The 72,089-nt window shown below is 34.4% G+C and overlaps 5 protein-coding genes across 6 annotated transcripts; 3 read left to right on the forward strand and 2 right to left on the reverse strand.

Annotated features, from left to right (window-relative positions):
• Positions 1–1,060: 1,060 nt before the first annotated feature.
• On the forward strand, positions 1,061–4,697 carry LOC135137422 (uncharacterized). Of its 2 annotated transcripts, none has more exons than XM_064067054.1 (16): positions 1,061–1,155; positions 1,331–1,400; positions 1,447–1,640; positions 1,695–1,919; positions 1,967–2,125; positions 2,177–2,301; positions 2,350–2,517; positions 2,566–2,728; positions 2,776–2,983; positions 3,032–3,315; positions 3,367–3,579; positions 3,635–3,760; positions 3,808–3,932; positions 3,986–4,150; positions 4,205–4,364; positions 4,416–4,697. In XM_064067054.1, the coding sequence occupies exons 1-16, from the start codon at positions 1,113–1,115 to the stop codon at positions 4,646–4,648; spliced, it is 2,661 nt and encodes an 886-aa protein (XP_063923124.1). In that variant the 5' UTR covers positions 1,061–1,112; the 3' UTR covers positions 4,649–4,697. The 2 variants fall into 2 exon arrangements, with proteins under 2 accessions (XP_063923124.1, XP_063923125.1); XM_064067055.1 differs by having other exon boundaries at positions 4,403–4,536.
• A 3,635-nt stretch (positions 4,698–8,332) lies between these two features.
• Positions 8,333–13,032, forward strand: LOC135137523 (uncharacterized). The gene is made up of 17 exons (XM_064067209.1): positions 8,333–8,585; positions 8,657–8,726; positions 8,775–8,971; positions 9,022–9,231; positions 9,284–9,439; positions 9,488–9,603; positions 9,648–9,824; positions 9,876–10,038; positions 10,090–10,294; positions 10,343–10,387; positions 10,441–10,640; positions 10,699–10,923; positions 10,990–11,118; positions 11,167–11,291; positions 11,344–11,529; positions 12,503–12,665; positions 12,715–13,032. Exons 1-17 carry the CDS (start codon positions 8,534–8,536, stop codon positions 12,924–12,926), a joined length of 2,631 nt encoding a protein of 876 aa, XP_063923279.1. The 5' UTR covers positions 8,333–8,533; the 3' UTR covers positions 12,927–13,032.
• Positions 13,033–16,848: 3,816 nt separating this feature from the next.
• Positions 16,849–20,549, forward strand: LOC135137524 (uncharacterized). Its single transcript, XM_064067210.1, has 17 exons — positions 16,849–16,980; positions 17,078–17,147; positions 17,196–17,392; positions 17,443–17,652; positions 17,703–17,858; positions 17,907–18,022; positions 18,067–18,243; positions 18,294–18,456; positions 18,508–18,709; positions 18,758–18,802; positions 18,856–19,055; positions 19,115–19,330; positions 19,427–19,555; positions 19,604–19,728; positions 19,781–19,957; positions 20,017–20,179; positions 20,229–20,549. The coding sequence occupies exons 1-17, from the start codon at positions 16,929–16,931 to the stop codon at positions 20,438–20,440; spliced, it is 2,610 nt and encodes an 869-aa protein (XP_063923280.1). The 5' UTR covers positions 16,849–16,928; the 3' UTR covers positions 20,441–20,549.
• Positions 20,550–26,831: 6,282 nt separating this feature from the next.
• On the reverse strand, positions 26,832–30,327 carry LOC135137370 (probable multidrug resistance-associated protein lethal(2)03659). The gene is made up of 5 exons (XM_064066997.1): positions 29,994–30,327; positions 29,787–29,943; positions 28,510–29,735; positions 27,783–27,971; positions 26,832–27,736 (listed from the first exon to the last, which is right to left on the reverse strand). The coding sequence occupies exons 1-5, from the start codon at positions 30,325–30,327 to the stop codon at positions 26,832–26,834; spliced, it is 2,811 nt and encodes a 936-aa protein (XP_063923067.1).
• Positions 30,328–54,935: 24,608 nt separating this feature from the next.
• LOC135137371 (odorant receptor 46a-like) lies at positions 54,936–57,052 on the reverse strand. Its single transcript, XM_064066998.1, has 7 exons — positions 56,986–57,052; positions 56,224–56,411; positions 55,584–55,870; positions 55,433–55,532; positions 55,276–55,383; positions 55,067–55,222; positions 54,936–55,004 (listed from the first exon to the last, which is right to left on the reverse strand). Exons 1-7 carry the CDS (start codon positions 57,050–57,052, stop codon positions 54,936–54,938), a joined length of 975 nt encoding a protein of 324 aa, XP_063923068.1.
• Positions 57,053–72,089: the final 15,037 nt, after the last annotated feature.

Consider the following 72,089-nt stretch of genomic DNA (forward strand, 5'->3'; position numbering starts at 1 on the left):
ATAAACAGACGGGAGTGTAGAAGAATAGTTAATCAAGCCATGGGACTTCTAGGCTTGTAGTGCGACGATGTATATCTTTTGCTGCTCAAATATACCCAATCTTGTCCTGAACGGTCTGTAGTATTTCGTTTACTGTAATAATCAACAATACAAACTTGATACTAAGTTGGGATGTTTTGTTTGTATAGAGTTTTCAAACATAATTAATGGAAGTCAAATCTAAACTGTCAATTAAAAAAAAGGGCTGTCTGTGTTTGAATGAAGTACTTGTTGCCTCTAAAATTGAGAAAGGTGCATCAACACTTTCATTTCTGTAAAATATACCTACAACAAAATAACTCTTACCCCTTTCGGTAATCGGTAAAACAATATCTAGCTTGGAAGTACTTACTTCAAAAAAACTTTCATTTTGAGTGCAGTACACAAAATTATCTATTTTCGCCAGCCGTCTTAAAAGATGTCACTTTTAACGTCAATTTTGGACGGAAAACTTGACGTTTTTGTGAGAGTAAAAAAAAGTTGCGTTACTAAAGTAACAACGTCATTTTTGCCTTTTTAATCCTAGCATTAATTTTTTTTTTAATCCTAGCCTTAAAAAGTTAAAATTTTTTTGAGATTTACTTTTTGGCTGGCGAAAAAGTAGTATGTTTCATTCGGATTAAAAGTCAGTTTTTGACTCGCAATTTTGCATCCGCTCGGCTTCGCTTCGCTCCGCCTCGCAAATGCAAAATTTGCTCGTCGCAAAAAATGGCACTTTTAATCCTAATAAAACAATCTACTATTAGATGCAAAACGAAACATTTTTGAAGAAGATCAACACACGTTAAATCTATAAATATTCCTCATTTATTCCGATATGAGTTTTTTGCATTTTGCTTATCGTGGACTGTTAATTTTATCTTAATATGTTAAATTAGCTGGTTCTATAAGCGCAATTAAAATGACAAAGTATTAAAAGCAAACTATTTTCACATCATCAGCGCTTTATTGATTATCGACCGAGAGGTCAAACAATCATCGATAATTGCGGAACATAAATTAATCATTACAGAGACTGCAACTAAGTACAACAACAATCTTTTGACAGTTGTATTGAAACACCCTATTTCATCATGAAAGTTTTTATTTTAACACTTATTGCTATTAATTTTTGTGGTAGGTTTTCTTTAACATTTTTTAATTAGTGCCTTTATCAAAAAAAAAAAAAAATCAAAACTGTATGTTGGTTCATTGATTGTGGAGAAAGTAGCAGTTCTGTTCAAGAACAAATTTCGCAACACTATTTTCAGAAAATAATAGTTCTTGCAAATGCAGTGAAAATTTGTTCCAGGTGTTTATGGTAACTACGATGCTAGACCCATCATCATCCCCAAAAGGTTTCCTAGACAAACAGAAACCGGGTGAATACTTTTATAGGAAATGAATTTAGTTTAATAACATTTTTAGATGTGTTCTTCCCTTTCACCCGCAATTTGGAAATTGGACAGTCTATAATTCAACATCGAGCTGGTCACCTGAAAAAATTGTACCTTCTGGTACAATTTTAGAAGTTTCTTGCGACGACAATTACCTCTTAGATGGTTTAAAGTTTATAAACTGTATTGGTAGCTCATGGCGTAACTCTATTGGCCGATGTTTAAGTAAGTTCAACAAAGTAATTTCTTTTTCGTTCGACATGTAAATGTTTTTCCCAGAAAAATGTCCACCACCGAACATCACTGAATTCCTGACGGTGAGATGTTTGGATAGTAATAAAAACAATATAGATTGCAGCGAAGCTGTTGAAAATTCCACAGCAGAATACGTGTGTCAAGATTTTTACGAAATTGAACATCTGAATACAATTAATAATAATAATATTACATCTAACATTTGCGTTGATGGGAAATGGACTAAGCGAACTCCGAAATGCGTTCCTGGTTAATCTTGATATCTTTGAAAAACACTAAATAATGACTGTTTTTAGAATGTGGAAAAAATAGATTTGGTAAATCTACATCTAGGCTGGATACGTCTGTGGTACGTCAAGAAGACTATCCTTGGCAGGTGGCTATTTATAATGGCACTAACAGAAAAGAACTCATTTGTGGTGGATCGTTGTTAAGTCAAAGAGTTGTCCTAACAGGTCTATATTCTATGTAGTTAGTATTGGTTTAATGACAAACATTTGTTGTAGCGGCGTACTGCATATCAGATATTGATGGTAATTATTATTCCCAAGACACATATATAGTTGCTGTTGGAAAATATTACAGAATATACGACGATGAAAGAGATTTTGGCAAAGCGTCCTTCTCTGGTGTAAGTTTAAATGTATATAAACCTCATTAAATCTATTTTATATTTTAGGTTTATAGTATGCATTATCCTAATTATTATCACGGTCAAAGTCACAATTTTTATGGTGACATCGCCATTATAATAACTAAAAAACAGTTTGTGTTGTCCGCGAGAGTTCGACCTGTTTGCTTTGAAAGATCTGAAACGAAAGAGGATTACTCAACATTACTTGCTTATGTAATTTTACAATTTTTTTTTGTACTTATTAAAATTTTCTGTCTATAGGTCACTGGCTGGGGTTTCACTCATGAAGATGGTAAATTCTCCGATGAACTCAGAGCGTTAGAAGTTCCTTTAGTCAGCTACCAACAATGTTTAGAGAAACTACCAACAAGATTTCATAGATTTATCACGGACGATAAAGTCTGCGCTGGATATTTCAAGAAAAGTACCGTCATCGCACAGGCTACATTAAACACTAAAATGCTGTTTCAGGTACTTCTGTATGCAAAGGTGATGGTGGTGGCGGATTAATTTTTAAACGAAAGAATAGATATTACGTCCACGGAATCGTTAGTGTAGGACCTAGTTCACCTAGGTTTGCAATAAATCGCACAAGCTGTAATAGTCAACAGTATACTGTTTATACAAAGGTTCTCTATTATAGGAGATTTATAGAAGAAAAATTGACCTTTGCAGAAAAGTAAGAACCCTGACATTGATAGAACAGTATCTTTCATGTTTCGCTTAGGTTATCTCTAGAGGAAGTGGTTTTAAAAGATGAAAATAAGACCAAAACGTCGGTTCAGGGAAAAACTGCACAAAATTTAAAGAAATGTTCCGTACCGAAACATCCTAAATTTGCCCACTGGTCTAATGAAGATGTGAACAATGATTATAAATCAATACCTGGACAACTTGTGGAATCTGGAACACGGTTAAGAATAAACTGTAATACCCGATATCTGCTAAATGGTTCTAGTCATCTGACGTGTGAAGATGGTTCTTGGAGTTCGACTATTGGCAACTGCATAAGTAATGTTTTTTAATTTCAAGTTAAAAACGAATGCTTCTATTATGTTTTAGAGACTTGTCCACCGCTATATAACACAACAATTTTAAAAGTACAGTGCTCAAACACAGGTGATTTATATAACGAAAATTGTGTCAGTGCAACTGATGGAACGTTAGCAAAATTTCAATGTTCAGATTTTTATGAAGATGATACGCCGAATATGAATCCTATTAACCTTTGCGTGAATGGTCGATGGAATTATCAGATGCCACAATGTTCTCCGGGTAAATGTTTAATAGGAACAAAAGCAAATGATATTGTTCTCTTCTTAAATTTTAGAATGTGGTAAATTGAGATACGATAACGGAAAGGAAAACTATTTTTCGTGGCAGGCTACTATCTATACAACTAACAAGGACATAATTTGCAGTGGTTCTTTGATCAACGAAAAAGTTGTTTTAACAGGTAAATACAATTTTCTCTAAGTTGTCAATTATGTGTCAAAATTTTAGCTGCCCACTGTGTAACAGACACGATGTCGAAATTAAAACCCAAAGATACCTTTCTGGTTGTGGTTGGGAATCACTATCGATCTTTCAAATATGCCCAAGACTATCAACACAGTCAGATTTCTAGAGTAAAATTTAATAAAACTGATCGTCTGGGCGAGTCACTAACATTTAACTTTAGGTTGAAGACATATTTCTACTGGAATCTAAAAATACTAAAACGTACTCTGAAGATGTTGCAATTTTGATAGTAAAAGAAACTTTCAAATTTTCTGAAAGAGTTCAGCCTATATGTTTGAATAAGGTTCTTGATACTAAAGAAACTTTCACAGAGAAATATATGTTTGTAAGTAAAAACGCAGATAGGTGTTTGTTCTCCTTTTACAGTATAATATTTCAGATGAATGGATATGGATATAATATTGATAAGTTTGCATATCCTGACACTCTTAAAACAGTCAGAATACCTATCGATTCTCTAACGAATTGTACCGAGAAATTTGTGTCTAATAACAGTTTCTTAAATCGAAATAAATTATGTGTTGAGCACGTCAATAATAGTTGCTATATTTTAGTTTTGTTGTTACAATCAAATTAGACGCTCTTTTTAGGTTTAATGACCTGTCATGGTGACACAGGAGCAGGATTAGTTTTTCAGCGTGACGATGGACGGTTTTACCTACGTGGAATTTTATCGCTGTCACCAACTGTTCCAACTTCGGCGGGAGTTTGTAGCAGACAAGAAATATCCGTTTACACTAATATTAATACTCGCTTAATAATGAACTTTATATTAAGAAATGAAGCCAAATTTAGACCACATTATGACGAGGCGATATATTAACTAAGAGAGAAAAACTCTTGTTATTTGTTAAAATATTTCTAAATGATAATTAAATAGATATTAACAAAGGAGTCTATTTTGTGCATGATTTTTACTTCCCGAGTGTAAGCTGAGGAAGTATTGTAATCGAGCCCATCGGCCGAATGGTTGCTTTCAGTTTTTTCGATGGGTTATGACTCATGAGCCCTAGAGTATAAAAAAATTGGTCTCCCATTTCTGTCTATCAGATAATCTCCGAAACTACTGGACCGACTGTAGTCAAATTTTATGAATATCATCCCCACCAATAAAATTATAAATAGTAAATTAATTTTAAATTGTATCAAGTAACATAGTGGTACAAGTCTAGCTTATGAATCCGTGTTGAATTTTAACCACAGACATACAGATTTTTGTAAAAAAAAAATCAATACCTAATGCTCTGAAATCTTGCATATGTTTCAAAGTTATCCTAAGCATTATAAATTTTCAATCAAAATATATATTTTTATTCCTGAAAAAAACTGATGACGTCATCTCAAAATTTTGCCGAATAATTCGAAAATGTGCAAAATATGGATGACACTTGTGATTTATCATTGTATTAACATTTTTTAGCACAGGTTATACAGCGTGACTCAGACAAACTAATAAATGATTGAATAGGTTTTATTCATTAAATCACTTCATTTTCCCGAAAATTTGGAAATACAATAGGTAATGCGTTCGTATTACACTGCACTTATAATTATTGGCGTCTATACGAACACTTTCTTTCACCTGGTCGACGTTATTTTAAAAAAGGAGCAGAATATGGTCACGGTACACAGTAGCTTGTTACTTTAGTCGAACCAGCAGTAGTTAAAAGACCAAACTTATTTACAAAATACCACGACATTTAATTCTTGAAATTAAGTACTTAGAAATATGCTTTATGCACCATCGGTCAGTAATGTGATACGTTCAAACTTTTTAGATCCTTGGAGGTGAGCTACTACAAACTTTACTTTCATCTCAAAAATTGAAAGTGACACAAAAGAACAGTATTACTTTCGTCTTTGACATAGCTGGTGGACGCTAAATTTTTCAAAAGTTAATTACAATATAAATAACATCTCAAATAATTGCAATGATACAACTCTGAAATAGGGAATAGCAAACGAACACTAAATACTGTATAAAATCAAAATCATAATTCTCTGGAGAGTTATTCTTAAATGAATAGGTTGATTTAGACCAAGATTTTTATATGTAATACCATTTTGCTGGTAAAAGACACTCGTTTACACTTGTTTTTATTCCCTCATAGCATTACTAGAAGACCATAATGTAAAATTATTAAAGATTCTGGCACAGTTACAAACCAAGGAAACAAAAAATTGTTCTAAAATTATTTAGACAGAACTTGCCTTTGAAGTACAATCGAAGAAATGCAACTTCTTTTAAAAGACTAAATTTAATTTTTGGACCACCATTCTCTAGTATAATATTGATGAGTTTCTAAATTATAATATTGATATCCCTAAGTTTTATGATCAATGTTCTTTATGTTAATTTTGTGTGTATAAGCAAATGCATGGTTTTTAATTTGACAAATGTAAACACGTTGTGTGGTAATATTATAAAGATGATTATTATTATTATTATTATGGCAACGGGGATTTCCGATACCCCAAATCCAACTAGAAATTTTCCCGAAGGTCTTAATTTTATCCTTTTTTTTATTGCATCCCACAGTATTGTGGTCAAATTTGAATTTAAATATTTTAGATACAAGACCAACCGTTTTTGTAGAAAATCGGCAACCTCATTAAATCCATAAATATTTCTCATTCATTGCGATATGATTTTTTACACGTTGTTTATACTCGATTGTAAATTTCATATTTATAAGTTAAATTAGCTGATTCTATAAGCCCAATTAAAATGATAACGATATATTAAAAACAAATTGTTTTACATCATCAGCGCTTTATTGAATATTGACGGAAAAGGTCGAATAGTCATCAATAAATTATTACATTAATTAATTGATTAATTAATCATTACATAAACTGCAATTTAGCACAACAAGATTTTTTTATAATAGTGTTGAAACACTTTGATTTTATAATAAATGTTTTCTTTTTATCTGTTTCTTTTTATGATTTGATAAGTTTAATCTTTTTGTTATCACCTTTATAAACGTTTAGCTCAAGAACCCGCAAAGCGAATGGGCTTGTTTTTCAAAGAGTTAATCAGAAAATTTTACTCCGTTGTGGCTTAGTTAATAATTTTAGTCTTGTGTTTTGAGGAAGCAAACTCGTTCAAATTAAACAATTATATGCAATTCGGACATGAATCGTGACATTTTGTGGATCAAAATTAAGCACTGCAGTCACTGGACACTGGTAGCTGATAGCAATACACATTTCCGCCCATTGGTTGTCTACTTTAAATACACAGCAAAACCTGTCTTAAGGCACACCTCCAAATAGCGGACAGCTCTAAATAACGGACGTTTTCTTTAGATTCGATATTATTATATGTATAGAAAATTCCACTCAATACGATTTTTAATCCCATCAAAAAGAATCTTTTTCCTCACAACAACCAATGAAATCATTATTTTGGTGGTAAAAACCATTATTAAAAATTAAGGTGCAATTTTTGTTTTTGAAATGTCAACTGTCAGAATCATTTGTATTAAGAAAATTAATCTTTAGCATTGTAAAAAACGCAATTATACTAGATACTAGTATATCCACTAGACGAAGGAACTTGAGATGCTCCTGCTGGTCCATTTCGTAAATAATTTATTATTTTGGAATGGTATTCTTCGGTTACTGTGTTAAGAAAGTAACTACTTTGATTTTGCATTGAATTGCGTTGCGCGTTCGTTTGAATTTTCATACCAAATACCACTCGTGGTCCTACGAATCGCTGACAGTTTTTCCTCACTGTCCTCCACTCATGGTTTTAGAATTCCTAGCACACGTCGTTATTGTGGTTTCAAAAACTGCTCGTTCTGACAACTCAAAAAAATTGTCAGTCAGCAATTACAGGACCAATTGTGATATTACAGATGAAAATACAATCTTTTTAACGGACCTTGCCATAAGCTCACATATTGACAGTGAAATTTGAACAATATCCGAAAATTATAAAGATATTTACCTCTGCAAAATGTACAACAAAATGGTTGCAAAATGATATGATCAAGGAGGTTATGCTAAAAGAAGTGCTGGTCAATTTAAATAAGATCCGTCCAGCCAAACGCCATAAACAATAACCAATGGAGTTGGAACGTGATTTAATAGAGATGGGAAGTACAGTAGAAAGCGCAGACAAACCATTGGCGTAACAAAAACGTTTTAAACATGAATAGTGATAGAGACGTAACTAATTTCACTACACAGTGTCCACAAAATTAACAATCGACTAAAAGCACTTATCAAAAACTAGTCTAAATTACAGCAGAAAAAAAATGCTATTAACATTGGAAACTAAGATAACAAAACGTTGAATCAACTAGGCATGCTACTGATTTGCCACTACCTAAGTGAAGGTCAATTCAACGTTTTGACCGACGGGCTGTTTAAAAGTAGGTTGTAAATGTGAATACGATGTGAATGAATGCGTCCCAATGATGTGAATCCCCGATAGAAAACTTATTAACACGACGTAAATTTTTAACACTGTTTAAATTCTGACATTCGAAAAAACGTCCGCATTTATCTTTTCCATTAACAAACCTAATAATACATAAAAAAAGTGAACAATCATTTCTGATTCAGCACTGCAGTAAGCATCGTAGATAAAAAGGTCAATTAGATATCAACCAAAACTAGTAGCTGAATGCAGCAACTCTTCCAAATATTTATCAGTTTGCTGTTTAGATGCGTATTACATTTTAATTTAACATAAATGTATCATTTAAACAAATGCCTGTTACCGATATTTTTGATTATTTTGTCTGGTAAGCTGTTATAGTTAACAGTCAAGGGTATACCAGTGTTTATTTTAAAATCAATTTTTCGTTTGTTTCAGCAATTTTAACAAGATGCCACAAAACGTTTAACAATTTCCAAACGAGAATCCTACGGAACACAGAATCAGGGTACATATAATATATTCAGTTACTAAATCATAAATAACATATACTTAGATGTTCCCTACCAGAGCATCCTCCATTCGGGAAATGGTTCGTTATCGGTTCTTCGGAAGAATGGGTACCTCATCAGTTTTTACCCTCAGGCAGTTTTCTAATAGTATCTTGCGATGACGGTTACGTAATAGAAGGTTCCACTTTTGTGAATTGCATGAACAACAATAAATGGAGTAACGACTTTGGTAGATGTTTAAGTAGATTTGCAACATATTTTGGTTTTCGTTGTAAAAAATTTAATTTCCAGAAAAATGTCCCCCACTTCAAAGTACGCCTCACCTTAATGTTAGATGTTACGACAAAACAGAAAGAAGCATAAACTGTTCTCAAGCAACCGATGGTTCAAGTGCAGAGATTCAGTGCGATCGCTTTTACGAAGTTTCAAGTATTGAAACAGATACGACTATCGTATGTTATGGAGGTACTTGGAACAGTAAAATTCCAGAGTGTGTTTTAGGTGAGTGTTTAAATTAATCGTGCAAATTTAAAAAAAAAATATGTTCTTTTAGCTTGTGGTAAAAATAAATATTTGGACAATTCGATGATAATAGGGGGACGCGTTGCAAAAAAGGGGGCGTATCCTTGGCATGCAGCTATATTCAATATCAAAACGAGTTTACTCATTTGCGGTGGAACACTAGTACATCTGAGAGTTGTTCTAACAGGTATCTTTTTTAATCAGTTGTTTAAATATTAAAATATTACAATTAAAGCTGCCCATTGCATAACAAAGGATGGTAGTTATTCCAAGAATGACTTTCTAATTGCTGTTGAAAAGTACCACCGGCAGTTGAATCACCCTGAAGACATTGACGCTCAGTTTTCTCCTGTAAGTTTCGATAAACAAAAAAAAAGTCTTAATATTTTCTGCAGGTACAAGAAATTTTTCTTCCTGAGCGATACCATGGTGTGGATCAAATGTATAAAAACGATCTTGCAATTGTCGTTACGAAAATATCGTTCGCATTAACAGAAGCAGTTCGACCTATATGTATTGACTGGAATTCAAAATATACGAGCAAATCTCTACGACTTTCCAGAGACGGTTATGTAAAAATTTTAAACATTGTTTTTACGTTAGATGTTTTTATCACACTTTAGGTTACTGGTTGGGGGTATACAGAAGAAGACGGAAAACCTTCTGGGGTACTCAATGAATTAAGAGTGTCATTAATTGATCACTCATTATGTTTAGAACACTTCTCAGATAGATTTTCAAAGTTCACTTTGGAAGATAAGATGTGCGCTGGACATTTAAACAAAAGTAGTGGTAACCATTGAATTTTTTTAAACAAAATATCTATTTTTGTTTTAGATATGTCCGTTTGTAAAGGTGACAGCGGTGGCGGTTTAATTTTTAAATTTAACGAAAGGTTTCACATTAGTGGGGTCGTTAGTTTAGGACCAACGTCATCCAGATCCATCACAACTTATAGTTGCGATAGCCAACAATATGGTCTCTACACTAATATATCTCATCACAAAAGATTTCTTAGAGAAAAACTAGCACTGGCAGATACGTAAGTAAGTCTAAATACTCTTGTGAATTAATTTCATCTTTTTTTTAGATTAAGCACTGACGACGGAAAGAGGGCGCCAATTTCAGTTTTAACGTAAGTTAATATAAAAGAGTATAATTCTCAAAATAAAACTTTTCTTGGAGTAGCTGTTTCTTACCTGGACATCCACAGTATGGCCAATGGTCAGTTGACGATAATTATAATAATCGCGAGTTTTTACCCGGTCAGATGGTAAAATCTGGGACTCGCCTGACAATAAAATGCAAAGACCGTTACTTCCTCAACAGCACAACCTTTATCGAATGTGAAAATGGATCGTGGAGTTCCACTATTGGAAATTGTTTAAGTTAGTAGTACTGAAATTACATTGTATCAAACATGAAAAAATATTTTTTCTGTTTTAGAAACTTGTCCTTCTCTATTTAATACGACAACGGTAAATGTACGTTGTACGCCGAAAAATAAACCGACCTCAATACTTTCTTCCGAACCCTGCGTCAATGTAACAGATGGTACTCTAGCACTATTTGAGTGTGCTCCCTTTTATGAAGACTTTTCCTTGAATAGAAATCCTCTTCAGATTTGTGTGGATGGTAAATGGGACAAAGCGTCTCCAGTATGTTCTCCGGGTGAGTTAGCTAGAAGAATTAGAGCCTCTAGAACATTTTTCAAAAGTAACACAATTGTTTTTTCAGTTTGTGGAAAACCAGACGAGGATACTAACGGGCAAATCTTTTTTCCATGGCACGTGGGAATCTACAGTAGTACAAGCAAAAACCCAGTCTGCAGTGGGTCTCTAATTAACGAACGAGTTATTGTAACAGGTATGCTAATTTTCTTTTAATTTCATTGACCCACAGTAAAACTTGTAGCCGGTCATTGCGTGAAAGATGCCTCATTCAATTTAAAGTCTAGAGACGCTTTTCTGGTTAGCGTTGGTGGCCGCTATCGCACTTTGAATGATCCGCGTGATATTGAACACATTCAGACCTCTGAAGTAAATTCTATAACTGAGTTAATTTTATTTGTTTTCGAACTGTGAATTTTAGCTCGACAGTATATGGGTACCAGAATCAAATTACAAATACAACGTCGAAGGAATGTACTATCAAGATATTGCCATCTTAGTTACAAAGAGAACTTTCAAGCTGAATTCACGAGTTTCACCAGTTTGTTTAAACAAGCAGACATTGACAAATACAATGTCAAAGACACAAAGCTTACACGTATATAAGGTAAAATGTAACCCTATATGGCCTACCCAAGCTTTGAGATTTTTTTAAATTTTTGTAAGAATTTGAAATGGAAGAGTAATGGTGGGAATTGAAAGAGGATACAGTTTTGTACATAATTTTCAAATTCCAGACATTTTCAAAATTGTAAAGCCCAACACTACCCGGTTTAATTAACGTGTCTTTATGCCAAATTGAGTACATAGACACCCAATATGGCCTGTTTTAAAAAGTCGAAGAAAAAACAAAATTAAGCACCGAAAAACGTTTATTGACAGACAAATTGTTAATTTTCACAATAAGGAAAAACAAAAATATCTTTATCATTTTTAGTGAGACCTAGGCGCTCCTCGTGCACGTATTTCTTACATACGAAGCATATTCTCATATCTTTTACAATATCTTCTTGGTACATCTCGCAGAAACAAGCTTCTTGCTTCTTCGGTGAGCTTCATTTTTGTTCATAGTAATTTAAATCAGCTTATTCACAAAAAAAATCATACGAGAACTGCAGTATGTACCCAACAGGCCAACAGCCCGCCTAGGCCATACTGATCCCACATCACAAGCGAACATGTCAGTAATCCCAACTGAAAAGCTGTTAAGAAAGTACAACTAGTGCAGATCATTTAAAAACAGAAAAAAGGAGCTACATAATTATAGAAATATAAAATTGATAACTTAATTGAGATTAAAACTATTCAGAGAAAACTTACCGGTATAAAATAGAGCGTATACTGGCTCGTCAAATCACCATCACAAATAATTGCATCGTAAGTAAACGAAACCGTGTATTACTTTACTGATTGCTCCTATATGGTATAAAAACGTTCCAGAATGTATCCCAGACGCGATCTACCCCATTTTGTTTGAAACATATGAGAAACAGCCAATAGGCCATATTGAGTTCAGTTACCTTATTAAACAAACTACGTTAAATTTGTCATTCATTATTACTAATATTGACACATTTCAGACAAGTGGATGGGGATATGGTATCGAGGAAAACCACAATCCCGGGTTACTGAAAACATTTAACCTTTCTAATTCTGTATCATTCTGCTTCACGCACGAAGAGTTTCGAAATTTTAACAGATCCTTGATTTCCGACAAAATGTGTAACAGTCAAGGCGACAAAGGTACTTGTTTATACTGAAATTAAACATTAAAATTTTGGTTCAATTTTAGGTTCGATGGTTTGCTATGGTGACACTGGTGCAGGTTTTGTTGTCCAATTTAGCGATGGACAGTACTATCTAAGTGGAGTTTTATCTTTATTTCCAAATTCTTCACATACTGAAGGTGCTTGTGATAGACAAAAATTTAGCGTCTATACAATCACTTACAACTATCTGTTCGATTTTATTTTAAAGAAGGAAGCAGAATATAGGCCACAATAGAAAATAACTCCTTACTTTAATCTTTACTCAAATCAGCAGTAGTTAAGGAGAGCAAACATTTTTACAGAATGGCTCCATGTAGTGTAAATAAATATGTGTGCACACATTTACATGCTTATCATTACTGCACCATATAGATATTTTTCATCACGTTTGGTTTTTGAAAGTAGAAATATCTTTTGTTAAATGGAATTCTTCTTCTACAAGAATAAGTGTTCCTCAGAGTGAAGTTTGAAGAAAAGTGATAAGTCGTCTAGGGCTCCTAATTCACCTTAATGGAGTGATGGATATTTGCCGACAATTTTATCAAAGTTTGAGAGTTCTTAAGATAAAATATTTCGTTCACCATGAAAGATCCTGTTCTATTAGTTATGGATGACCATTGTCGTAGTATAGAAAGACTCAATTTCTATAAACATGACTGTTTTGACTGCTATCACATCCATAGTGTTTCTGAACATTATGTTTTTCCAAAAGTTTGAAACATCATTTAAAAAACTAAACACATTTATTCGTCTGCAAATTGTCTAAATTTTTATCAACACATACATTTTATATTAATCATATTGTATCATTAAGCTCGAAAAGTTTGATTTCTCTCAATCTCTGCATCAACTTTTCATTTCCATCTCAGTAAAGGTTTATAAGAGTTATTTTTTGACGACGGTAATGAACTAATAAAATTGTCGATAATATTGCGAAAAACTCTTGTTCTTGAGGACTGAAAATAATTTTTGGGAGTTATTTGCTTCAATCCATCTAATATCAACCAAAATCGTTCATACTTTATTAAAAACAGTTTTTAGTTATACTGGGATTATGGTACATATCTATTTATTTGTTGCAATATTTCTGAATGGAAGAACAGCCTTAAAAACCTGGCAATCACATTTTAGCGACATTATGGGGATACATTCACCAATCTGTTTTCACATTTTTCGTTTCCAATCTGACTCAGAACCGTAAAGATACACTCGTGGATCAAAATGGAATATTTTTAAATTTCCAAAAATGTTCCACAAATGTTCGATGGCCAATCCAATCATTTCTTTTATTATCACCTTTCTGTAATAAACCTATAAATAATTCCTCATCATTTTTACCTATGTTATTAATGCTTTTATTTCGACAAAACTTAGTGAAAAGATTGTATTGTCCACAGTTTCTGCATTTCTTTCCAAAAGCTTTACAATCACATGGTGAATGAAAATGACCGCATTTATTACAATTAAATTTGTCATTTTTTGGAAGTCACGCTTATCTTTTGACGCTGTTGATGATGATTGGTACCGGTATTCTGTGTTCTTCTCTCTCTTACTTCCGCTGCGCTGCTGTCTGCACCTCTCTCTTCCTTCCTTGGGTTCACGTGTTGGTTCGCCTCTCGCTGATTGGTTCTTCTCACTCTTACGACTTCATCTTCCTTCTCGTTCTCACTCATTCGACTGGTTCCCGCACTTATAGCTTGCAATTGTCTTCTTGTTATCTCCGCCGCTTTGCATATTTCGATGGCCTTCACCAACTACAAGTTTTTTGTTCGTAGCAATAGGTATGTCCTTGACCTGTATTCTTTTATTATTATTATTATAACATTTGATTAACTCGGCTATTGAATAAAAATTTGAATTGCGCATCTATTTCAAAATGATTATTATTAGAGTCTCTCCTATTACATTATTTAAACAATTTTTTCTATTAATTTAGGTACATCTTAAATCTGAAAAAATGTTGAAGTCACCAGGAGGTGAATGATAAACTGTTGCAATTACACACATTTTCCAGTTCAGCTCACTATATATAAATTTTAATATTCTATCAAATGTCTGCATTTATTAAACACGATTCATCATTTCCTTTAAATGGGCTATTAACACACAAGACAAAAACAGTGCTGCATGTATATCTTTTCATAAAAACTAGTAATCATTTCAGATTCAGCATTACATCTTAGATAAGGAGGTCAAATAGATATAAACTAAATTAGCTGATTCTATAAGCGCAATTAAAATGATAATAATATATTACACACACATTGTTTTTACATCATCAGCGCTTTATTGAATATTGACGGAAAAGGTCAAACAGTCATCAATAAATTATTACAGTACATTAATTAATCATTACATAGACTGCAATTTAGTACAACAAGAATTTTTTGTTGAAACACTCTGATTTTATAATGAAAGTTTTCTTTCTATTTGTTTTTTTTATGATAGGTTTAACGAACCCGCAGGGCGAATGGGCTAGTTATTCAAGTGAAAGAGCTGATCAGAAAATTTTACTCCATTGTGGCTTAATTAATAATTTTAGTACTCTGTTTTGAAGACACAAACACGTTCAAATTAAACAATTATTTGCAATTCGTCACTGGACACTGGTAGCTGATAGCAATACACATTTCCCCCCATTGGTTGTCTACTTTAAATATACAGCAAAACCTGTCTTAACGGACACCTCCAAATAGCGGACACCTCTAAATAACGGACATTCTGTTTAGAATCGATAATATTATACTTATAAAAAATTCTACTCAATATTTTTAATCCATTCAAAAAGAATCATTTTCCTCTCAAGAATTTTTTTTGAAATCTCAACTGTCAAAATAATTTTTATTAAGAAAGTTAATCTTTAACACTGTAAAAAACGCAATTATACTAGGTATTAGCATTTACGTTAAATGAAGGAACGTGAGATCATGCTCCTGCTGGTCCATTTCGTAAACAATTTATTATTCTGGAATGATATTCTTCGGTTACTGTGCAATAAGAAAGAAACTAGTTACTTTGATTTTGCACTGAATTTCGTTGCGCATTCGATTGAATTTTCATGCTAAATACCGCTCCTGGGTAGGACACCGTTTTCAAAAACATTTTTAGGAATGTTTTATTATTGTATTGTTACGAAATAAACCCATACGCCGCCCCGGTACGACGCCTATGGGTCTTCTACTATGTATGACTTTCTTCTAGTGTGTAGTATGACTCATCGATGACAGCGGCCGGTACTCACTAGAGAAAAGCCTGGAACCGGATGTCGCGACGCGCCCAGAAAACCCTCGAAGCGGCGTTCTGGATCCATCGAGAGAAACGTTATAGGTTTTAAATATAGGCCACCGTCGGGAACGTTTATTCAGAAAACGAATGAAGTCATCGCGTCGAGTCCAGCTAGTGTCCAGACAAGTTACGCCAGAGTTATTTTGTACATAATCGCTGCAATAGTTATTCGTGTAAAATCGAATAAGAACTAAGTTTTTGAGTTTACCTTACGTCGATTTTATTCGTCCGCTCACGGTAACAGCTTTGTAGTTTCAAGGAAATGATCGTAAAGGTTAGTGTTGTAAGGAAAATCCAAATTACCTGACCAAAGAGGTCTTAAAAGAACTGCGGGTCATTTCAAATTAGATCCCTCCAGCCATTGGGAGTTGGAACGTGCTTTAATAGAGATGGGGACTGCAGTGGAAAATAAATAAGTGCACACAAACCAGTGGCGTAACAAAAACGTCTTAAATATGTATAGTGATAGAGACGTAACTATAATTTCACTACACAGTGTCCACAAAAGAAACAATAGACAAAAAGTTCTTATCGAAAACCAGTCTAAATTAAAACAAAACAAAAAAGGACGCTGTTAACGTTATTAACGGCGGGCGGTTAAAAGTAGGTTGTAAATGGTACCAACCTTCGGCGTGAATGAATGCGTCCCTACGACGTGAATCCCTGCTAGAAAACTTATTATCGCGACATAACTTTTTAACTCGTTAAAAAAGGCACTGTTTAAATTTTGACATTCGAAAAACCGCCTGCATTTATTTTATCTTCTCCATTAAAAAAACCTAATAATACGTAAAAAAGTGACTAATCATTTCTGATTCAGCACTGCAGTAAGCATCGTAGATAAAAAGGTCAATTAGATATCAACCAAAACTAGTAGCTGAATGCAGCAACTCTTTCAAATATTCATCAGTTGTTGTTGTTTAAATGCGTATTACATTTTAGTTTAACACAAATGTATCATTTAAACAAATGTCTGTTACTTACATTTTTGATTATTTTGTCTGGTAAGGTTTTATAGTTAACAGTCAACGGTACACCAGTGTTTATTTTAAAATAAATTTTTCATTGATCTTAAAATATCATTTTTATTACCTGTTTCAGCAATTTTAACAAGATGCCACAAAACGTTTAACAATTTCCAAACGAGAATCCTACGGAACATAGAATCAGGGTACGTATAATACATTCAGTTACTAAATCCTAAATAACATATAGTTAGATGTTCCCTACCAGAGCATCCTCCATTCGGGAAATGGTCCGTTATCGGTTCTTCGGAAAAATGGTCACCTCACCAACTATTACCCTCAGGCAATTTTCTAGGAGTATCTTGTGTCGACGGTTACGTAATAGAAGGTTCCCCTTTTATGAATTGCATGAACAACAATAAATGGAGTAACGACATTGGTAGATGTTTAAGTAGATTTGCAACATATTTTGGTTTTCGTTGTAAAAAATTTAATTTCCAGAAAAATGTCCCCCACTTCAAAGTACTCCTCACCTGAATGTTAGATGTTACGACAAGACAGAAAGAAGCATAAACTGTTCTCAAGCAACCGATGGTTCAAGTGCAGAGATTCAGTGCGATCCCTTTTACGAAGTTTCGAGTATTGAAACAGATACGACAATCGCATGTTATGGGGGTACTTGGAACAGTAAAATTCCAGAGTGTGTTTTAGGTGAGTGTTGAAATTAATCTTGCAAAACTTTAAAAAATATGTTCTTTTAGCTTGTGGTAAAAATAAAGATTTAGACAATTCGATGATAATAGGCGGACGCGTTGCAAAAAAGGGGGCTTATCCTTGGCATGCAGCTATATACGATATCAAAACGAGTATACTCATATGCGGTGCAACACTAATACATCTGAGAGTTGTTTTAACAGGTATATTATTTAATCAGTCGTTTAAGTATTAAAATATTACAATTAAAGCTGCCCATTGTATAACAAAGGATGGTAGTTATTCCAAAAATGACTTTCTAATTGCTGTTGAAAAGTACCACCGGCAGTTGAATCACCCTGAAGACATTGACGCTCAGTTTTCTACTGTAAGTTTCGGTAAACAAAGAAAAAGTCTAAATTTTGTTTGCAGGTACAAGAAATTTTTCTTCCCGAGCGATATCATGGTATGGATGAAATGTACAAAAACGATCTGGCAATTGTCGTTACGAAGATATCGTTCACATTAACAGAAGCAGTTCGACCTATATGTATTGACTGGAATTCAAAATATACGAGCAAATCTATACGAATTTCCAGAGACGGTTATGTAAAAATTTAAACATTGCTTTTACGTTACATGTTTTTATCACACTTTAGGTTACTGGTTGGGGGTATACAGAAGAAGATGGAAAACCTTCTGGGATACTGAATGAATTAAGAGTGTCATTAATTGATCACTCATCATGTTTAGAACACTTCTCGGATAGATTTCCAAAGTTCACTTTGGAAGATAAAATGTGCGCTGGACATTTAAATAAAAGTAGTGGGAACTATTGATTTTTTTAAATAAAAACATCGATTTTTGTTTTAGATATGTCCGTTTGTAAAGGTGACAGCGGCGGCGGTTTGGTTTTTAAATTTAACGAAAGGTTTCACATTAGTGGGGTCGTTAGTTTAGGACCAACGTCATCCAGATCCACAACTTATAGTTGCGATAGCCAGCAATACGGTCTCTACACTAATATATCTCAACACAAAAAATTTCTTAGAGAAAAACTTGCACTGGCAGATACGTAAGTAAGTCTAAATACTCTTGTGAATTAATTTCATCTTTTTTTTAGATTAAACACTGATGACGAAAAGGGGACACCAATTTCAGTTTTAAAGTAAGTTATTATAAAACGATATAATTCTCAAAATAAAATTTTTTTTGAACCAGTTGTTTCTTACCTGGACATCCACAGGATGGCCAATGGTCAGTTGACGATAATTTTAAGAACCGCGAGTTTTTACCCGGTCAGATGGTCAAATCTGGGACTCGCCTGACAATAAAATGCCAAGATCTTTACATCCTCAACAGCACAACCTTTATTGAATGTGAAAATGGATCGTGGAGTTCCACTATTGGAAATTGTTTAAGTTAGTAGTACTGAAATTACATTGTATCAAACAGCAAAAAATATTTTTTTCTGTTTTAGAAACTTGTCCTTCTCTATTTAATACGACAACGGTAAATGTACATTGTACGCCCAAAAATAATTCTACCTCAACCGAACCCTGCGTCAATGTAACTGATGGTACTCTAGCACTATTTGAGTGTGCTCCTTTTTATGAAGACTTTTCCTTGAGTAGAAATCCTCTTCAGGTTTGTGTGGATGGTAAATGGGACAAACCGTCTCCAGTATGTTCTCCGGGTGAGTTAGCTAGAAGAATTAGGGCCTCAAGAACATGTATTTAAAATTTTCTCTAGAATTAATATTTGAAAAATAACACCAATTTTTTTTTTTCAGTTTGTGGAAAACCAGATGAGGATACTAACGGGAAAATCTTTTTTCCATGGCACGTGGGAATCTACAGTAGTACAAGCAAAAACCCAGTCTGCAGTGGGTCTCTTATTAACGAACGGGTTATTGTAACAGGTATGCAAATTTTCTCTCAATTTCATTGACTCACAGTAAAACTTGTAGCCGGTCATTGCGTGAAAGATGCCTCATTCAATTTAAAGTCTAGAGACGCTTTTCTGGTTAGCGTTGGTGGCCGCTATCGGACTTTGAATGATCCGCGTGATATTGAACATATTCAGACCTCTGAAGTAAAATCTATCACTGAGTTAATTTTATTTATTTTCGAACTGTGAATTTTAGCTCGAGAGTATATGGGTACCGGAATCAAGTTACAAATACAACGTCGAAGGAATGTACTATCAAGATATTGCTATCTTAGTTACAAGAAGAACTTTCAAACTGAATTCACGAGTTTCACCAGTTTGTTTAAACAAACGGACATTCGCAAATACAACGTCAAAGACACGAAATATATATGTATTAAACAGACTACGTTAAATTTGTCATTCATTGTTACTAACATTGACATATTTCAGACAAGTGGATGGGGATATGGTATCGAGGAAAATCACAATCCTGGGTTACTAAAAACATTTAACGTTTCTCATTCTTTCTCATTCTGCTTATCGCACGAAGAGTTTCGACATTTTAACGAATTCTTGATTGTCGACAAAATGTGTAACAGTCAAGGCGACAAAGGTACTTGTTTGTATTAAAATTAAACCTTAAAATTTTGGTTAAATTTTAGGTTCGATGGTTTGCTATGGGGACACTGGTGCAGGGTTAGTTGTTCAATTTAACGATGGACACTACTATCTAAGCGGAGTTTTATCTTTATTTCCAAATTCTTCACATACTGAAGGTGCTTGTGATAGACAAAAATTTAGCGTCTATACAAGTACTTTCTTGTATATGTTCAATTTTATTTTAAAGAAGGAAGCAGATTATAGGCCACAATAGAAAATAACTCGTTACTTTAATCTTTAATCAAATCAACAGTAGTCGAGGAGACCAAACATTTTTACAGAATGGCTCCATGTAGTGTAAATAAATAATGTGTACACACTTTTATATGCTTATCATTACTGCATCATATAGATATTGTGAAGCGTCACAGGCTGTCTCTTTTTAACTAACGCAACTAACAATTACCCAATTACCCGGTATCCACCACCTAGCTACGTTAACCCCAAACAAAACAACGCTATTCACCCACATTCTATGTCCGTCTTAAAAGTATCCCTTCCGTTCCGAGCCCACTTTGATACAACTTTTTCCGGCACCTGACTATACGCCAAAGAATTTATAACACCGCCCCCGTATGCATGTACACATCTTACAATAGTTCGCCTCTAACATCACAAGTGATAGTCAAGCCTACCAATCACCCACCGAGTTGAGAGAGGGTTAATCCAGTTGGCGTTCTTTCGGCACTTAAGTCACAATCGCAGTCCGCACGACGCACCAAATTTCCCCACACTGGATAGGAAATCGTTTATTGGTACACCGCACCCGTCACAAATATCTCGGAGAGTCGTTTGTTTCCTATTTCCAGGCGAAAAACTCCAGGGAAACACAATAATAATTGACGCCAGTAATTTAATCGATTACGCACACTTGGACTCCGACTGCCCTCTCTCCTTTCCTTTTCATCTCGTATCTCCGCATCTCCCGGTACGTCTCGTACCACCTAACAGATGGTGTACCAAGTATCGTTCTGGGATAAATTCAGATGTTGCTTTGGCACTGGTTTTCTTTCGATTCAAATTTAAAGCGGGATATTACAATATTTTTCATCACGTTTGTTTTTTGAAAGTAGAAATAACCTTTGTTTAAATGGAATTCTTTTCCCACAAGAATAAGTGTTACCCAGAGTGAAATTTGAACGAAACCGAGAGGTCGTCTAGGGTTCCTAATGGAGTGATGAATATTTGTCGACAATTTTCTCAAATTTGGGATTTCTTAAAATAAAATATTTCATTCACCATGAAAGATCCTGTTCTAGGTGAATTTTTTATGGATGACCATCGTCCTAGTATAGAAAGACTGAATTTCTATAAACATCTCTGTTTTGACTGCTATCACATCCATAGTGTTCCTGAACATTATGTTTTCTCCAAAAATTTGAAACACCACTTAAAAAACCAAACATCTTTATTCGTCTGCAAATAGTGTATATTTTTTATCAATATGATTCCGCTACAACAAACTTTACGTGTTCTCCATATTAACTTTCTGAGTCTATTGTTAACTGTGGTTGGAACGTCGATTTATATTAATTACTTTGTATTATTAAGCTCGAAAGGTTTGATTCCTCTCAATTTCTGCATCAACTTTTCATTTCCGTCTCAGCGAAGGTGAACAAGGTTTACAAGAGTTATTTTCATTCGACTGCAATGAATTCTTGAGATCGGTTGGTAATATTGCGAAAAACTCTTGTTCTTGAGGATTGAAAATAATTTTTGGGAAATATTTGCTTTAATCGATCTAATGTCAACCAAGATCGTTCATAACTTAAGAAAAAAAGTTTTTTTGTTCTGCTGGGATTATATAGTATCTGTATATTTGTTGCAATATTTCTGAATGGAAGGACAGCCTTAAAAAGATGGCAATCATTTTTTATTATAATTTAAGTTTCCAGAACACAATAGCGACATTACGGTGATACATTAACCACATGTTTCACTTCAAATCTCCACTCGCGGAAAAAACGGAATATTTTGAAATTTCCATAATGTTCGATCAGATTTAGATCCGGATTATATGGTGGCCAATCAATTTTTACTTCCACAGCGTAAGCGAATGGAGTATTGTAATCGAGTCTGTCGACCGATTCTCTACTTTTACGTTTCCTCGACCTTTCATGGCCCCTATAGTAGGAAGAAATATGTCTCCGGTTTCCGTCTGTCTGTCTGTCCGTCTGTCCTTGTGTCTACCGTCACGGATTTTTATTTAGATGGTAAAACGCTAACCAAAATTTATCTAATCATTCATAAAAACCCTGTGATGACGTCACATCAAAATGGTACATAGTACATGGATTTTAAATTGTATAAAATACCATAGCTTGTAGTTTACGATTTCGTGATGAGTTTTTACTAGGGATGTACCGACTACTGGCCGATCGGTCGGATAAGCCGACTGAATATTCGCCGAATGGCCGTTTTTCATCGTCGGCTGGCAGTCGGCGACTGGTCAGCTAAACAGCCGATCGGTCGGCTATTTTTATTAAAATAAAAATAGTGTATAAAACAATTAAACCCGGTTTACAGAACCTCAATTAAATATTTAATTGCGATTTTAACACCGCGTTAAAGTACCATGTGATCGACTCTACGCCAATCAGACGTCGCTAATGGCCTTGTTAAATGCGCGATCAACTTAATCTCAGTTAAAATATTGTATAAACTGGCCCTAAATTGTGTTATTCTTTATTTTTGTACTGAATTACTACAAAAAATTAAATATTAAAATTATCTAAACAAATTTAATACATTTTTTGGAAAAGAAAGGAACTTTAATTATTCTTTTTATTAAAATAAAACAAATTTTTAAGGTAGTCAGAGAAATAGAAAAAAAACACACTGTCTGTCGCATTTATAAACCGGTTTTAGCAAAGCCGAACAGTCGGCCGACTAAGTCGGTTTTTACTGGCCGAACAATCGGCTAGTCGGTTAGTCGGCCAGACCTACAGTCGGTACATCTCTAGTTTTTACCCGAACCATCCAGATTTTTGAGAAAAAGATCCAAATTATGAAACAACAATTTACAATTATTTAATTCTGATTCTGCAAAACCGAATGCTTAGAAATCTTACAGATGGTTTGTTTTTTGGTGCGACGAAATTTCTGTGGGACGGTCCGGCATCCCGCCGATAACGTGTGGTGGCGGCGTAGCTGAGTGCCAAGCCTTGGGCTGAGTACTGCCGCTGATAAAGTCGTCTGGCCGACCTAGGCTTATTCGGCGACCTTCACGTCGCCGGGTGTGGCGCCTTCGGTCAGGCGCACCGGTCGCTCGGGCGCCAGCTCCGTCTCCGGGAGAGCAAGTGTCGGGGTTGCTCTCAAGCCGGAGACACGGATCTCAGGTGGTGAGCGCCCACGAAAACACGAGAATAAAATAAAACGGCTAGAAATTGTAAACAACAAAACGGGTTTATTCCCTGCCACCAGCTATACGGCTAAAATAACACATCTTACGGCTAATCTTAACTTAAAACAATTACGAAACAAATTTACAAAATGAAGAAAAAGAATAAGACGTCCGGCACAGTCGTTCCCTCCTGGGCGGCGACGTCCTTCAAGACGGGCTTCTCCTGGACCTGGGGGCGGCGACCTTGAAGCTGGAAATCGCGTGGGGACGGTACGGCGACCCGGTAGGGCACTGCTACTCTCTCACACCTGTCTATGGCGTCTCTTATTGTCGATTTTCTAAGTTCTCCCATCCACGCAGCACCGCTGTACAAAGCGAGTGCAGAGAACATTCCGTTCCACCATGATGTAATCATGATTAGGGAATGACCCCATTTTTTTCGTAATGCTCTCTTACATTGTACCGTTATGTTTGCTAATCGCAGTCTTAAATTATTAAAGTAAGGCAGAAAACTCATTCTTGCCGTAGTCTATCCCCAAAATGTCAAACAATATCCATCATGACAGAACCTCTCTCTTCGGTGCCTTTCCTATTATTGCCCTATACTAAAATCAGAAAATCATCAGCGTACGCCATAAATTTTGCCCCGACTTCTGTAAGGAAAACCAGAAGGTCTTTCATGACCAGATTCCATATGAAAGGCCCACATATGGAGTCCTGTGGAGATCCCTGCGTTACCTTACGGCAATATTTCTGAGCTTTCCCTTTTAGGATTACGGATTACTAAAATATGACTTCCAAAGCTTAGAATCTCTCGTCTTTACAAAATCTAATTCTCGAAGTATATCGCTCCAAGTTATGCTATCAAAGGCCCCTACAAAATCAATGAAGATACTTAATACGTATTTAAAGATAGAGTTTTCATTGTTTAATACATCCAGCCAAGCGTCCTGCATAGATTTCCCAACAGTAAACCCATATTGTTTGTCTGACACTCGATCATTGTTCATCAGCTAACCTTTCTATCATGAGTCTCTCTAAAATCTTGACCACCCCGATAGCAAGCAAATTGGACTGTGTGACCTAAGTGACCTCTTAGGCTTGTCTGGAGATTTATGAATAATGACGACTTTCCATTGTTCAGGGAATATAATCTTGGTTACGTATTCAGAAGCTACAAATCTTCTTTATTGTAGCACCAGTCAGGCCATCAAGTCCAGGAGATTTTCGACTCTTCATCTTATTTAGACATTTCTTGAACAAATCATGTATCACATTCACAAGAAATGTCTCTCTATTATCATGTTACCACAACTTCCTCATCGTAAAACATATCTACTTCGGGACCAAAGAATGTATTGAGTAAGGCTTCAAGATCTTCCTTCCAGGAGCTGGCAACACTTCCGCTTACCTCAACCATCATATAGTCTGTTGGACTTCTTTTGTTTTTTGAGTTTATAAACATCGCCTCAGGGATAATTTTTTTCTTTAGTCAATGATGTGACATAATCTTGCCAGTGTGTTCTTTTGGCTTCAATAACCTTCTTTTTATGTGTTCTATTTGCAAACTTCCATTGTTCTCTCGCTTCCACAATTCGTTCGTTTTCGTCATCAACTTCCTCCCCGATGTTTCCACTACGTCTTAACTTTTGGTATTATTTCCTTGTCTTATGTGCTTGTTTTCTTAATGCCTTAAGTTATTGTGTCCACCAGCTCACGTTGTTCTTTATAGATGTCTTATCACTTATCAGTAATTATTTTCGAAGCATTATCAATCTATTCATTGAAAGTATTGACCATCTCGTCCAAGGATAACCGGTCAAATTGCTCAGGGGTGTATATACATTTACTTAGATTGAAAAACATTGACAACAATCTGTATCAAGATAATTTTGAAAGTATCTGTCCCCAACACTGGTGCTATATTTGAAAAAACTGAAATATCGATAGTTGAAAATTGTAAAAATTTATTTTTGTTGTAAACACTGTACATTAAAACTCAATTCTGTTTATACCACAACAAAGCACGTTCACCTCTTCATAAAATAATGTAATTGCTAAAAAAATTTCGAGACAATTGGATTAACATGCCAACATCGTATCAGAATTTAAAAAAATAAGCTGTAGTTATAAAGCCTAACTAAATCTCAATCAGAATATGTACAAATATATATCGTATTCGATGTGAAGAAACTCAGTTATGCGTTACACCTTAACAACGGAACACACATAGAGTAAAAAATACTAGTATATGGTCCTCAAAGACTTACTTTTGGACAATATTAACAATTTTTCCTCTTGGCAACTTTTCAGTGTTTCTGGAAGATTTTTTCCAGTTGTTTATAGTAAAAATCTCTCCCCTTCTGAATAGTTTTAACGTGTATATGAATTTCCACAAAGTTGAATAGTACAGCTACAGTTCATTCTACAGTCGCTGGTGTGCAACTTTGACATGATTAATTGGTTCTATCAATTACGTCTAGAGTGGTTTCAAGATCTCGTGGCGGACGAGATGCGCGAGGCGGAGTTTAGTACAGGCGGTCGGTAGTGCTCGGTTAAAGCGATCGGTTGCAACACAATCCTAAATACGTTGACCGTGTTTACTAAACCTAAACTTCTAGGTATTAGTACGCACAACTGAGAGATGTACCTGCTCGAAACGACTAATGAAAAGTGAATACTTTTTCGGAACAGACAGTTCCCTATAGCCCTCTACGCCCACCGCTGAGTTTGGTCGGATCCGATGCGCAGTAATGCTCAAACTCGTCCGCCATGAGATCTTGAAACCACTCTAGTACCCTATCGTACAGGTTTCATGTACACTTTCCTGTTATGAAGAAAAACACATATGATATTACGTTCTACAATTTTAATATGTGTACTTTAAAATAACTTTTACGTAGCTAAACCTATAGACTGTAGCTGCTTTATTAGACATGTGCTGTAAAACTATCAAAATATTGTAGGTACATGTTAAACCAAGGCTGAAGATAAACCAAAAGCAGTATCGAACGTGTATTTTCTGTACTTTACAAAGTCTGTTACTTTCGCTGATTCTCCTCTTCAATTTTAACCAAACGTTTTAAATTCACTAATACTAAAACAATCTCTACACAATAAAGTACGTACACATTAATTCTAAACAAAGAAATACACGATAAATGCACATATCGTAAAATAACAATTTTTGTAAACCTTGAGGGTAAAAACATTCATTATTCAACGTGCCAACTCTTTAGACGATTGTACGTTTCATACCACCTTAGTTAAAAAACTTATAGTAAAACCCGTCTGCGTTTTGTAAGAGTTCCTGCGGTCGGCCGAATTCCACCACCGTCCCATCTTCCATAACAAGAATTTTGTCACAATCCCTTACCGTATTGAGACGATGTGCTATCGTCAAGACGGTGCAATCCCCAAATTTCTTCTTAATATTAGCTTGTATCAATTCGTCAGTTTTCAGATCAACGTTAGCTGTTGCTTCATCCAGAACTACGATTTTGTTATTCCTGAGCATAACGCGTACCAAACATAACAACTGCTTTTCACCGACGCTGAAATTTGAACCTGTTTCCGAAACCACACTATCGAGACCTTTCTCTAGTTTAGAAACCATCTCTTTCAAACCTGTTTCTTCCAAGCACTTCCAGATTTGGTCATCGCGGTATTCGTTAAAAGGATCTATGTTTTTCCGTAACGTTCCTAAGAATAGAAAGGGTTCTTGTGGTATGATGGATACTTTAGAACGAAGCGTGTTTAAAGTCATCGACTTAGTGTTAACACCGTCTATTGAAACAGTTCCATCGAAAGGAAATAAACGGAGAAGAATTGATGAGAGTGAGGTTTTACCGGCGCCAGTACGACCGATAATCCCAACTTTTTCTCCTGCTTGGATAGTGAAAGTTACATTTTTTAGCACGAAAGGGGCATCGGGAAGGTATTTTAATGACACGGAGGAAAAAGACACGTTGCCAAAGTTTGGCCAGTTTTCAGGAAGCCCATTGTTACTTTCGTCTGGTTCTGGATCCAGTTTCGTGTATTCTAGTACCCGCTCGACTGAAACCATGTTACCTTCAAGTTGACTCCAGTTTTTCATTGTGAACTGTACTAACTCGATCAGTGAAGACGAAAGAGAAATCGCCAAGCCAACATTACCAATAGACGGCACTGAAATATCCTTGCTAGATAGAAAATAATTAAAATCTTAACTTACCAAAATCCAGAAAGAAGAAAGTAAATATTACTAAAGCATTAAACACAACACAGATTATGTCAATCCAAAACCCGAAAGCACTGAACAGTCCTCGAGATAAGTAAAAAGCTGTGCTGTGTACATTTTGGTGATGGTCGAATTCTTCTATAATTTTTTCTTGCGTACCAAGAGCTCTAATCGTTGGTAAACCTTGAATTGATGAAGATAGGTGTGAGAATAAAAAGCTGCGTGCTGAAGTAATTCATGTTGGTTATAAACAAAAAGTTGGTTATTCTTTTCTTACTGATTCCTTCTGATCTTTTCATATTTTGGTTAGCCGGTTGAAAGACTTTGCTGCATAAATAGATTATTATTATAAGGATAACCGTGGGAACAATCATCAAGTAGTTACTGTAAGTAATGAGTAAGACGATACCAGTTATCATGAAGATGCATATTGTTGCTACCACGAGATTGTAAGGGATGATTTCGTCTATGGTTTTCGTGTCGGTGGTAAATCGATTCAAAATTCTTCCAGACGCATGTTTATTGAAAAATGATATAGATGCATAGAGAATTTTCAGCAACATATCGTTGTGCAAATTTTTTGACACCTTACTGCAATATTTGCAAAACAGGAGAGACGCACAGTGTCCAATTATTACCAAAAAGACCAGAAGACAAGCATAGATATACAAACAATGATATGTACTGAAAAATTGGGTCAAATGTGGGTCCAATGTAATACTTTTTTGTTCCAAATTTATCCAGAAAGACATGAAATAATCTATGCTGTTGCTTATAGCTTGGGTCATAAACAAAAGTAGCAGAGTGAAAAATGTAAACGAGCAACCACCAGCAGCCCTTGCGTAAGCAATGTAAATATTTCTTCTAATTCTCTCAAGTCCTTCGTCTTCTTCTACTTCTGATTGTAATTCATGTGAACCCCACAACACTGTACTTTCATTTAGGTTTTCTATTTTAGATTCCGACAAATATTTTACCAAATTTTCGGACAAGTTATTTTTGTATTCAGTAACACTACCAGAGTCTGCAACGTAAACCTTATCCACGTTTCGAACAAATTGCAGTCGGTGCGTCACCAACACCACACATTTCTTTTTCAAGTATTCACAAATACATTCTTTAAATATCTGGTCAGCGACGTTTACATCAACTGCCGAAAGTGGATCATCCAATAAATAAATATCAGCTTCTCTGTATACAGCTCTCGCTAAACTAATTCTAGCTTTTTGGCCTCCACTCAACATGACACCTCTTTCGCCTACCAGCGTTTGATCCCCATGCGAAAACAATTGCAAATCGTGCTCCAAACCGCAGACTTTGATGACTTTCATGTATTTCTTTGAATCAAGATCTTTCCCAAAGAGAATGTTTTGCTTAATGCTGGCCGAGAAAATCCACGGTTCCTGGGACGCGTATGATAACGTACCGCTAACATCGACGTTTCCTTTCGTTATTTCTACTTCTTGAAGAATGGTGTGAAGTAGTGCCGATTTACCACTACCAGCAGCGCCGATCACGACAACCAGTTCATCTAACGATGCGTTGAAGTTAACGTTATGTAGAACTACTTTCGACGATGGATTCCATTTAACGGAAACGTTAGCGAAGTTTATTCCCTTCTGGTAATGGTGAAAAATTTGACGAGATTTGAGAATGCAAACACTAGTTACTGTCCGATGTTCGTATAAGAGATACTCTTGGATTCGTTGAATGGAAATTCTTATTTCCGCTAGACTATTTGTACAATTCTCGAAAAGAAAGACTGCGTTGATTTTAAAAATTTCATAAATATGATTCAACGAAAAGAAGTACTGCGACGTTAAAACCTGGTTACTTAGTACTGCAGCTAGTACCGAGAAGTAGATACTTATTTTAGCTTTGTAGTAGTTGATGATCCATTTAGTTAAGCGAGCGTAATTTGCAGTGGAAATCTTTGCCATTTCAGAGCTACAAATGAATAGATAAACATTGGTGCTGTAAAAATTATGGTACCGTTACTTTCGAGCTGATTCTACTAGTTCTCGAAAAGGCTGTTCCCATGTATAAATTTTTACAGCGTGCATGCTCCGAACTACGTCATTCATTAGCTGAATTCTGTAATCAGTTCTTTTGGCAGCTTCACTTCTGGCAGTCGAAAATTTCTTGGTTACAAGTACTGAAACGTATTACTTTTGATCACTATTAATTATTTGGAAAAATAGGTACCCTGAATAATCACAAAAATGGTTATTGCAGCCGTTCCAACAATGCCAGAAGGACCAAACATGAAGTAGATGTACAAACTTCCGACGACTAAATTAAGGGGCGCGAGCCACAACCAGTGCATGAAAACTAAACCTATATCAAATGTATTAACATCAATTGATAGCAGATTAAGCAGATGTCCTATTGTTATTTTGTCCAAAGCACTTTGTCTTAATTTTAGCGCTTTCCGATAAATTAAAGACGAGCATGCAATCCGTACTTTCATTCCTAAAACACCCAATTCCATCAAGGTCCAGTGAAAAACAGCAACGCGACATAATGGTACTATTGTCATAACGGAAGCATAAATGTAAGCTTCACGAACATCGATCGTCGTTTGATTGGGAGTGTAAAAATCTAGTACTTTTTTTAAAGAGAAACTCTGCAGAACGCTAAAACTCACCCAAGTCGATATTCTCTTTTAATACAAGATTACGAAAAAACTCACAGAAAACTCAGCTCAGTTGGAAATAATAAAATTCCGTAGCAGACAAAGCTACCACCGAATAATTTTAGCAAAGCCCGTGTCAAAGAAGGTTTTTTTTGAAAAGTTTCTTCCTGTTCCCACAATTTTTCTAATTTATCTCCGAGTTGTTTCGACTCGTATTCTTGGAGAGTCGAATAGAATTTTAATCTGAAAGATTTGTGTTTCCAGGATTTTACTATTAGAGGCAGCTGCCAGCTAATGAAAATAGAGACAGATATAAACAATAGAGGAATTTTAGAAAATAACTTTACCAAAAGAATAGATGTGAGACAAAGCCATATTTTTGTCTTGGATGTTTTATAAATTTTTCTATCTTGATATCTACTTTTTCTTTGTCTTCCATTTGGCGTCAGTACTTTAGCACCACAATTAGAAATCGTTTCTGAACTAATAAGTACTAACATTCGCAATCGGTACTTTGTGCTACACGTGGCAATGAACTAAATTTAGTGGCGATAACTTTTATAGTAAACTTTTTTATGTGTCACGACAATTATACTTCATTAGAATTTATTTTATTTTTATTACGCTCCAAACTTATGATAAAGAAAATATCGTAATTATGAAATAATTTTGATGAATGTAGAATTTGACATTTTCTTTGAATTTCAAAAATGATAAATTACCTAAACACATATAAAGGTTCTCAAATTAACTTTAATTCGAAAACAGGGAATAGCACTAACTCGTTTAAAAATATCAGTGAAATATTTGAATTGCAAAGCAGTAAGTCACATGTATTTTCATGTCGCTTTTTATCTAAAATCTATTATTCTAAAAATGTATTATTCGGTGTTTTATGATTTGGATATGCTGAAGTTATTACTCGTTGTTTTGCTTGTCCTGTTATGAATTTTGAGGTAGGAATTATTTAACCCATGTTTTAAGAAGCAGTAATATATAGACCTGATTATATAACTTCACGTGTTTAGTTGAAAATTCATACTCGGCACTTAATCGAACAAATTTTCGATATAATAAAAATTCAAACTTTAGCTAATGAAAATTCTCAGTTGTCACTTGAAGTAGCTAAAATATCAAGTAATATATTAGTAGAAGAAATACCTCGATAAGGAACTACGTCAAAAAAGATAAGAACCTGTGGATGGCTTTTTTATGCTTGATTGCCCAATAAAAATAAGTAAATAGTCGGAGAGAGAGAGAGAGAGAGAGACTTATTATTCACAATCATTTAATAAAACAAGAAACATTATAATAATAAAATGAACTACCTACCTACCTAATATTATGGTTTATTTTGGTAAAATATTAACACTTACCGCTGACTGCTTGCAGGCTTTTCCGACCCACTGAAAAAATGTATGAGTGGAATTGCTCACTTTTTCACATTTAAGGTAGAAGAGCTGTATGTTACTAACTGATGAATTAAAGCAAGCAAGAGATCAACTAGAGGAGCAAAATCAAGAAATTAGAGATAAACAGGAAGAATTGGAAGGATTGAAGAGAGCTAAGGAAGAATTGGGAAAGAGATTGGGTGAAGTAGAAAGTCAACTAGATCGAATGGAGAGCGAAAAGAGAAGAAACAAAGCAGTGATGATGGGATTGGAAATAGGAACAAGACAGCAGAAGCAGATAATTGAAAAGGTGACAAAATTTTTACAAGAGAAAGTCAAAGTAGAGAGTAAAGTTAAAAGCGCGTACAAAATTGCAGAAAAAGTTTATGAGTGGAATTCGAAAATAGAGAAGAAAAAATAAATGCAATGAAAAGCAAAAAGAATTTAAAAGGGTCGTCAATTTACATGAATGATGATCTGACGAAAACGGACAGAAACATTTTTTGGAAAAGAAGAGGCAACAAAAGAGAAATATAAACGAAAAATGGTTAGAATGGAATATAAAAATTTAACTGTAACGGCAGAAATGTTGAATGGAATGAAGAAGAGGGCAGGCTCAAGAAGGTAGAAAATTTTTAGTAAAGAGCTAAAAAAAAAGGAAGAAAAGTAGGAAAAATGGAAGGAAACAAGGCAAAGGAAAAAGAAAACGAATAAAGGATGCAGATAGGAAAATCGGAAAAAGGGAACCTGGTACAAAATTAGAAGAAAAAGTGGTGAAGTTACCGGTTTGGGATGTCCAAGGGTTTCGAAAAAAGGAAAAGGAGTTCTGGGACTACGTGGGAAAATTTGATGCGGTAGGGCTAGTAGAGACATGGGTACAAAGAGAAAACTGGAAAAATTGGAAGAGACACTGCCACAAGGATATGTGTAGGAGTGTCAAGGTGCGACAAAGGAAAAGAAAAAGGAGAGAGCAAGCGTGGGAAGAGTAATGGGAATTCGAAAAGGAATGCAAGAATTTGAAAAGGGAAGTAATAATAAAAACGGACTAATGAAGAAAGTAATACAGCTGGATAACAATCGATGCCAAATAATAGCCGTTTATAGGAAGAAAATGGAGGAAACGAAGATAAACACAGAAAAGGAAACAAAAGAAAAAGAAGACGAAAAAATACTTATAGGAGGGGATTTTAACGCAAGACTGGGCGATAAGGGTACAATAATAATAGATAAAGAAAAGGGAGAATAAAGAGGATCAAAAGATAGAGCAAATAACAAAGAAGGGAAAATATTGTGGAAGATAATAGAAGAAATGGGATGGGAAATTTTGAATGGAAACAAGGAAGGAGATGAAAAAGGAGAATGGACGTAGGAGCTAGGGGAGAATCAATTATAAACTATGGGATTGTAAACAAAGAGGCCTGGGAAGATATAGAGAGTTTCAAAGTGGGGGAAAGTGTAGAATTAGACCACATGCCACTAGAAATAAAAATCAAAGGAAAAGAGCAAGAGTACGAAAAACAAGAGAGAAGAAACGAAAGAAAAGAAACAGAAAAAAATATGGGATGAAGAGGGAATTCAAAGATATAGAAGTAAACTTGAAAAAAAGAAATTCGAAGTGAAAGAAGATATAGAAGCTATGATAGCGGAACTGAGCAACCTAATTGTAGAAGCTACGGAAAAAAGAAAGACATACATATGGCAAGGGAGGAATAATAGGTGGAACGGAGAATGTAGTGAGTTGAAGAGAAAAGCAAGGGAAAAATTAAGGAAAAGGAAGAATAACAAGGGAAAGAAAGAAGAGTACTTAAAAGCAAGAGAGGATTATAGGAGAAAGTGGGAAGAAAGAAAAGAAAAAACGAGAAGAAGAAGTGTGGAGATATATAATCAAGGATCGGAGAAGGAAGACTGAAGTCAGTAGGAAAATCAAAATACATGAATGGAAAAGACACTATATGGAATTATTGGGAGGTTGTGAGGAAAAATGCTGCAAAATAAATAAAGGAATCACAGCGATGGAAGAAAGGTGGAGAGGTTCGGAAATAACAGAAAATGAAATAGGAAGACAGATTGAAAGACTGAAAAGAGGAAAGGCCACCAGAAGGGGATCGAATCCAGAAGGAAGCGTGGATGTTCGGGACAAAAGGAATGAAAGAAAGGATATGGGAAGTGGTAGATCGAGTTTGGAAGGGAAAAAGGTTTCCTCGGCAATGGAGAGAAGGTATAATAATCCAATTATTTAAAAAGGGGCAAAAAAGTGATGTGAAGAACTACCGAGGGATCACCTTGCTCAATACGGCGTACAAGAGATACGCAATGATACTAGATGAGAGGTTACGAAAGGAGATAGAAGCAAAGGGTATGTTACCAGACGGTCAGGCATGGTTTAGGAAAGTAAAAGGGAATATGAACGATATGTACATCCTGCGGCATTTAGTGGGAAGAAAAATAAGGAAAGAGGATGGACGAATGTACGCATTGTTCATAGATTTCAAAGTAGCGTTTGATAGCAGAAATAGAGAGAAAATGTGGGAGTATTTGAGGAGAAAGGGAGTAGATGCGTACCTGGTAATGAAAATGGAAGAAATATATGAAGAAACAGTAAGTTAGGTGAGCGTGAATGGAATAGAGAACGAGAGTTTTTATACAAATCGAGGAGTGAGACAGGGATGGCCACTCAGCTCAGCATTGTTTGCAGCTTATCTAGGAGATATAGATGAAATGTTCAGAAAAGCACAGACAGGAGGGGTGGTAGTGGGCAAAGAGAAAGTGTGGTGTGCTGGCGTACGCAGATGATTTGTTGATTGTGGCAAAGAAAAGAGAAGAAATGAAAACAATGATTAAAAGTTTCGAGCAGTATGTAAAAAAAAGGAACTGGAAGTGAATGTGGAAAAAACAAAAAATGGTGGTGTTTGGGAAGGAAGAAATTAAGAAAGGAAAAGAAAAAGTGGGTTTAGAGAAGGAAGAAGATTGAACAGGTGAAAGAATTCCAGTAGTTAGGGTATACATTAAAGAGCAATAACTCAGATAAAGCGCATATTCAAGAAATCGTTCGGAAAGCGAACAAAGTGATAGGAATAATATGGGGAATAGGAGAGAGAAAATTTGGACATGATTATAAGAGATGAATGATGATGTTTGATGGTTTGATCAAAAGTCTATTTATGTACGGAAGTGAGATTTGGGGATGGAGGAAATATGAAGAAATAGAGAAAGTGCAAGAAAAATACTTGAAATGGACATTGGGATTTGAAAAGTATACGCCGGAGTATATAGTGACAGAAGAAACAAAAGGGGAGAAAAAGAGAGTGGAAGCGGGTAAAAGGGCGGTTGGATTTGAAGAGAAGTTTAGCGAGAGAGATGATTAGAATATATTGCAAGAATGTTGGAAAGAAATAAGAAAGGAAGGGAGAAACATGTTTGGAACGAAAGAGACAAGTATTATGAAGGGAAGGGATATGCATGTGAAGAAATAGGGAGAATGAGAGATGGGAAGGAGTATGAAGGAAGAACTGAATGTAAGAGATAAGGATATAGATAAACAAGAAAGCAGATCGAGAATATCGGAGTCTATATATAATGCAGAGTATATAGGAAAATAGTAAAGAATGAAGTACCAAAGTACACAGAGAGAGAGAGTACAAAGGAGAAAAGAATGATGGCGAGATTGGAATTGAAGAGAAAGAGAATCATTTTTAGATAGATGAAATTGACAGGTGTAGGATATGTTGGAGAGTAAGAAACAATAGAACATATGCTGGAAGGATGTGAAGGATTGAGAGAATCGGAGGAAAGTAGGGAAAAAGTGCTAAAACGAGCATGGAAGAGGATTGGACTGGATGAACCAAGTATGGAAGATAAGGCAACTATGGCAAGGGGTGGGCAAGCAGAAAGAAGAGAAGAAGTTTTATATAAAACTCGAGTATTTATTTTATTTTATTTTATTTATTTTTACTGATTTAGCTGTATTATGTAGATTAAGTTAATTTGTACCCCTACTGGGAATCTTATTAGGCCTGTAAGGCAAATAATAAATTAGTACTACTACTTCTTACTAACTAATTATTATGAATAAATAATATTTTACACAACACGCGTCTGAAACCCTTCGGTCATGCCGCAAACAAGCGTTCATGCGGGGGGAAAAGGCTTTCCCGAACTAGTTGCGTAAACTACTGTTTTGCACGATTATGTTTCTACAGGTAGATAATGCTAGAGGTGGTGAAGTATAACTTGCATACATAATAAATTTATTTCTTCCGAAATTAATATTACTCATTTATTGCATCTAGTTTTACTTACAGATGTTGGAATTTCATTATCTTGTAACAACAAATCCAAACTACACATCTTTTTTCTCTATATACCTTCGGTAATTTCTTCCAATGACTTTCAACATTTTTTTTAATTTCAGGGTGGAAGTATCTAATTATATGGATAGGTAATATGTATTATAATTATGGGTGACTTTAAGACCCATTACACAAAGAAACCGAATTACAGGCTTACCTTAGCACTGAATACCTTTAAACATTTTCATAACTTCAAAGAATAAAATAATATTTTTAATATGTATAGCTCAGTGTTAGATATAATATTCTTAGATATCTCTTCCACTGTTACAAAATCTACTTATTCTATCATGACTGAAGATAAGTACCATTCTACCTTATTCATTTCCATTCAAATAAAAAATTAACCCTAAAAATACTTCATGTTACGCAACAATACTAAGATGTTCAACTTTAGGAAAACATATTTCTCCAAGCTTTTTGTATTCTGAGCTTTTCCTAGTTGATTGGAGTTTTCTCTACCAGGTTAATGATATCCATGAAGCATGCGATCTTTTTTATAGAAAATTAAATTATTTTTTTGAACGCTGTGTACCACATATTTACTAAGAAGCATTATCCACCATAGTTTAATCATGAAATCATTAACTGCCTCCAAATAAAAATTCCATGCTTCAAGAAGTACAGAAAGTATAAATTCGAACACTACTTCCATTTATTTAAGACGCACCCTAAACAATCAAAGGTCTTAACTAATAGTGCCGTCGCAAACTCTATACATAATACTCAAGCTGGTCAAAAAACATCATCAGAACTTCCCAACAGTTGAGCAATGAGTATCGAGTACTAGAAGTAAAGTCATATTTCCCATTTTTGGATCTCCCTAACACTTATTAACATGATTCTCACTAAGCGCTCGCTGTAGCTGACAATTAAAGGAACTAATAATTCAGTTGATTATGCTAAACATCGCCCCTTCTGTAACAACTTAGGAAGTGCTCTAGCATCTACTAGATCAGCATATGGAAACAATCTTTTCCGTAAATGTTCAAAAGCAATATTCAAGTGTGGACATTATAATTTATCCTGTAAAGTTAGCACTTCTGTCGTCAGAACAACTAATGGTGAAACATGTGATAATGATTTTGATAGGGCTGAAATTTTGGCTAACCACTTTAAATTAGTCTTTGTTATGGAGGACAACTCCCAGCCCCTGCTGCCTATCCTCGCCTCCTGTAACACAGCTCGAAACGATTTCCTTAACTGACCACGAAGTTGGAGAAGAGCTGGAAACGTTATTAGTTTCCTCCACCCCTACGCCAAATGGAATCACAACACCGATTTTCAATACTTGCGCCACGTCAACTCTCCCAAAGCGTATTTGATGTAACATACGGTACCCCAAAGATCCGTGCTTGGTCCCTTATTATTTCTGCTTTATATGTCAGTCCTTTCAAACGATTACGCGGACGATTGTAACCTTTATGGTAACCGTCTTTCTGAGTTTGAAATTTCATTACAGGATCTCAGTATCATTGAAGAATGGTCTGGCTTTCGCCTCTTAATATCGATAAATGTTCGCTCCTTCACTTAAGATACAATAATCTTTAAGTTAGCCACAGTATTCTTAACAAGAATATTGCTACTGCTAGTACTCAGTGCGATCTTGGAGTTATAATCAGCAATCACCTTTCATGGCCACCACATGTTGTAGCAACTGTTAAGTGTGTAAACTCAACAATACTATGATCTCAGAATGTGTTCATAAAACTATGTAAGACTGAATTGAATGTTGGATCGCTAGATGGTCTCTCCTATTGATTGGAGACATTACTTTACTTGAGAAGGTTCAGCGAAGAGCTACTGCACTCATCTCCAACATTCGTAAATTGCTATATCACAACCGGCTAACTAAATACAGGCCCACAACTCCAGTGCATCGCCGTAAAAAAAGAGATCTTATCCTAACTTATCGCATTGTACATGACGAATACAATTTCTGCAAATTCTTTTGTCTCAAGCTTAACAACCGCCTTCTTGGCCACCCCCTCGAAGTTTAACATTCTAATTTTACTATGACCGTTCGCCAACACTTTTTGTCAAATAGAGTCCTCACAGACTAGAATAACTTACTTGACAACGTAGTGATGATCCCGTTACTTAATAGTTTTAAAAACTAACTTGACGCACTGTACGACAGTAATAATATCAATAATAATAATAATAGTTTATTGACACATAGTATACAAAATACCAAAATAGGACAAGCAGATATAAAAGAATGTTTATATAAACTAAAAACATAAATAACAAATATAAATGATAATTATAGCTATAACTAATAAGTATCCAATGATAAACGCAAGCGCTCATTGTTATTATTTATTTAATTTTTATTAAATAAATTTACAATATACTGTAAGCTGCCACAAAAAATATCGCAGCTGTTACAGATTTTATTAAACTTGCTGCAACATATACTTAAAGGGGATTTTCTTAAAATTAAAGTCTTCTTAGGTGGATTATAGAAAATATTATGCTTTTGCCATTATAATGTAGGTAAGCGAAGAAAAATGTTGTTACCTCGGTGGGAATTGAACCCTCGCCTCTCGCTTTCCGGGCAAGCATCCGGACCACTAGACCACGAAGCAACTTATCTTTCTTCGCTTACCGACATGTTATTGTGCCGCCACACATTAAACCTGGAATTCTCGGTTGCCCATATGATAGTTGATAATAATTAACTTCTTGTACATACATATATACTGTAGAGAAGCTTAATAGATATATACCTCAGCTTTTAATACTTAATAATAATAACTTTACAGTAAATAAAAGTTAACGAAATATTTGTTGTCACCTGTATCACTTTTTATTAATTTTGTGAAATACTGAAGATAATTACGAGAATTTAGTTTAAGAGAAGTTCGATGCCGTAATTTAAGTAAATATTTAATTATTATAACTCGACTGAAGTATACAATCCTTGATTATAAGAAATATCGACTATGAATTAAAGAAAATTGGATTTACTTTGCCAGTCAAGGTTAAAATACGTAATAATTAGAAAATCAATTGTCTCTTGTAGTAAAAAACACGTAAACCTTTCAGTTGCAGATAATTAACAAATATGAAAACAAACAACAAAGATGGAAGGAAAATCGCAATACGAAACAAACTTTCGTTTGGAACTATACCGAACGCACGATATTTTGTTATTCAGTGAATGTTGTTATATTACTTTTACTTCAGAAAGTGTTAATGTTAGGTACATACTATTCTTAAAAATTCGAAGTTATTTAGCTGCAGCTCAAATTTGGTTCACAAAATCTTTCAAAAGATTGTTGAAGTTAAAAAAACCTCGGCTTGGTTCATTTATTGTTATTTCAAATGACTGAATGATTAATGATTTCTGTCTCAGTAGCTTTTTTCCAGTTATCGCTAATTTCGCATAAAGAATTTAATGAGAATATTACCTAAATTTAAAGATTCGCTCTTCATACGAGTAGCTTTGCTTGTTTGCTTTAAAAAAAGTGAATCAAGTGGCCCACCCAAAACTGGATACGGTGGGGTAAAACCACCAATGCATATTAAGGAATTAAAAATTACTCAAATGTATTAGATATATGTTATGATATCGTTTATGTCATGACAATGCTTTTATTTACGGATAATGTTAATGTGTCATTATGTGCATTTACCTATTCATTACTGAGTTAGTTCACTACAAGTTTTGTATAAACGTATAATATTGCACATTATAAAACCTGTGCATCCAAACGTGAACTGCTTTTAAACATTTTCCAAAAAAGTGTTTTCTAAGTTGATTTGGAAAATATACATCACATCGTTATTTTAACTTCAATATTAACTTATGGATAAAACTAGTTACTTATTTAACCTCCTGGCTGTCCCTAAGTCTAGCCATAACAGCAGCAAAAGAATACACGGCCCTTGAAATCTGAAAAATAAGAATAAAAACCATAAAGGCATCTATTTAAGTCACAAAAATTTATGCGGTCTCACCCGAACTCCTAGTTCATAATTACAAGCCACACCATCCGAAAATTTAAGTTTCTTGGGTTCTTGAAAAATAATCATTGTTACTAAAACAATTTTTCTGTTGCTTGTATTAAATGAAGTCCAACGGGTATTGTATATGGCATCAGATATGTTCTCTGTCTACAACAAAAAACGTAAGTTGATGTACAACCTACGTTATTTAAACAAGTACGTTGTTTTCAAATTCTTGACCACAGTGTGCATATAATGCTAAAGTAGACATTGCAGTAAGGCACCACATGGCATTTTGAAAATAACACCAGTAACCGAGCAGATTTCCCTGAAATCGATTAACAAAAGTGTGAGTTATTACAGACTGTTCAAATTTGATGGCGAAAATCGAACACTGATAAATAGAGCTGTGCGGTCGAAATTTATTTATCCCCACTACCCGTCCACAGTGCAGGAGGCTACAGCCTTGCCTTACTCTCTTCTCGCTTTCCAATTGTGCATTATTTTTGATAATGTACACAAATAGTTTTATTTTCAACGAGACCGACACTTGAAAATTATTAAAACTATTCTTATTACTATTTCGTGGGTATGGATTTCGAAATCATCAACTGACATCCACTTCACATTAGTTTTCTCATAATTTTCTTCGCGATACGTAACATCGGCTACAAGCCACTGGTCGGCCGTAGTGGGAGGCAATACGGAGCATTTAAATTTCAACCGCCTGGCCCTACTGATAAATGTTGCAAAATACTAGGGATGTACCGACTAGTGGCCGACCGGACGGATAAGCTAGCTGTTCAGCCGTTTTTCATCGTCGGCTGGCAGTCTGCGACTAATCGGCCAAACAGCCAATTTTATTAAAATTAAAATATATACAGAGCTGTTCAGTACTTCAAGTAAAAGTAAAAGCTGTGCGCCCCCATCTTGTTTGTAGGGGCCACACCACCATAATGTCTGGAACGTTGCCACCCATTTACTTTTCCGAGAATTCCGCGACTTTTAATTTTGTTTATTGTTGTACTTGTGAGGTTGCTAATATTTTGTTATGTTCTCACGTTCCCACGAAAATAAAGGTTTTTTTTTCTCCGAGGAATAAATTCTTTAGGCTCTTCTGGGCCCCTTGACCAAGGTCCTTTGAGCTCTTATTGGATTTATTTCTCATAGTTTTTTTTCCATATATAAGTTTTTTTAAATCCGTCACTCTTCCCGCTCCGCAGTGCGCCAATTTTTATGAACGAACGCCTCCCGCCATTTTCCAAAACACAACGTAGGGTCCCACTTTTGTAGACGATCACAGCCAAGGCCAAATTTCAAATTTTAGCGGGCTTTTCAAATTTTGTTCAATGTCATTTTAAGGCGGGAGGTTTGGGTTATCAAACTAAAATCTAAAGAAAAATTCTGGAAAGTATTGTGGGATTAGAGAAACAAAATTTTGTATAAATGGACGGAACAGTCTTACGAACCTATTATTTGCGATTTGTCACTGTAAAGTTACATACTAATTAGATAGACAAACATTGCAGTGATTCGTGTTTACTGTTTAGTTAGTGTAGTATTTAGGTTAATTTAATATTTTTTAGAATAGTAAATACGTAAGTAGTGGACAGGTATATTCTGGAATATGGGGCATTCATACCAAGAAAATTCTCAGCATTTTCGGTAAACGCAAAAGTAAAACACGACTGATTACTTTGATCATCTTGATATTTTTCAAGAGTTATAGTTTTCTCCGAAAATGGACTTTCATTTTAGGCACTTTATATTTTATTTAAAAAATTCATACATGGTGTTTTTATGTCACGAGCATGTATATGTATCGCCCTGCTCTTAAAATTTTGTTCTGAAACATTTCAGTTTCACAAATCCGGCCCTGTGCACTTTCACAATGCGCAATAGTTAAGGGTGCTGTAAACTGCCCTCAAACTTAAACACGGAACCGGTTCATAAAACTTATATATTTTTAACACAACTTTATTAAAAAATCAAAACATTTTGGTGGTGAACCAAAATTCAAAGTATTAAAAAAAGGCAACAGAAGCCTGAGAAAATAACATATAGCGCCGATGTTTTTGTTGTAAATTAATAGTTTATTTTTCAGTGTCAACTTAAAAAAGCATTAAGCTTATTTAGGAAACAAAAAAGTGATATTAATCTGCAATATTTCAAATTACTAGATAGGTTACTTGAAGTATTTTCAGTATTTCAAGTATATTCAAGTACTTGAAGCATTTTTAGTATTTCAAGTGCTTGAAGTAATGTACTTGGATTATACTTCAAGTACATGAACACTATTTCAAGAAGTACTTTGTACTTGGTACTTCAAGTACTTTTTCATGCCTCCGTCCACTATTGTCGGCATTGATTGTCACAAAATCCGAAAATCGCAAAAATAGTTAATTATTACTGCCAAAATTAAATAAATAAAACTCTATTTTTAATTTATTTAACCTAAGTATTAAATAAAACGATTGCACAAATCTCGGTTAATGTCTCTAACTTTTAGGTTAAGTGTGGACTTTGGAATGTTATCAAGAAATTCTAAATTCATAACGTTTAGTTTTGGTATTAGGGATTGTTATAATAATTACATCACCTTTATCTTTTACATCATTTACTGTTATTTTTGTCAATTCATCCCTGCTACAAGCTGCACTCACACCAATTATTATTAACGCTGTCTGAAACCACTTTCATTGAATAAAATATGAACAATTAAGTAATATATGTATCTACTTTCATTAATAGATAATCCTCATCTGGAGCATGTGTTATAAATTTTTTGATTTCTTCAATTTCAAGAGATTTAGATTTTCTTGGCACGTAATCATCCTTTTTTCTTTTTAAAAAAGCAATCAGTTTTGCATAACTTTCTATTCTGATATTGTGTTTGATATTAAGCGTTGCCTTCAGCATAGAAAATAAGGACCATAGTGAAGCAGAATTATTTATTTTTGACTTCCCGTCAAAATATGCAAGTAAAATATATTCATTGTAAACGTTTTCACTATTATAGTCGTTACACCACTTCTGGAACTCATCGTATGCTTTCCAGTAACGAGGACCAGATTTTGCAAGTAATAAGTAATCATTATCAATTACGCTTTCAGCGGTTTCTTTTATGTGAGCTGGAGTTTCCATTACTTATTATTAATACTTTTCAAGGAAATGACATAAGGATGTCAAAATTATGAATCTTAAACTTCATGAATGAATTTTAAATTCGAAAATCTTGTCTGCATTGAATTAGTGGTACCAACCGAAAAAAAAAATAAATAAATTCCTACAGCCTCTTTTGATGGAGTAATTTTTAAATATTTTGAGCAAATTTAATTTATGTCGGCATGAAAAATTTTTTTCATGCCGACATTTTGTGGATTACACGTCCAGAAAATGTTTTGCGAGTGCTCGTGTTGCTACGCCTCGGCTAGCGCCTCGGCTTCGCAATATCCACTCACACTCGCAAAAAGTCATTTTCTGGACTTGTGATCCAAATAACTATTGTTGAGTACTTTGAACAGCTCTGATAGTATATAATACAATTAAACCCGGTTTACAGAAGCTCAATTAAATGTTTCATTGCGATTTAATTTTTAACACGGCGTTAAAGTACCATGTGACTGACTCTACGCCAATCAGACGTTGCTAATGGCCTTGTTAAATGTGTGGTCAACTTTATCTCAGATAAAATATTGTATAAAGTGGCCCTTTAAATTGTGTTATTCCTTAAAAAATAAATAAATGCCAAAATTATCAAAACAAATTTAACACATTTTTTGGAAAACAAAGAAACTTTATTTATTACTTTTATTAAAATAAAACAAATCTTTAAGGTAGAGAGAGAAATAAAAACAACACACTGTCTATCGCATTTATAAACCGGTTTTAGCAAAGCCGAACAGTCGGCCGACTAGTCGGTTTTTACTGGCCGAACAACCGGCTAGTCGGTTAGTCGGCCAGACGTACAGTCGGTACATCCCTACAAAATACAGTTGTCAGTGTCAATTTATTCAAAGGAATTTATCAGTTCTTGAAAAAAAAAATACACATGTTGTTAGTTTGTAATGTTTATGATTACATCCGACGAATTTTTTAATTAATTTAATTAAGAAGTTATACGAATGCAATTACTTGGAAGTATTTTATTAATCTTGATTATTGATAATTTCTTAAAAGTTCTAAAAATCATTCCCACTCACGACGTTAGCAGTGTTTTGTTTTCATTATCAAATATTGGAATATCTGTATCACTTACTAGGTAAATGAAACTCAAGGCACTAAGTCCCATCAGCACTCCGGATATAGCAAGCGGTGGTATAAAATCTGCAGCTAACCCAGATGACGCTAGGTTTGCAACTCTGTCGAAAAAACAGACTCTAATAATATTATTAATAATAATAATAATGTTGGTTTCATACCTTGTTAGTTCGGTCAGTTTCTTAATAATGAGAAGGAGTCTTGCTTTTACAATCTTTTGGTATTCATCAGAATCAAGTAAGTCACTATCAGAACGGTCTTCAAATTCGATCGTAATTTGCTCAATCATATCAAGTGTGGTGTAGAGATAAAATTTTGTGTGTGATACTAAATACAGAAGTGTGTACGCTATTCGTGCGAACATGTATCCAGATAAAGGGTTAGCAAGAAAATAAACAGTTTCTAACACATACGCCAAGATGACATGACAATAATCATGAAAAATCTTTATTCCAAACTGAAATTGTCGTTCTCTTCCAACAGGGATAAGAACACATCCAGCTGTTATAACAAGGACCACGTGACATTTAACAAATATCGTTATTTGTTGGCATTCTCTCTTAACGTGTTTATTCCTTTCTTCGGTAGCATTTTGGGGATCAAACTTGAAAAATTCAAAAGATTTTACAAAATTGTTTAAAATTGTTCGGTTCCACAATATAGCTCCATATGTAATAACAATCTAAAAGTATCTTGTGTGTAAAACATATAAAACAAACAAAATTAATAATTATGCCTAAGAAACTTACCGCCGCCACCGATAAATACACTGAAATGTATCGGTTGAAAAATTCCATGTTGAACTCATTAATGAAATAATGCGTGTTGAACAAAAATACGATTAGGTATAAAGCACATATGACAATTTGAATGGCTATAAATACTTTGTGTTCAAATATTTTTAGGGATAAGAAACTAACAGTAGATAGAACGTCCTCCGTAACTGCAACAAAATTGTTTCTTACAGAGCAACACATGGTATGGTGGAATAGCAATAGATATCTATAACAGCAAAATGAAAACTAACCTGGCTAGAAGCAAATCTAGTCTAGAAATAAAAACGTAAATGGCACGGTGAATATAACACACACAGAAATTATTGAAATGATTTTTCTTTAACATGGATATATAAAGAATAAGGAAGGTGACAAACAACTAAAAAAAGTAAAATTTAAACAAATGAATTGCTGCTGACACTCAAACTTAAAATAAAATGCAAAAAATGCATAGAAGTATAGTTTTTTTTTCCAATATAAGTGTACGTTAAAACAAATTTTCATGGTAAAAGGAAAATAGGCTTTTAAAATTTCTTGTAAGAGTATTAATTACTTAAATTTTTACCTGGCTTAACATTTTCACAGTGATTTTGGGACATAACTTGACAAAATTACAAAACAGATTAAATCCGTATACTGTTAACGTTACAAAGTCGAAATACTTTCTGCAACGATCCAGTTGCCCTACTTATTTTCATTACGTCGTCAGACATAGAAAAACGTTAATTGAAAATCGGTTACGGTTGTCTGTAAAAGTAATAAAACGTTTGTTTACTATTCCTATACAAACTAAAGCAAACTTTTGTAGTTTATATTGTGGTGACCGAATTTAAGTGAAAATTTTAGCGGTGAAAATAATTAACAGCGGCGCGAAATCACATTTGAAGAATTTGAATTTGAGAAAGAAAAAAAAAGAATTCGAATCATAAATCGTTAAACATAGACAACCAGGTGCACGGTAACCCTTGCTCGATAGTTGGACAATTGGTAGCGCTAGGGATTTTAGTTAAAGGGTTGGTTGTTAGACAGAGGGCGGCATGGCGGAGCGTCAATCTGGATGTGTTTTTGTAAATGTAAACACGTGGTAAGGGGTAGTTTAAATTAGTTGGTTTGGTAGTTGATAAAAAGGGAGGAAGCCTTTGTTTAACGATAATTAATCGTAGCGATGACGACACAGCTTTCCCTCAACCGTATAGCTAATTCTTGCAGCCTTTTAATCGGAAAAAAAGTGCGGACTTTCGTTCAACGCCGAACACGTGCTGTAAATTTGTTTTATTGTTTGTAAATTCACCAATCAAGTTAGTTTTTCTTAATTGTCAGCTAGTGTTAACACAACTTAACAATAGGGGTGCTGGACAGTAGGCTTGCCGATAGATATAATGACCGTCGCGGGGGAGACCAAACCGAACCGGTAGCCCCAAACTTCGCTTGTGCTAGAACGCCCCAGAGGTACTTTTATTATGCTCCTGTTAATTGCTGTAACTTTAAAATCTGACGCCATACGCCCCTTATTTTATTTGCATTGATTCAAAACATAGACGTAGGTACTTAGTACTTGTTTGGTTTTCATATGTGTATGTCTGTCAGTTCGCAAGTGTCTTTGCTTTCCTATCTTTAAGGTGTTTCATTTAAAATGTAATATGTCCGTGAATATACGATAGGGCTGAGGAGTGAATACTCGCAGCTACTTTCCTCCTGAGAGGGGTACCATTTCAGCCCCTCCAAAACAATTTTGTTTATTATTTCTTGCGCTCTCGAATCACACGCAGTGTATGCTCACTTGTATGAAAGAACGTCTTCCCGCCATGTTAAAAAAAAAAATTGGTCTAAAGAGTTTAGACAGTACTTCCCTCGCTGTCGGAAACTTGACGACTGCATGCCTATTGTGTTTTTTTTCTCATTACATTTTTGTAGTGGGAATTTAAAAAAAAATTGCGATGACGTCATCAACATTTTTGCAAGGACACGTATATCAGTTGGGATAGATGTAGTGTAATACTAAGAATAAAATCAGAGGCAACTGAAAATCGTGTATGTATAAACATTCTTAATTTAAGATGACAGACGTAACAGCATACGTGAGAGTCAAACAGAGAAACTGTAAACAAAACGATCATCGGTTTTATTGCTTCGACTTCCGCTTATTATATAAAACATTGTGTTTTATTTTAATTCTTGACGGTGAAATTCACAACTGGTTGATTATAAACATGTCTATTTCACATTCGCGGAACCAAGTGAGCGCATAAAACAAATGCAGGTCTGTAATGTTAAAGTCGATGTAAATAAGCGTGCTACCCTTATGTTTCAACAGAGTTTTTCCTTTAACAAATTTTGTGTCTACCAAATTGGGTTGGTTGCGGTGTAATACTAATTATAAGTGTTGCCTTTAATTTAATCAATAAAATAAATTGACTTCATTATTTTTTTTGAACCACCTCTTAAGAAAATCTAAAAAATATGAATGGAATGATAAATCACAAGTACAAACTCATCATATTTTTTGCATTTTAGATAGGATTTATTCACCAAAATTTAAGGGTGACGTCATCAATTTTTTTAGAAGGGATGAACAAATACATTTTGAACAAAAGTTTACCATGCTTATAATAACTTTAAAATATTCCCAAGATTTCAAAGCATTCGGTTTTCTAATTCCTGATTAAATCGATAAAATAAATTCACGCCTTCATTAATTTTTTTGAGTCACCCTGCATATGCAAATCCAAAAATATGATTGGAATGATAAATCACAAGTACAGACTCATCATATTTTGTACATTTTAGATACGAGTTATTCGGCAAAGTTTTGAGCTGACGTCATCAGTTTTTTGTAGAAGATAACCAAATATATTTTGACTAAAAATTTATTATGCTCTTTATAACCTTAAAACATCTGCAAGATTTCAAAGCATTCGGTTCTGTAGTTCCTGATTAAATCAATAAAATAAATTTACGCATTCATTAATTTTTATGAGTCACCCTGTATATGCAAATCGAAAAAATTTGAATAGAATGATAAATCACAAGAAGAGACTCACCATATTTTGTACATTTTAGATAGGATTTTTTCATCAAAATTTTTTGGTGACATCATAAATTTTTTAGGGGGGACGACCAAATACGTTTTGATCAAAAATTTACCATGCTTATGATAATTTTAAAATATCTTCAAGATTTCGAAGCATTCGGTTTTGTAGTTCCTGAGTAAATCAGTAAAATAAATTTACGCTTTCATTTATTTTCTTGAATCACCCTGTATATGCAAATCCAAAAAATATGAATAGAGTGATAGATCACAAGTATAGACTGATCATATTTTGTACATTTTAGATATGATTTATTCGGCAAATTTTGGAGCTGACGTCATCAAGTTTTTGGAGGGGATAAGCAAATATATTTTGACTAAACATTTATTATGCTCTTTATAACCTTAAAACATCTGCAAGATGTCAGAGCATTCCGTTTTGTAGTTCCTGATTAAATCAATAAAATATATTTACGCATTCATTAATTTTTTTGAGTCACTCTGTATATGCAAATCCAAAAAATATGAATGGAGTGATAAATGACAAGTACAGGCTCATCATATTTTGTACATTTTAGATATGATTTATTCGGCAAACTTTCGAGCTGACGTCATCAAGTTTTTGGAGGGGATAAGCACATATATTTTGACTAAACATTTATTATGCTCTTTATGACCTTAAAACATCTGCAAGATTTCAGAGCATTCCGTTTTGTAGTTCCTGATTAAATCAATAAAATATATTTACGCATTCATTAATTTTTTTGAGTCACTCTGTATATGCAAATCCAAAAAACATGAATGGAGTGATAAATGACAAGTACAGGCTCATCATATTTTGTACATTTTAGATATGATTTATTCCACAAACTTTTGAGCTGACGTCATCAAGTTTTTGGAGGGGATAAGCAAATATTTTTTGACTAAAGATTTATGATGCTGTTTATAGCCTTAAAACATCTGAAACATTTCAAAGCATTCTGGTTAGCACATTGAAAATCAAATTTCAAAATATTGTTTTATAATTTTGATTTTTTTTCCAAAAATCTGAACGTTTCGGGTGAAAAGTCGATTCAGATTTGTAAACTACATGTGTAGGACTATGTTATTTTATACAATTGAAAACCCATTTACTATGTACAATTTTGAAGTGACGTCATCGCATTAGTGGTGGGGATGATTAGACAAATTTTGGTTAGCGTTTTACCATCTACATGATATTCTTAATATAAGTACAAAATTTCACAACTATCGGTCGAGTACTTTCGGAGATTATCTATATTATCTATATATATTATCTATATTATAAAAATCCGGGACGGCAGACGGACAGACAGACGGACGGACAGACGGACGGACAGACGGACAGACAGACGGAAATGGAAGACCTATTTCTTCGTCTTCTAGGGGTCATGAAAGATCGAGAAAACGTAAAAGTAGAGAGTCGGCCGACGGACTCGATTACAATACTTCCTTTGCTTACGCTCGGGAAGTAAAAACAAACAATACAAATCATTCTACAATGTCAACATTACCTGGTGTCGGCCGTCGACTTTCATGGTGCCGTTCAGTCATATTTTCTCGCACTTTTCCAACAGCTTTGTGGTTCACACTGTCAGTGTTCAAGCATGTAAACAATTTATATGTAAATTTAAACATCGTTCCAAGTTTTAACTGCTTCTATTGCGTGGTTCTAATGATGGGAAACATTAACTGGAAAACACTTAACGCTCGAAGAACCAGTAGTCCAAAACTAACTTATTATTTATTCATCTCTAGCATAAACCGCTAAAGATAAATGTAAAATGGCTGTACTCTTACTTTGGATTAACCAGTAATGTTGAAGCACGTAGAGTAAATTAGTGTGATGGATAAAATTATTTAATATCAAAGTTATTCATATCTGGAATTGTTAAATGAATGTTATAATACTAGGTATTAAGATATATCAGGCTGCATTCGGTTCACTTAACCAGTGGCGGCTAGAGGTTGGGGGGTCAAATAAGATTTAAAAAAGTTGATGCTAAGTTGCACTGCTTATAAAATGTTCCAACTACAGACTGCTACTGCAGCACAACAAAAAACAAAATCAATGCATATGATAATTGCTGGAAATGCTGTTTTACCAGTTCGTAATTATAACACAGTCGAACAATTTTAGAAAAATTTCTTGTTACAAGCATTCTGAAAATGTATTCTGAAAGGTTAATTTGTGCTGAATAACTATCTAATAAGACATTATGCCTACGTCGTCAAAAAACATTTTCTTTTGGAGATGTTCTTCATAGGTAGTTCCAGTTAAAGGTGTACTACTGCATAATGCAAATAAATATTTAGTACTGCCGACTGCATACTCCATACAAACTACAGAAACATATGAGAATATTCAACACTTGTTAAACTGTATTAACGACAAAAAGTTTGAGAGCAATTTGATAGACGATTTAAAAATTGTAGTTTTAGTAACTGGCTTCAAATCTGGATATACCAAGCATATGTGCTTCCTATGCAAGTGAAATACAAGAGAGAAAGCATTTCAACATCTGAAAACAATATTTCCTAAGCTTTCTGGTGCTAACATAAACCAGGGTAAAAACTAAAATATTACAGTGAATTTCAGTTTTCATATTATGTACGTTTTCTATATTTAGGAATTTTCATTGGGCCTGAAATTCGAATGAAGGATCAAATGTTCTACGCCTATTTGAATGATACGGAAAAATTTACTTGGGAAACCATTAGCTTAGTGATCAGTGAATTTTTAGGAAACAAACGTTCCACAAATTATGTCTCATTTAAATTTCTTTGCTGATAATTTTTTCATCGAGAAATCAAAAAAGTCGAAGAAAGATTTAAGAGAAAGACCCAAGTACCCATTCTTTCCAAATACCTGAGGCTTTTATAAAGAGTTAGATCCTTCTACATATTCTAAACAGGTTATCTAATCGTAGACATAATTAAATATCTGTAGAAAGAAATCTGTGGAACAATTTTTTAGTGCTTCTTGCGCGTTTTTCTATGTAAAATTAGAATTCACTTCATTTTTCTAATTGTTCACTGGACGACAATAAAAATTTAATTTTTTTTTTTGACGACATGGGTATATTACCTCTTTTGAGAATTGTTCAGCACAAAATTACCTTTCCGACCATGTTTTAGAAAACATATGTAACAAAAACACTGTTCTACTGTGATAATTAATCGGTTAGCGGTGTTGGTACGAAATCGGAAGCGTGCCAATCTTGGGCCGTCGACACCATTGTAGGTATGGCGAGCATATTATGTACCTTGTCTGATATGTTGAATCGCGGTAAAGCCTATCTCTGTCTTACGTAAATGCAGTTTCCACATATCCTATGAGGCTCCATAAGCGACTGTAGAGTCGAATCTGAAATCCGACTGCACGGAAACCTCGGTCTCTTTGCGGAGTTAACATATCGCGCTTGGACGTGGACGGGATCTACTCCTCGCTTAGGATAAAAATCATCAAAAATAAATTATTAAATAATAAATGGGGTAATATGCAATAAAAAAATAATGTTTTTTATTCGTAAAAATATTTGGGGGGGCATTGTCCCAACGACCTTATGGACAAGCCGCCACTGCACTTAACCCTGTCTGCCAGGGGCGGCTGGTGCCAGGGGGAACCAGGACACGTGCCCCCACAAAATTTCAACGTTCATAAACACACTTGACATGGAAAAATAGTAATTTTCAATATACAAAAAATAATCCGGAACTTTATGTCATAACTATCAAAACTAATTTCTTTATCTCGCTCCATTTATATCAATGTATGAAAACTTACATCTAAAGATGTTGTAAACGGAGACCTAGACCAAATCATGGCTCATTTAGACGTTTTGTTTACACCGTTCCCATGGAAACCGCGCCTCTAGTCGCTGTATTTGACTGGAATCGGGGCACATTTAAAACAGTAACCGCTATCAGTTTAATAATTCAACTACGGGATTTTATTTTCATTCTGTGCGAGTGAAACTGTTGGATTTAAAATAAAAATTATGAATTCAGTTGAATATTTAATAAAAAATCATCCTCTGCCTTACGACGAAAATTTTAGGGTGAGCCACCCTCGATTTATTAATAAAAATAAGTCAGTAAAATCTTTTATAGTTCTAAATCTAAAGCCAAGCATTTTAGGAGAAGATAAACACATATTATGCATATGTTGAGTAAACGATAAATGTGAATCAAATGTGAAACCCAGATCTTATACAAACTCTTTTTTTTAAGTGATTCATCGTTTATAATATACAAAAAGCTAACTGGATGTAATTTTTTTGTATAAGTCATAATGAAAAATTTATCGATATTTAATATCAACTCGAATTGAATTGTTTACACCAGCACCCTTTCAAAATTATTTTGACACAAGTTGTTATCATTTAAGCAGCTTATCGAAGAGTATAGTTTTATATCATCTGCATAGGCTAGTACTATACAATGTAATAAGTCCAGAAGTTCGTTGATAAACACCACAAGAAGTAAAGGCCCTAAATTAAACTTGTGGTACCCCAAAGGTGGAAACAAAATTGAAAACCATTATAGAAAATTTTTTCGGGAACTATGCAAATCCATACCAACTTAATTTACTAGAAGGAACGTAATGATCAGCGGAATCAAATGCACCAGAGAAGTCAGTACAGATGATTTCGACTTGTCCATTCTTATCTAATTGTTCAGAAATGAATTGAGTTATTATAGCTAAATTAGTGATTGTCCACCGTCCAGGTAAAAATCCATGTTGATGTATAGAGATGGCACTTTTAACATTGTGGATTGATGTATTTTTAAAAACATCTGGAGGATGCCGAAATTTAACTCATATTCGTTAATCAGAATATTTTCGACTAAATCAATCACGTGTTCTTTTAAAAGAGGTAATCGATTCTCCAGCAAATGCTTGTCTTAACCTTGACTGACAATAACATCGACTCAGTAATTTTTCCTTAATTAATAATCGATATTCCTTATAATCCTCGATTTACATTTTAAACGAGTTATTATGAAGCACACATTTAAACTTCGCCATCGGATTCTTAAAACAACTTCTTAGTAAATCTTAGTAAATTTATAACAAACTAATTAGTGCTGATATTTTACAAAACGTAATAAAAATTTGCTAGTGTCTCCAAAAAAATTCTTCTAGATATTGTGTACAAATCTTTCCTCGCTCGTAAAGAAGAATTTACCTGAACTTAGTGCTCCTAAAGTAGAGTACTTTACACGAAGGTACAAGAAATATAAAACTGTGAAAAAACTAGTAACTAAGTAAAATGCAACATAAAAGAAGTAGGTAAGTACTAAATCGGAAGGGTGCTAGTGATGGCAGTGTTAAGTAATCTGTGATAATAAATGTCATAGTCCTTGAAAATTTGTTCCAGAAGGCAGTTCCGGAAGCAATGCAGGGTACACTAAAAAAAGTACATAACCTAGAAAAAGAAATTAGGCAACTACGACAAACATCAGCACAGATATGTCTATCAACCAAATTACTTGCGCGAAATTTACTTCGGTAAATACAGATCAATGAAGTGAGGACGAAATGCTCAAGAAGAAGAAAAACGTTTTAAATTTATCAGTTGATATAGTTATCACATCAGCGCAAAGACTTCGGAAGGTACAAAAAGTGAACCACAAAATTTCCTGTAATTAACTGAAAACGATCCCAGGACATGAGACTATGACGAAGCACCGAATCAGAATAAGAAAGAAACTTTTAGCGCTGTGACAAAGAAAGTTTGTTTGAAGGTCAAGTATGAAAGTCGTTTTTTCACAGTCGAGGTGCGCACGAAAGAGAACAACGCAAAAAGTGTCATGTAATAAGATTAACTGCAAATACTGCAATACTTATAATTTATCATGCTTTGAGTTGGTTGTAAAATGACAATTTCTTTATTTAGCAATTGTGCATAAATAAAAATGTTTCCCAAGAAGGCAATTTTTTGTGTTGTAAACAATTCCAATAAAGCACATTTCTGTATTACAAGGAAAGTTTTTTAATGTCAAAAACATTTACATCGGTTTACCCCATTTCTGACGTTTACGACGCAGTGTTTTAACATATTGACTTTGAAATTTCTAATGGAATGCAGTTGATGAGACCATTCGAAGATATCCAATGCTGTTAAACACTAGTACTAAGTAATCAAAACCTTCGTAACTATTATTGCATTTTGGCTTGACTGCCTCATCGTCCTTTTCCAGAATCATATTTTGGTATGTTATGCAGATTGTCTAATTTTACAGCTCGTTCAACCGTTGAAGTTAGGTTGACCTTATGTTCACCCCAGCAAAATTCTTTCCAGCTGGAATGTTGGAAAGTGTTTTCTGTCTAATGTTTCCAGGAAGAAAAAAAACCCTCGTAAGCTATTGTAAGGTCCGATTTTCAATACGTTTTGGCTTTTTTGAACTCGACTTGCCGAGCTAAGATTCCACCTTCGTGTGTGTGGTAGTGACTGGGACCTATACAGATAACAAACAACAACGGTGAGCCCTCCGACCTCCCTGACCTAGTCGACAGCTAACAGCTGTTGCAGTTGAAGCCTAAAAAGATAGTAACATTGTTAAAAATTGGAAAAATCTTGTCTAAAATGAACATACACTACGTCTTTTATTTGACTTGGATATTATATTCTACATTTTTCCATATATTAAATGCATAGAAAAACAATAATACCTAAAATAGTTAAAAGAACAATTTACCTACTTATGTGAAGGCAATAAGAAAAAATTATCGAATTTCCTGCGAATTGCTAAGCCTAGCCATGATAGCAGCAAAAGAATAGATAGCCTTTGAAATCTGAAAATAAGAACATTAATAATATACGTGTAGATGCATTGAGACAAAAAATATCATGTTACCCGGACCCCGAGTTCATAATTGCAAGACAGAGCATCAGTAAATCTAAGACTCTTTGGTTCTTGAAAAATGATCATTGTAGTCAAAATAGTTTTTCTATTACTTTTGTTAAATGAAGTCCAGCGAGTATTATATATGGCATCGAACACCTTCTCTGTCTACAAAAAAGCCAATTAATTAATGCATTCATTATTTGATCTGAACAAATTACGTTGTTCTCAAATTCTTGACCACAATGTGCGTACATTATAAGAGTCGACGCTGAACCAATAGACCACAGGAAAACTTGCAAATAACTCCAGTAACCGAGAATATTTCGCTGCAATGTATAAAAATGCACGATGTCATGAATAGTTTTGATCACTTACTATGAAGAAGAGATTCATGATGCTGAGTCCCATCAGTACTGCTGATATAGTAAATGGTGGTAGTAACTGTGCAGTTATCATAGACGCTAGATCAGCAATTCTATCAAAATAAATTATAATATTCAATAATCGTTTAAATTTTGTTTCATACCTTGCCAATTGGGTCAGTTTGGTAATCACCAACAGAAGTCTTGCTTTTACGATCTTTTGATATTCATCGCATTCAAGTAGTTCATTATCACTTTGGTAATCATATTCAACAGAAACGTGTTCCATAATATCAAGTATCTTGTAAACTTCAAATTTCAGATGTGAAACAAAATACAGAAGAGCGTACGCTAATCGTACGAACATATAGCCAGTTATTGGATAACTGAGCAGATAAAGTGCCTCGAAGACGTACAAATGACAATAATCATGAAAAAATATTATGATAAACTGAAATTTCCGTTGCCTTCCAACGGGGATGAGAATACACGCAGATATTAAAACAAAAGTCAAGTGAAATTTAATAAAACGTACTATATGTTTGGATTCCTTCTTTATGCGTTTGTTTGTTTTTTTCGTAATATTAATACGTTGAAACGCTAGTGGTCGACAAAATTCTTCAAATTTTTTTAAAATGGGCTGCTTCCATAACAGAGTGGCGTATATAATTACACTCTAAAAGTGCATTGCGTAATAAAATAATTTTAAAGGTCAACATTGGGCGTTATTTGATTGCAACACAATCACAACTAATTTTAAAATCACAAATGCGTGGGATTGATATTTATACTTAGAAAACTTACCGCCACTACACCCATATACACCGAAATGTACTGATTGAAAAATTCCGTATTGAATTCTTTAAAGAAAAAGTACGTATTAGCCAGCAATGCTGTTGCGTACACCGCTAGAAAAACAGAATTCATCACTACGAATAATTTGTGTTCGAATATTTTTATCGATAAGAAGTAAAGCGTATGTAGATCATCGTCTGTAACAACCACAAAAATTAAGAGTGAATTAAACGTACCTATGTATAACGCACTTTAAGCTTGAGTTGAATTGCATATTTAATTAAAACAAAAAATGCAGATGCAACAAAAATGGACTTTGAGCATTGCCACAAATAATGAAATTGAATTTTTATTAGAATTTTATAATACAAATCTAAAAACATAAAGAAAATGTGTGGAAGTACTAATCGCTGACGTATATAAAGCTAGAAATGTAGACATGTAGTTTTGAAAAACTGAGTTTAAAAGTGCTTTAACAAGTGTAACAAAATCGTTTCAAAATGTTGTCTTAATAAAAAAATACAACTAATAAGTTCAAAACTTTACCTGTGCAAACGTTTTTATCATCGTGTTGTGACATGATTTCTTATAGCAAGAAAAACTTGTACTTATGTTTACGTTGTTAATGTCAAAAGCTGGAAACAACCCACGAACAAAGTCAGCAACGACTAGTTTTTCTACGTATAGTTGTTACGTTCCATGAATAGAGGAACATTAACTAAAAATCATTTACCAAAGGAAGTAATGCGAACTTATTCAATTATTAATAACCTGAATTAAGTGTAGGCAGATAACCTTCCGAACCTTGACACATAACGTTCTTAATAAACTTATACATGCTTGTTCTATGGTACATTTTTGTTCTAAATTTCGAAGTATCTGCTACAGCCAAATAACATGGCTGTGCTGTGATTATTTCGACACAACGTCAAATCCAGTTGTTTCGAAAAATTATAAAAACTGATTTTGTGAATTTTATTTTTTTATGATCACCCTTATACGTTAAAAAAAAAATGTGTATGTAATGTTCAAGTAAAAGTAAAGAAGCGTACTACACGTTTTTTAAGTGAATTTTTCCATTATAAAATTTTGTGTCATCAACATTTTTGGAAGGACACGTGCATCATTTAGAATAGATGCAGTCTAATACTCTTTTAAGTGTCATTTGACTGGTCATATAGCCAGCCAATGTACCAGCCAACCCCAGGAAATTACAGACCCCAACATTTTGAATAAGCCTACACCTACAAAAGTCCAAGATGAAGTTACTACCAGAAACGCAAATGCGCTGACAAATGAAACAATGGAAACTGAACACGTGCCTGAAAAAGCTAGACCCTCTCTTGAAGTATCCGCAAACAAAAGATCAAGTTCTTCCGCTGAGTCACCTGAGGCTGAACATTCGATCCATAGCAGTGAAAACAGTTCTTTTGATCGAGCGTTTAAAAAGGTTAGAACCAGTGATTCCACCGAGAGTTTGACGGGCACATTTGAATTATTGGAACCTGCGCGTAGTTTATGTGAAGTAGCCGATCCGCCTTTTGTTCTAGAGTTTTCCGAATTGGTTAAATTTATGGAAGATGTCGTAGGTGAATCTGACGTTTTAACCATTGCTTTTAACTACACTAGTGACATTGTCGGCCTTCTGGATGAACTTCATCAAATTTATACCTCGCTTGCTCATACCAGTATACGAAATCGTTGTTTGAAAGTACAGCGGAAACTTAAAAAGGTTTATGCCCGCCACCAGACTTGTAGTATGGAGAGTAACAATGATCCAGATACTTATTAGTTTTTTTTTTGTTTTTTTTTCTTTTCTCTTCAAATTCATGGATGCCACTGAACCCTCTGCTTCTTTGTTTTTGTGTCTTCTTATGTACTGTAACACCGCGTCGTTATATGCAAAGTTTAATGAGTTCTCTGCTTTTGTTTTAGTCAATAAGCCTTCCATTATTTTAGTTAGTGAAACGTGGCTAAACCCTAAGTTACCTGTTGCTTTAATATCATTGTCTGGCTATCATCTATTTAGAAAAGATAGGCAATTTAGTAGAGGACGAGGAGTTTGTATATATGTATCTGACCATGTGATGTCTAACTTCACAATCACTATCATAGGTACACCTACGTTAAACATCGAGTCCTTAGTTATAAAGCTTTCTAACCGTTCCTTAACGCTTGCTCTGGGTTGTATTTACAGGGCTCCGTCGACTGATTTTGTGAGTGATTTCCAAACTTTTTGGCATAATATCTAACTTGGCGAACGATTATACTAACCTTCTTATCTTTGGCGACTTTAATATGCCTAACTTGAGTTGGCCTTTAGCAACGCTAGTATCTTCGAATCCTTCTTATCAGTTGTTATTGGATGTGTTAAACGATTCTCACTTGTGTCAACTAGTTACTCAACCAACCAGGTATAGAGTCAATCAACAGCCCTCGGTTTTAGATCTTATTATTTCTTCCAGCCCCGACCTGCTCTCTAATTTAGAGTTTACTAGTCCGATTGGTAAATCAGATCATGTAACGATTATGGCCAACCTACAAGTCAGCTTTCCTACTCATAATAGGATAATCAAAAATGATTATAAAAAATACTTAACGTATATACAAACCAATTTAAATCATAATACGAAGATCTTCTACAGTTTTATCAACTCCAAAAGTCAAAACTCCAAAGCTTATTTTCCCAAATGTATGAATTTTGGTGACATCTGCTCTTCAAAACCTAAAGACATTGCCAATATGTTTGCCAATTTTTTCAAGTCTGTTTATAATCAGGATGTTATCGACCCTAATATGACACTAGGCCTTTCAAGCGTCAACAACAATATCGATTTACACGACATAGATATCAGCATCGATGAAGTAAAAAATAAATTACTGTCCCTTAAATCTAGTTTTAATCCTGGACCAGATGGTATTCCTTCATTCTTCTTAACACAGTGTGCTTCCAGTCTTGCCTGGCCAATCTGGATTTTATATAGTAAGTCTTTGACATCTGGTACATGCCCAGACATCTGGAAACAATCTTATGTCATACCTTTGTACAAATCAGGTGACAAAAAAGATGTTACAAACTATCGTCCTATTTCGATTATAGCAGCTTTATGCAAGGGTCTCGAAGCAATCATCAGTGATACATTAACTAGATCTTATGCAAAGGTTTTGACACCTCATCAGCATGGATTTCTGCCAGGAAAAAGCACAATAACAAATCTCGCCATCTACAATGAATATATCATTGATGCTTTAGAGGAGGCAGCTCAAGTCGACGCTGTATATCTAGATTTCTGTAAAGCTTTCGACAGAGTCAACCATGCCCTTCTTTTAAAGAAATTAAAGATTTATGGCATACGAGGTTCTCTTCATCGCTGGTTAGCTTCTTACCTATTAAATCGTACCCAAAAAATCTCAGTTAAAGGCTTTTTATCAGATGCTATTTCTATTCCCTCGGGAGTCCCACAAGGCAGTCACATCGGTCCTATTTTATTTTTAATATTCATAAATGACCTGGCACTATCACTTAATTTTGTTAGATTTTTATTCTTTGCGGACGATCTTAAAATATTCATTAAAGTTAACGACCTTGCAGATTGTCAAGCTATGCAATATACTCTTATAAAAATAACCAACTGGTGTAGTGAAAATAGCATGCAATTAAATAACAAAAAGTGTAAACAAATAACATTCTCCAGGAAAAAATCCACTATAAAATTTTCATATAGCATTGACAACCAAATCCTGGAGGCTGTTAGTGAAATTAGGGACTTGGGGATCATTTTTAATTCGACTTTAAGTTTTGTTAAGCATATAGATTATGTAATCGATAAGTCTTTTCGAGTTAGTGGTTTCATAAGAAGAATGACTGCAGATTTCCATAGCATCATAGCAATTCGTAAGCTCTTTATTACCATGGTTAGACCAATTTTAGAATATGGCATTCTTATCTGGTTTCCTTCATATGCAATTCACGAAACTCGCCTCGAAAGGGTACAAAGAAAGTTCTGTAATTATTTAATGTTTAAAATGAGTCTCAATAAATCAAATTACAATTATAATCAAAGACTTGCTATAACAGAACTAGAGACTCTTACACAGCGTAAGTTAAAATTTGAACTTAAGTTTGCATATAAACTGTTCAATAATCAAATTGATAGTGCCGAATTCTTATCCTTATTTAATTTTAGAGTACCTTTGGTACATACTAGGAACCAGGACACAATCTTATGTTCGTTTAAAAGAACAAATCTCGGTTACAACACTTCTGTAGTAAATAGAATAGGATTGGCGGTTAATAACTTAGTAGATATAGATATCTTCAGTTGCTCGCAACATATGTTTAATAATTATTTAAGACGTTTGTAGTTATTAGGACATCTTATTTCATATTTTGTTTTTTTAAAACTATTGTCTATTTTGGAACTTTGTTCTGTTAGTCAATAAAAATTTATTTATTTATTTATTTTAATTTCATTCACGCGGTCGATCACTAATTATCGTATGTTAGAAAATGATTTGGTCGAAACTAACTGGGAAGCATTACTAATGCACGACACCGTAGAGGAAAACTGGGAAGTCTTCAAATCACATTTACTTGAGTTGTCTAGTCAAAATTCTGTATCTAGAACATTCACCCGATCGGCTAGAAAACCATGGATAAACCACCAGATATTACAGATGGTTCGGCGCAAGAAAATCTTGTGGAAAACATACAAACGAACAGGTAAAAAGATGGATTATGCAGCTCATAGGACGTTTTCTAATTTATTAGCATCGAAGATTAAAGATTCCAAGGTGGCTTATGAAGCTCGTCTTGCTAACAGTAAAAACCCAAAATGCTTCTATAAATATATTCGAGATACTTTTGGTGGATCCGTAAGGACACCTCAAAGTCAAGATTCTGTTGGCACTCTAATCACGGAAAATGAAGATATTGCTAACGTTTTCGCTGACTCGTTTGCAAATCAGTTCACCATAGAACCGTTACATAGTCCCCCAGATATCGCAACGCCTCAATGTATTGTATCTTTATCTAGTGTTGATTTTATTGAGGATGAGATCCGTGTGAAGCTGCAGAAGCTAAAGAAAACCAAATCTCCCGGACCTGATGAGATATCCGCTGCCATTTTGAGTGAGTGTGCTTCTGCCTTAGCAAGTCCACTGAGTTTGCTTATGCGTCAATCTCTAAATAGCGGGGAGGTGCCGGAAGACTGGAAAGTAGCTACAGTTAAACCAATTTTCAAGAAAGGTAATAAACTTGACGCCGGAAACTATCGTCCAATCAGTTTAACATCTACAGTTGGTAAGGTTATGGAATCCATCATCAACGATCGTATGATGGAGTTCCTTCTGGACAATAAAGTTATTCCTTCTCAACAGCATGGATTTATTCCTGGCAGGTCCGTATCCAGTAACCTCCTTTGTAGCGTCAATGATTGGAGTAGAGAGTTAGACAACGGCAATCCCGTCGATGTTATCTACTTTGATTTTTCCAAGGCTTTTGACAAGGTTCCCACTCGCCGTCTGTTGCATAAATTGGAAAGTGTTGGTATCAGGGGTTCTTTGCTAAGGTGGATTCAAGGATTTCTATCCTACAGGACTTTTAGGGTAAAAATTGGCAGTTCCTTTAGTTCTCAACGAGAGGTGTTAAGCTGAGTTCCACAAGGTTCTGTTCTGGGGCCCCTTCTTTTTACTATTTATATAGCCGATCTTGCCCGAGTTATTATGTGTCCATTTACATTATTTGCAGATGATCTGAAAGTGTATAATACCTGTGTTAACTGCGATCTTATAAATGCTGATGTTAATACTGTTTCAAAATGGGCGCATGAATGGCTTCTTCCTCTGAACAGAGACAAGTGTTGTATACTCCACCTTGGCAGCAATAATACCAAGCTTAAATATTACCTTGAATCGCATTTATTAAAGGATGTTGACTCGCAAGTTGATTTAGGTATAACTATCACGTCCGACTTATCCTGGTCGGCACGCATCCCCAGCAACGATAGCAAAATTGCATAAGTCCTATGTGAGACCCCTACTCGAGTATGGTAACGCTGTTTGGCACCCTGTTCTAATTAGAGATAAGCAGGCGATAGAATCTGTGCAACGCCGTATTACTCGTATCCCGTTCAGTTTTCGTCGTCCTAAATACGAAGATAGGCTTAAAATCATGATGTTGCCTACAATGGAATATCGGAAAATCCGGGGTGATGCAATAACAACTTTTAAAGCTGTCAGCAATGTAGGATCACCTATCCGTTTACTCTTCTCCATCTCTGTGGATTTTCGAACTCGCGGACATCTGTTTAAACTGCAGAAAGAGAATTTTCGGACCAGAAGCAGGCAGTTCTTTTTACCAAACCGAATTTTCAACACATGGAATTCAACTCCTTCTCATATTGTACAGAGTACTTCAGTAGATAATTTCAAGATTGCCTTCGATGCGTTCCAGACTGACCAGTTTAGTGTTTAGAGTATTGGAAATATAAAGATTTATTTATATTAGAAGTAGACTTAGTTTATATTTAGTTAGTATCTGAACTGTTCCTTGGGCATAACAGGACATTGTCCTCTGCCCAGTTAACTTTTTAAATAAATAAATAAATAAATACTAATACTGACAGTATTATATTCACAAATTTTCGAGAAAATGGAGTGAGTCGTTCTTGAATCTTGATTTAATCGATAAAATAACTAAACAATTTAATCACGTCCGCCCTGTGTAGTAGCAGAGGTGAACTGAACTGAACTGAATAGCATTTATAAGTACTCGTAATTTAAGACAAATAGCGATAACGCTTGTCTAGATTGTCCACAAAATCACCATAAATAGTGTATAAGAATAGGTGAAACGCGCGAGAAGCTTTTGTGCTGTTACAACAGTAATTCTGCTGTAAAAAAACGGTCCTATGTGCAAACTGTGGGTCATACTTTCATCCAAGTTGTGCAGAAAAAACAGAAAAAACTGCTGTGAACAACCTATGATAACAGAAGAAAAACATTGGTGTGACATCCTCGACAAAAATGATCAACTTACTTTCACCTACGAAGAAGATTGGGACGATGAGCTAAATAAGTAAGTTTTGAAAATAGGGTACTCAAAGACCTACACAGGGATTTACATAAGCAAGTCATTGTGCTACAAGAAAAAGTCAATATGTTCCACTGTAATATACCGGCACCCACATTAAGTAACGCCACGGTAAAGAATGACAGTACATCGCTATCAGAATTACTTCTTCAGACGAAACTGAAAGACATCAGGTTGAAATTAAAGGGACTGGAATGTAGAATCTCCGGTGAGCATATAAGTAATGGACTCGCCGCTACCAGCGCAGCAGAGAAAAATGAGCAAATCATTATATCAGATACTTTTAACATAATGAAAGGCGGGGAAAGACATTAAAAAATAAATAACAAAAAAAATCTAACTCGTGAGAAAGTGATAATCAGAAAGCGAAACTGTAAGACATCGTCAATAATGAAAAGCACCAAAAACCATCTTTGAGCAATGAATCCAACTTAATGGCACTTGAAAGAGATCAATTAAATTTAATGAAATCGATCATTTATCCTCCCAGTAAAGAACCGACACACATTTTTCACTGAAATTCGTTATAATAAAAATAAAACGCGACACCTTGTGATTGGTAAAGGAGATGTTCAAACCAACATTCCCCTTAGGGCAGTTGAAAAGAAGGCCTTCTTGTTTGCCACTCGTTTTGATCCAAATACTACGGTGGAGGACGTAAAGAAACATGTCAACAGTTTCTGAAGTTGTAAAACTGGATCTTAAAAGTAAAAACAGCACGGCCTCATTTAAAATTATGATGTCTTTTCCAAACAAAGGTAAGGTAATGAATGAAAACTTTTGGCCAAAAAGTATTATGCTAAATCGTTACTATTTTTCGAAGCAACAATCCATCAGCAAACAAGGTGGCCATAACGAATTTAACGAAAACAATGCTTTTTTAGAAAAGCGTATGTAAATTACAAAGCGAATAAAAACAGAGATCTTGCCCCTGCAAAAAATAGTATTAATATCTTGTACCAAAATGTCCAGTCCTTGAGAAATAAAACTGAACAACTGGAAGCTTTTCTTGAAGATCAAAATTTGTCATCTTCTATCATATGCCTCTCCGAACATTGGCTATCAGATCCCGAATGCAACGTTGTATCAGTTGAACGATATTCTGCAAAATCTTACTTCTCAAGAGGAGGTAAAGGATATGGTGGATCCATTATTTTTACCCATCAAGAACTTATTGCCGATAGCATGTCCAAGTTAGTAGCCCTATCTTCCAGTAAAATATGTGAAATATTCGCTATACGTGTATTTTGACTTGACCTAACGGTTGTGTCTCTATACCGTCCTCCATCAGGCGACTTTGATGAGTTCCTACGTATCATAGCAAAACTTTTAAATTGCTTAGACATAAAAAAAACATCATTCTTGGGGGTCACCTAAACGTTATTTTCAACTCCAATGATGCAAAAAGAACTGCTGGACTTACTCCTAAGTTACGGTCTTAAACCCATTGTCAATTTTAACACTAGAGGGCCAAATTTCTGGACAACGTTTTCACAAACATACAAGAATGTTATCTCCGTGTTAGTCTTATAGATTTAGGTACTTCTGACCATCGAGGAATATGGCTTGCGATTGATTTTCCTGTCAATGAATCGACGGAGAAGATTGTTATTTCACGATCCATTACCGAATTTGGAAAATTCTGTCTTTACAAATCCCTGGAGTTAGTTGATTGGAACGTCATCACAAATAACTATTCTGACCCAAATAAAAGTTTTCAAGAACTCATTAATGTGATACAATACAATGTCTTTCTATGTTTCCCTGAAAAATTAGTTAAGGCATCTCATTATAAATTAGTGCGCTGGTATAATTATCGACTCTAAAACACGAAAAATAACCTGTTAAAATTAAACGACTTATATTCTCTGACTGAACGCACTTAGATTAAGGCAACTAGAAATTCATATCGTAATCTGTATCGGGACGCAATTCATGAGGCCAAAATCACTGCTAACGAAAACTACATAAAACAGGCCTACAATAAAACACAAGCAATGTGGTTTACAATGCAAAACGCAGTGACAAATTAACTAATATTATTAAAAGTTGTAAGAAAAATGCCAATGATTTTAATGTTTTTTTCTGTAACATTGCTAGGAATATAACCAGCAAAATACCTCCTTCAAATTATGACCCGTTATTTATAATGTGTAGTGACTGTAATAGTGATGTATCATATTTTCAATTCAGGGAATTATTTTGTGCCGAAGTTCGAGAAGTAATTAATAAATTGAGAAACAGCAAATCCAAAGACGTCTATGGGTTTAGTGTCGAAATAATCAAAACTATCAGGAAATATCATTTTATCCCCCCTCACAAAATTAATTAATACTTGTATTAAAACCTGTACCTTCCTTGACTGCCTAAAGGTTGCGAATGTTATCCCAATTCTAAAAAAGGTGACCCTAGCAACAGTAGTAATTTATCGTCCAATATCGCTTCTTCCGATTTTTTCTAAAATTTTGGAAAAAATTTTGATGGTGCAATTGAGTGGCTATTTTGAGGAACATAATTTAATTTGTTCCAATTAGTTTGGCTTCAGGTTCTGATTAAACACATCAACAGCAGTTATAGATCTCGTTGACGAGATCACTGACGTCTTTCACGAAGGTACTTATGCTACAACATCCTTCTTAGATTTGACCAAGGCCTTCGACTCTGTGTGCCATTCGCTACTACTTCGGAAACTCTATTTCTATAATCTGCACCCACCGAGTGTTCGTTTCATATTGTCATATCTCTGAAACAGAATTCAAAAAGTTCCTATGGGATAAACGTCTTCTAACTATCTTCCTGTTACGTGTGGCGTCCCGCAGGGATCTATATTAGGCCCACTTCTGTTTTAATTTTTATTAATGACCTCCCGTCTAATTTAACAAATTCGAAAGTTATTTTATACGCCGACGACACCACTATACTAAACAGAGGTGATTTTCTTGAAGAATGGGAAGATACGAATTTGGAGGCACAGTCGAAAGCTAAACTGTGGTTCAACAGCAACAAACTAAGCATGAACACCTACAAATCAGTCAATATGCTTTTTATACTGAACAGAGATAACCCAACAAATTCAAGCTATAGCAAAGACATGCTATTTCTTGGTATTACCATCGACGACCAACTTCTTTGGAAAGCGCACGGGGATAAACTGGCAAAAAAACTAAATAAAAATACCTTTCTATCACGTCAAATTAGGAAAACTGCATCCCTAAAAACAACATTAGTTGCATACTTTGCCCTTTTTCATTCTCTGCAGGAATATGGAATAATAGTGTGGGGACACCCTGTCATTCGTCACAGAATCTTTGCTCTCCAAATACGAGCCATACGTAGCACAACTGGTCCTGACTACGTGCTGACTGCAAATCAGCTTTCGTTTTTCTTAATATTCTAGCTGTGTTAATAATGCAACAACACAATTTGTAAATTTTCAATTAATTAGAAAGTTATATATTTACAGCTGGTTGATTTCATACTTTTTGCAGAAACATTCACTTTCAAACTTCTTATTCCGCTATAATGTACGCAGAAACTTTAGGAAACCTGTCAGTTATATCACAGTTCTGTGATATTTTATTGAACACCCTACACATTGCAACATTGGTGACCTTTGTAATAGATTACTTTTACAGGAGGGACAATAGAACATATCAGGTTGACGAGTATTATACCTCGGTGTTAAAAAGTTTATTTTCCTGGGCAACCACATGCAATAAACTTCATAATTAATTAAATTTCAGAGGAATCGTATTCAGGGAGATGATGTTAAATCTATTTAATAACTGTGATTGTGGGTAACCTCTTACCGGATATATTCTGACTTCCCGAAATGCTAGGAATTTTAAAAACACTCTTTGAACAGACTATATATTGTTAACATGGACTTGATACACCGAGTGCCAAATAATTGAACCGTACTCCAACCTAGACCTGACAAGTCCAAAAAACAATATTTTCAAAGTTCGCGTATCCTTAAATTCTTTGCTATTTCTAAAGATGAATCCCAAAATTTTACCTACTAACTTCAAAAATCAACTACTAAGTATTTTTAAGAATGAATTTAAGAGTTTTTTTTACAACTAAATGTCGAGAAAATATAAAAGTAATTAGTCGACCGATGAATTTGATTACTATACTAATTGCGATGGGTGTACGGTTCTGCGCATGTTGTTCGCAATGTCTGACAAGCGCAATGATATTTGCAATTTGCGAATATGCGAATTTTCTTCTTACGTTCGGGGAATGGTGATCGAGTTTGATTATTTATTTGAATGGAGATTAGAACATGTGTGTTAAGTAATTAAGATTTGCAAATTTGCGAATTTTATTTTTTATTTCTGGGGATTTGTTTTTCGTCTTTTTGTTGCGATTTTCTCGTGAACGGATTTAGTGACGGCTCGTCACAAGTGCGATCTTTGATTTGTAATCAGCAATGACCTCACATGTTGTAGCAACTGTTAAGCGTAAATCAACACTGTCTATGACTTCAAAAGCTTTTCAACGACCATCTGTTGATCTTTTCATAAAACTGTGTAAGACTTATATTCGACGGGTTGTTGAATATTGTGTCCCAATATGGTCCTCCTCATTGATTAGAGACATAACTTTACTTTTGAAGGTTCAGCGAAGAGCTATTCATTCCTAACATTCGTAACTTGCCATTTTACAGCCGGCTAGCCAAATGCAAAAAAAGAGAAGATCTTATTCAAACATATCGCATTTTACATGACGAATACAATTTGGATCTATGCAACTTCTTTTGTCTCAAGGTTGACAACCTTCCTCGTTGTCACTTCCTCAAAATTTACAATTCTAATTTTTCTACAACCATTCGCCAACACTTTTTGTCAAATAGAGTTCTCACTGACTGGAATAACAGAACTTACCTGACAACGTAGTGAAGACCCCGCTACTTAATAATTATAAAAACCAACTTGGAGCATTATATGACAAAAATTACCTTACTTCATTTGGTAAATGATTTTCAGTTAATGTTTCTCTATTCATGAAAAGGAACGACTATACGTAGAAAAACTTAAAACCAAACAAAGGTTAACGAAATATCCACAGATTATTACTTTTTATCAATTTTGTGAAACAAACTTCAATAATTAATGAGAAGGCCGATACCGTAATTTAAATAAATATTTAATTATAATATCTCGACCGAAGTATACAATCGAAGATTATAATAATTATTATCGATTATGAATTAAAGAAAATTACTCTTTGGACGTTATTGCCAGTCAAGGTTAAAATAAGTAATAATTAAAAAATCAATTGTCTCCTGTAGTAAAGAACACGTAGACTTTCCAGTTGCAGATAATAATTAACATACACAAAAACAGGAACAACGTAAAGTTAGAAATAAAATCATTATATGAAAGGAACTTTCGTACGGAACTATACAGACCGCACGATATTTTGTTACTCAGTGAATGTTGTTATTTTACTTTTACTTCAGAAAGTGTTAATGTTATATTCTATTCATAAAAATCCCAAGTTATTTAGCTGTAGCTCAAATTTGCTTCACAAAATCTTTCAAAAGATTGTTGACGTTAAAAAAAACCTCGGTCTGGTTCATTCATTATGATTTGAAATGACTCAATGACGTTAATGGTTTCTGTCTCAGTAGCTTTTTTGCAGTTATCGCTGATTTCGCATTAAGAATTTAATGAGAATATTACTTAAATTTAAAGCTTTGCTCTTCGTACAAGTAGCTTTGCTTGTTTGCTTTAGCAAAAGTGAATCAAGTAGCCCGCCCAAAACTAGATACCGTGGGTAAAACCACCAATGCATGTTAAGAAATTAAAAGTTACTCAAATGTATTACATATTTATTATCAGCATTTATGATATCGTTTACATCATGACAATGCTTTTATTTGCGGATAATGTATCATTAATTGTGAATTAAACAAAGACGTTGTATTAAGAAGACAGCGGTTTCAAATATATTTTTAAAAAGCCGGGCAACAGAACGATAAATTTACAGTCATTCCAATAGTGAAGAATCACTGGGGTCCCAAGTTGACCGGTATGAGGGTTTCGTCACTATTTATCTTTAAGATACTTACGATATACCACCGGTTTGCGTGCGATTTCTATTGTATACACAATATCTACTAAAACACGTTCTCTCCATTTTGTTGCTATTTACTGCCTAATATAACGTCTTTGGATTTAAAACTGGTTAAATGGGGAATAAAGGAATCTAATCCCCAAAAGAAGCAGTGACGTGCATTTACCTATTCATTATTGAGTTACTTCAATACAAGTTTTGTACAAACGTGTAATACTCCACATTATAAAATGTATGCATCAAAAAGTGAGCTGCTGTTAAACATTTTCCAAAAAAGTGTTTTTTAAGTTGATTTGGAAAATATACATCACATCGTTATTTTAACTTCATTAACTTATTTATGAAACTAGATAATTATTTAGCCTCCTGGCTGTCCCTAAGTCTAGCCATAACAGCAGCAAAAGAATACACGGCCCTTGAAATCTTAAAATTAAGAATAAAAATCATAAAGGCATCTGTTTAAGTCACAAAAAATTATACGGTCTCACCCGAACTCCCAGTTCATAATTACAAGCCACAGCATCCGAAAATTGAAGTTTCTTGGGTTCTTGAAAGATAATCATTGTTATTAAAACGATTTTTCTGTTGCTTGTACTCAGTGAAGTCCAACGGGTACTGTATATGGCATCAGATATGTTCTCTGTCTAGAACAAAACACGTAAGTTGATGTACATCCTAGGTTATTTAAACAAGTACGTTGTTTTCAAATTCTTGACCACAATGTGCATATAATGCTAAAGTAGACATTGCAGTAAGGCACCACATGGCATTTTGAAAATAACACCAGTAACCGAGCAGATTTCCCTGAAATCAATTAACCAAAGTTGGGTTACTATAAACTGTTAGAGATGCTTTCATATCTGGTGGCGAAAATAAAACACTGAGATATGTTTACGAAGTAGAATTTTCAGTCTTAATTTACTCAAAGGCCTTTATAAGTTCTTGAAAAAAGAAAAATGCCACATATTGTTAGTTTATGTTTATGACTACGTGCGACGAATATTTTAATTAACGCAATTAAAAAGTTATACTTCTTATATATTTCTATCACTTACTAGATAAATGAAACTCAAGACACTAAGTCCCATCAGTACTCCGGATATGGCAAGCGGTGGTATAAAATGTGCAGCTAACATAGATGACGCTAGGTCTGCAATGTCGAAAAAACAAACTCTAATATTATTAATATTAATAATAATAATGTTGGTTTCATACCTTGCCAGTTCGGTTAGTTTCTTAACAATGAGAGGGAGTCTTTCTTTTACAATCTTTTGATATTCATCAGAATCAAGTAAGTCACTATCAGGACGGTCTTCAAATTCGACCGTAATTTGCTCAATCATATCAAGTATGGTGTAAAGATAAAATTTTATGTGTGATACCAAATACAAAAGTGCGTACGCTAATCGTGCGAACATGTATCCAGATAAAGGGTTAGCAAGAAAATAAACAGTTTCTAATACATACGCCAACACGATATGGCAATAATCAAGAAAAATCGTTATTCCAAATTGAAATTCTCGTTCTCTTCCAACAGGGATAAGAACACATCCAGCTGTTATAACAAGGACCACGTGACATTTAACAAAGATCGTTATTTGTTGGCATTCTCTCTTGATGTGTTTATTCCTTTCTTCAGTAGCATTTTGGGGATCAAACTTGAAAGAATCAAAAGATTTTACAAAATTGTTTAAAATTGTTCGTTTCCACAATATAGCTCCATATGTAATAACAATCTAAAAGTATCTTGTGTGTAAAACATATAAAACAAACAAAATTAATAATTATGCCTAAGAAACTTACCGCCGCCACCGATAAATACACTGAAATGTATCGGTTGAAAAATTCCATGTTGAACTCTTTAATGAAATAATGCGTGTTGAACAAAAATACGATTATATATAAAGCACATATAACAACTTGAATTGCTATAAATACTTTGTGTTCAAATATTTTTAGTGATAAGAAATTAACAGTAGATAGAACGTCCGCCGTAACTGCAACAAAATTATTTCTTACAGAGCAGACATGGTCTAAAGTTACTTAAACAAACTTTCCTCTCGACAAGACAATAGAATTGTGGAATAATAATAGGTATAACAGAAAATGAAAACTAACCTCGCTGGAAGCAAATCTAGTCTAGAAATAAAAACGTAAATGGTACGGTGAATATAACACAGTCAGAAATTATTGAAATGAAAATTTTTTTTAAATATGCAGGTATAAAGAATAAGCAAGTTGACAAACAACTAAACAAAAATAATATTCAAATAAATGAAATATTAACAGCGTGTTAAACGTAAAATAAAATGCAGAGAATGCATAGAAATATAGTTTTCTTCCAATATAAGTGTACGTTAAAGCAAGTTTTTATGGTAAATGGAAAATAGGCTTCCAAATGTGAAATTTTTTAAGATTATTATTTACTTTAAAATTTTACCTGGCTTAGCATTTTCACAATGATTTTGGGACATAGCTTCTTGAAATTGCAAAAGAGATCAGAGCAGTATACTGTTAACGTTACAGAGTCGACATACTTACTGCAACGATCCAGTTGCCCTACTTACTTTCATTACGTCGTCAGACATAGAAAAACTTTAATTGAATATCGGTTACGGTTGTCCGGAAAAGTAATAAAATGTTTGTTTACTGTTCCTATACAAACTAAAGCAAACTTTTATAGTTTATGTATGACTCA

The sequence above is a fragment of the Zophobas morio genome, unplaced genomic scaffold (genome assembly GCF_036711695.1).
Source record: "Zophobas morio isolate AGI-343-1 ecotype UQ-CSIRO unplaced genomic scaffold, CSIRO_AGI_Zmor_V1 ptg000029l, whole genome shotgun sequence".
Taxonomy (NCBI): Eukaryota; Metazoa; Arthropoda; class Insecta; order Coleoptera; family Tenebrionidae; genus Zophobas; species Zophobas morio.

What these genes read in the sequence shown, in the direction of transcription:
- LOC135137422 (XM_064067054.1), top strand. Translation starts at nt 1,113, where the DNA reads ATGAAAGTTTTTATTTTAACACTTATTGCTATTAATTTTTGTG. An exon ending in TATTGCTATTAATTTTTGTG is followed by an intron (nt 1,156 to 1,330) that starts GTAGGTTTTCTT and finishes AATTTGTTCCAG; the next exon opens with GTGTTTATGGTAACTACGAT. An exon ending in GATGCCACAATGTTCTCCGG is followed by an intron (nt 3,580 to 3,634) that starts GTAAATGTTTAA and finishes CTTAAATTTTAG; the next exon opens with AATGTGGTAAATTGAGATAC.
- LOC135137523 (XM_064067209.1), top strand. Translation starts at nt 8,534, where the DNA reads ATGTATCATTTAAACAAATGCCTGTTACCGATATTTTTGATTATTTTG. An exon ending in CTACGGAACACAGAATCAGG is followed by an intron (nt 8,727 to 8,774) that starts GTACATATAATA and finishes ACATATACTTAG; the next exon opens with ATGTTCCCTACCAGAGCATC. An exon ending in CGAACGAGTTATTGTAACAG is followed by an intron (nt 11,119 to 11,166) that starts GTATGCTAATTT and finishes TAAAACTTGTAG; the next exon opens with CCGGTCATTGCGTGAAAGAT.
- LOC135137524 (XM_064067210.1), top strand. Translation starts at nt 16,929, where the DNA reads ATGTATCATTTAAACAAATGTCTGTTACTTACATTTTTGATTATTTTG. An exon ending in GTCTCCAGTATGTTCTCCGG is followed by an intron (nt 19,331 to 19,426) that starts GTGAGTTAGCTA and finishes TTTTTTTTTCAG; the next exon opens with TTTGTGGAAAACCAGATGAG. An exon ending in AACATATTCAGACCTCTGAA is followed by an intron (nt 19,729 to 19,780) that starts GTAAAATCTATC and finishes TGTGAATTTTAG; the next exon opens with CTCGAGAGTATATGGGTACC.
- LOC135137370 (XM_064066997.1), bottom strand. Translation starts at nt 30,327, where the DNA reads ATGACAATAGTACCATTATGTCGCGTTGCTGTTTTTCACTGGACCTTG. An exon ending in CATTTTTGTGATTATTCAGG is followed by an intron (nt 29,944 to 29,993) that starts GTACCTATTTTT and finishes AATACGTTTCAG; the next exon opens with TACTTGTAACCAAGAAATTT. An exon ending in TTTCTTCTTTCTGGATTTTG is followed by an intron (nt 27,737 to 27,782) that starts GTAAGTTAAGAT and finishes AGGATATTTCAG; the next exon opens with TGCCGTCTATTGGTAATGTT.
- LOC135137371 (XM_064066998.1), bottom strand. Translation starts at nt 57,052, where the DNA reads ATGTATAAGTTTATTAAGAACGTTATGTGTCAAGGTTCGGAAGGTTAT. An exon ending in TCTGCCTACACTTAATTCAG is followed by an intron (nt 56,412 to 56,985) that starts GTTATTAATAAT and finishes TGGTTGTTACAG; the next exon opens with ACGATGATCTACATACGCTT. An exon ending in AAACTGACCCAATTGGCAAG is followed by an intron (nt 55,533 to 55,583) that starts GTATGAAACAAA and finishes TTATTTTGATAG; the next exon opens with AATTGCTGATCTAGCGTCTA.